Raw genomic sequence first — 72,089 nt, 5'->3', positions numbered from 1 at the left:
CAAGGGTAAGAGATCATAAGATACTAACAATGCAGTAGTATATTTATTACTCAATTATAAAACAGTCATTCTGAGTTGTTGCTGTCATAAACTGAACTTAATGAAATGTTTCTGAGTTCTAATGTTTAATTAGAATCTGGTTCTGTATTAGTGTATGAAATGAACTTTATGCTCACATAAGGATCTCAAATAATGAGTAATCATCCAAGGAACTGAATTCTCCATGATAAAATAAAAATGGTCATTTCAGTTATAATATGGATCTTAGATCTGGATTAGAGATCACTTTGTTCAACTCCATCATTTTACCATGAAACATCTGAAGAATATGGAAGGTAGAGGGCTTGTTTAAGGTCACATAACTACTTGGAGGGGCAAGGATCTTATTCTCCTGGTTTTCTAAATGAACTTTTCCATCAGACACCATTACATATGTCAAAACCATCACTATTTTCTCATTTTCCAAGATCAAAATGAGACATACTTTAATCCTCCATTTCCCTCTTTCCCTCTAGCTCTTCACTTGACTAATTTACTAAGAATCAAAACCATCAATGTCTCCCTCATACAGATATTGTTCCCCCTTGTCTTAACAATATTAATAATATCAAAACAACCCTAGCTACTACTACCTCTTTTTCTCTTTAATCCAGTAAAAATAATTTTATCACTAGGGACAGGGTGGCTTCCTAAAGAAAAATGGGGCAATTCCCTGAGAATATGAGAAAAACAATCTTAGGCAGGAAAAGAACAATATTTGGAACGATAACATATTTGCAAAATCAATTTTCCTGACATACATCTCTAATCATATAATTTGCCTACTCCACAACTTTCAACATCTTCTAATTGCCAAAGAAATTAAGTTGTAATTTATCATTCTGCTATTTAAGGACTCCCCAACATTGACTGATCTATCTTTTGAGCTATTTCCCCTATTTTGCCCCGTAGCTCTAAAATCTATACTGTGATTTGACTGAGTGGTCTTCAAGTTTGTTACCCATAATGTCCAACTTTACACGTTGAACACTGAAAGTAGTCAATATTCATGCAGTTAAATAAACAGAAGAAAAGAGCTGATGATTCTGCCAGAGTTTATATCCCATTATAAATTAATACAGAAACATCATAGTTTGTTAGATTGTTTTTCAGAGTTGGTCTAGGGATGCATTGCCTCTATGTGAATAATTAGTGGTTCTCAGTTTGCAAAACTGAGGGCCAAGATCTTGATCTCAAGTTGCACCATTAGTGTGAAGAGACTCATTAGTCATAGCCTAAGGCTGCCCCTCATATTCTGCATGCCACCTTGCCCTCAGTAGGTACACAAGCATTATTAATATTTGTAGTGGTCAGGGCAATGTACTTTGCAGCTGGAAGACCAGGGTTAGAGTTTCAATTTTGATAGCCAGTAGATATGTAATGTTTGAAATGTGATCTCTGTAAGGGAAATTCTCCATAGCTGAAGAATAAAAGGTTGGACACAATTGCCTCTATGTTTTCTTTAATTCTGTAATCTTACTACAATAATTACAAATTTAAAGTAATATTCAAACTCAAACATGCTTTCTAACTGGAGAGTATTATTGGGGAAGGACCCTTGAAAAATGTCAAAACTAGCTTTCTTTTAACATGGTAATTCACTGATACAGGAATATATAAACTAGAATTGGCATATCTCTTTGGTGACACAAACCTGGTTTAAATAGAAAAATAATTACCTAACCTAACCTCTTCATGAAAAATTGTGTAGAAGAAATTAAAAGACATGGATAAAAATAACCAACATATAGTAGACATAGTAGCTTCCCCTTAACTACCTCTGCTTTCTCTCTCTCCCTCTCTCTCTTGCTCTCTTTTTCTCTGTCTAGGGATCATATATTTCACATATGAAGTATGATTTGCTATAAGATTCAAAAAGTATTTTCCTGACATAAGTGTAAGAACTCATGCAAAGCAGATATGAAAGATGGCAGAAGTGAAAGGTGCTTGGTAACTTGGTAACTGGTAATCCTTTTCAATGTATGTTGACCCAGACTTTTATCACTAAAAAATACAAGAAAGTTACTATTTAAAATACGAGTGCCTGTTACATGTTTTCCAGATACAAGGGCTGTACTGAAAAAAAAAATTAAAGAGCACACACTGATAATTTGAGTTGTCTTTGAGATGTGTGCTGTATTAATCTCCCAATGCTCAAAATTTTCTGATCGTCACACTGGGTAGACAAATGAAAATATTTGTTTGTTTGTTTTCCTTGGGAGAAAATACAAATGAAAAACATTTCTTCTAGAGGAACTTGGGCATGGGATCAGGGGTGGGTAAAACTGGACCATACTGGCACTTCATAAAAACAAATCTCTGAGTAACTATACAGTGATACTCAATAGCTCATGCTATTCTGGATGCTCTAAAATAGTAGCTCTTATTCTTATTGACTTGAAATGGATAGTGTTAGTTTACACACAATCCAATGGCAACATATGGAGGGCTTCTTTAACTCAGGGCTGTACCTTGACAATACAAGTATTAATTGAGATTTTTCCCCAAAATCTGTAAATGATGTTCCCACGTTCACTTAATACCACAGCTAAACAACATATTAATGAATTTATTCCTATACTATGTGCATTTACACACACACATACACACACACATATATTCTCTCTATGTGTATATATATATATTTATTTATTTATTTATACATACAGAAACATGCATACATACTTATTGCTGTGGTTAAATACTTTACGTTGTATTATAACTCTATTTTCACTCTTAATCATGTGTGTATCTGCATTAAAGTAATGAATTTGTTCATATACTGTGTGTATACACATATGTGGTAAGTAGATACATTGCTCATTTTATACCAGTGAAAAGATACTTAGCATTAGATGCAGTAGGAAAATCACACTAAATGATGATTTTTATTAATTAGATAACCATCTAACTTCAGTTGTACCTTATCGTTAAAATTATCTTCAAGGAAACAAGTTTAGAAAGTTAACAGGTAAATCTAATACAATGGACTGCTTCCTGGTACTGTTTTGAGTTAGCATAATGGTTGATTTCTCTACCATGCAAATAAATCATTAAAATCATCAATACCATTTTATAACATATTAATGAAAATAAAGAATAATCTCTGTAGTAGTTTTGTTGAGGAAAAATACAAATACAGGTGAAATATAAAACTAAATTACACAAACATTTTTAGTATTAAACAAAATGGTCAGTTTTAGCAAAAGTACATCATCAAGCATATTAAGTTATAGATATCACAATTTTATTATGTTTTTTATAAACTTTTAATTTAGAGTAGTTTTAGATTTGGAGAAAATCTGTGACGATTGTTTAGGGAGTTTCCATATGACTCACATCCAGTTTCCCCTATAATTAATGATTCACATGGCACATTTTTACAATTAATAAACCAATACTGATACATTATCATCAACTAAATTTGGGGTATTATTCAGATTTCTTTAATCTTTACCTATTTTTTTTTCCTGTCCCAGGATTACATCCAGATTGCCATATTACATTTACTAGTCATGTATCTTTAGATTCCCTTAACTGTGGGAGTTTTACAGACTTTCCTTGTTTATGATGACCTTGACAGTTTTAAGAAATAATGGTCAGACATTTTGTAAACTGTACCTCAGTTGGGATTTGTCTTTTATTTTTCAAGGTTATAGTGGGATTATGTGATTTTGTGAGGAAGACCAGAAATAAAGTGCCCTATTCTTCACATCATATCAAGGGTACTTACTACTGACATGACTTATCACTATTGATGTTAACCTTGACACCTGGCTGAGGTAGCATTTACCAGTTTTCTCCACTGTGAAGTTACTCTTGTTGAACCCTTTCACATTGTAGTCTTTGGAAAGAAATCAATCCTTGAGGCACAGCCCACCTCCCTGATGGCAAAGCATCTGCATAAATTATCTGAAATTATGGATGATAGATTTTTCTATTCTCTATTTATTTGTTTATCCAATGACTTATTAACATCAGAATGAATTCATGGATACTTATTTTATACTTTGGGTTATAATCCAATAAAATTTTATTTATTTTGTTGCTCAAATTGTTCCAGCTGTGGTCACTGAGAGCTTTTCCAATTGGTTCCTGTGTCCCTTTGACATATTCCCATTATTGTGTGTGCTTATTTGTTTTAAGTACTATTTCATTTTCTGCACTGCAAGATACTCAAGGCCTCTTTTCTGTATATCCTACCCTAGTCCTAGATTCAGCCAAATCTCCAAGAAGGCCTGGTTCCTCTTATTGTAAGAATCATATTAGAAGCCAAGATCTAAATACTAGGTGTGCTTGTAGCTACTGAGGTGTTAATGTTTCAAGACCCTTCAAGCTGAAAGAACAAGAAATATGTGTTTATATTAACCTATATGTATATACATATCTATAAATATTTCTATATGTAACCAATTCTATCTATATTAAGCTAAACACGAATTTATACTGATGAATCTAACTGTAATCCATTACCACATAGATTACCTCCTTACTTTAGTTTTTCTATAAATTTTCACTCTAGCAGCAAGAAACCTGGCTTTCACCATCAGCCGTCCATTTGCTTAATTGTGCAATTCTGGTATACATATATAACAGTATCAGAATTGTTAACCATTACGCCTGAAGGAAATAACTTTAACAACTCGACTACAGTGTCTGTGTACAGTTTCTTTTGCCTTTAGTCTTAGACTCCGGTCATCTCCAAAATTATTTAAAGCAAAAGTATTTTCTCCCATCTCATTCAGTGAAATTGTTTCTTACATATATAATACAGTTAGACTGCTTTGTCCCATTCTACATTTTGTCCTGGGACACTATGATTTATGCATATTTTAAATTTGTATACACCAAGTTTCAATTTTTATGCTATAAAGTTCTATGGTTTTTGACTAATGCACAGTGCCATGTACTTATCATTACAATATAGAATACTTTCATTACCCTAAAAAATTAGGGAATTTTTAGCTTCACTTATTTAGCCCTCTTCGTCTCTCTCCTCTCTGGCAACCTCTGATATTTTTAACACCTCTATAGTTTTGCCTTTCTCAAAATGTCATATATTTTGAAGCAAATGGGATGTACCTTTTCAAACTTAATTCTTTTACTCAGCATTTGCTTATGAACTTAATCTGTATCTTTTCATGGAGTGATAGTTCATTTCCTTTTATTGCTGAATAATATTCCATTGTATAGATGTACCACAGATTAACAATTCGCCTGTTGGAAACCTTCTTGGTTGCTCCTGGTTTGGGGCATTTACAGTTAAAGCTGTTACAAACATTCACTTGCCCGTTTTGTACAGGCATAGTTTTCAAATCAGTTGGGTAAATACCTAGGAGCACAACTGCTAGACTGAACGGTAAGACTGTGTCTAACTTGTAAGAAACTACCAACCTGTCCTCCAAAGTGACTCTATCAGTTGGCATCACCTCCAGCAGTGATTAACAGTTTTTCTTGCTTTCAATACTCACCAGCAAACAGTACTGTTTGTTTTGTTATGTTTTTTACATTTTAGCTACTCTATATGTGGGCAGTGGTATCTCACTGTTGTCTTATTTTGAAGTCCTATAATGTTAAATCATGTTACTTGTCTTTTCAAATGTATTTGCCATTTGTACATCTTCTTTGTAAACATGGCTGTTTAGACCTTTTCCTCATTTTTTAATTGGGTTGTTTTCTTATACTTGAGTGTTAAGAGTTCTTTGAATGTTTGAGATTAAAATATAAAACAAACAAAAGTTACCAGATAGTGTTTTGCAAATACTAAACTTCCAACTTATGACTTGTTTTTATAGTCTATTAACAATGTCTTTCACAGAGCAGAAGTTTCTAAGTATAATAAAGTATAAATCTTTTTTTCATGGATAATGCTTTTGGTGTTGTATCTAAAAACCCATGGGTAAACCCAAGGTCATCTAGATCTCATGTTTTCCTCTAGAAATTTTACTGTTGCGTGTTTTAAATTTAAAATCTATAACCCATTTTGAGGCAGTTTTGTAAAAAATGTACTTGTCTGGTTTATATTCATTCTTTTTCAGATGCACATCCAATTGCCCCAGCACCATTTATTGAAAAAATATCATTTCTTCATTGAATTGCCTTTTTTCCTTTGTCAAACATCAGTTGACTATGTTTCTGTGGCTCCACCTCTGGGCTTCCTTTTCTATTCCATTGATTTATGTGTTTATACTCTCTTGATTATTGTAGCTTTATACTAAGTTTTGAAGTCAGGTAATGCCAGTTCTCCAATTTGTTCATAAAGCATCATGTTGGCTACTCAAGGTCATTTGTCTTTCAATATAAACTTTGGATTGAGTTTTTTTGATATGTACAAAATAATTTGCTGGAAGTTTGCTTGGGATTACATTGAATCTATAGATCATGTTCAAAGGAACTGACATCTTAACAATATTGACTCTTCTAATTGATGAACATGGCTATTTCTCCATTTATTTATATCGTTGATATTTTTTTGAGTGTTGTAGTTTTCCACATACTATACATCCTGCACATATTTTGTTTGATTTATAATCATTTCATTTTTTCAGTAATGTTATAAGAGGTATGTTTTAGCTAAGTTAAGAATATGAAAAAAATTACGTTCATTTATTCCTTCTCTGATGCTTTCCCTTCCTTTACATACATTCAAGTTTCTGACCTATATCATTTTCTTTCTCCCTGAAGAACTACTTCTAACATTTAACTTCAGGTCATATATGCTTTGATGAATTCCCTCAGTTCTTATTTGTCTGAGAAAGGTTTAATTGCTCCTTTATTTTTGGAGGACAATTCACTGGATTATAATTTTAGTTTGGTAAGTTTTTTCAATACTTTAAATATTTGTGGACAAAGAATGTTGCCTGCCATATCAGTAAACAAAGGATGTTGCCTGCCAACAATCCATCGGCCACTGCAGCCAGCAAAGATGCACCCTGAGGGGAATTCAGGATAGAGAAAAACAGGATACTGGCCCTACACAGTTAAGATGCATATCAAAGGAATAATTTCAATAAGCCCTAACTCTTGCATCTTCCCCTATACAGAAAAGCACTAACATCATTAATTTGAGATGTCTGTTTTTGTTTTTTTTTTTTTTTGTGATTAGCTGTAATCTTTTGATGTTTGACTACATGTATTTTTTTCCCAGCAAAAAACTCCTGTGTATCTGGCTCCACCCTTATCTCTTTGGAACAGTTCCTCAGAGTTATTTGAGAGGCTGCTTCCTGGCTATAGTCTTCAGTAGTGCTCCATATAAAACATAATTCTCAACTTTTAGATTGTGTTTTTTTTTTCAATCAATGTATTTCACTCCATTTTCTTTTTTCTTATTTGGTTTCTGCTGAGAAGTTCACTGTAATTTTTATCCTTGTTCATGAATAGGTAAGTTAGTTTTTCCTCCTCTCTGGCTTCACCAAGATTTTTTTTCTTTTTTGGTTTTCTGCTGTTTGACTATGGTAGGCATATGTGTAGTTTTTTGGTTTGTTTATTTCTTTGTTTGTATTTATCCTACTTGGTGTTTTCTGGGGTTCCTGAATATGTGATTTAGTGTGTGTCATTAATTTTTAAAGTTCTGAGTCATATACATTTTTTGCTCCATTCTCTTTTTCTTCATATTCTGATATTGCAGATACACATATATTTACACATTTTAAAATTGTCCCAGACTTCTTAGGTGTTCTGTTTGTTTTAATTTTTTTTTTTTTCTCTTTGTATTTCAGCTGGGAAATTTCCACTGACCTATCTTCAAACTCACTGATTCTTTTCTTGGCCATGTCCAGTGTACTGAGGAGTCCATTAAAGGAATTCTTCATTTCTGTTACAAGTGTCTTTGATTTCTAGCATTTCCTTCTGATTATTTTTTAGAGTTTTCATCCCTTGGCTTTCATTAACCATCTGTTCTTGCATGCTGTCTACTTTTCCATTAGAGCCCTTAACATATTCATCACAGATATTTAAAATTCCCTATTTGATAATTCCAACATCTGTGCCATTTCTGAGTTTGGAGCTAAGGTTTACTTTGTCTACTCAGACTGTTTTTCTTTTATTTTTTTCTTGCTTTTGTCATGCCTCATAATTTTTTTTGTTGAAAGATGGACATGTATTAGGATGGTAAATAAGGTACGTAGGTCCTTGGTGTGAGAAGCTATTTTAATCTGGTTAGAAGTGGGCTTTTTAAGTATTTGTCGTAGCTGTAGTTCCCAGCGGCTTCAAATTCCTCTAGCATCTTTCTTTTTGTTTCCTCTCTTGATTGTGGTCTTTCCTACATAACTCTCCTCAGAAAGAGTTTGTGTCTTGCACCTTCTTCAGTTGTAATCTCTCCTATTATACTGGAGCTCTATTAGCACAGTAGTAAGGCATGGAGGAGGGGAAGCATTCTATATACTTCTTCTTAACTGCTAATCTTTTAGTAGCCCTCTGTGGGCTATGACATTCACAAGTGTTTCTCAGCTTTTTGTTTCCCTTTGGTGACACAGGAAGACTAGAGTGGGCTGGAGTGGTGTATTTTCTTTTCCCCCACATTAGATAAAGTTCTGATAAAGATGTTTCTCCTGGAGAGTAAGCCTTTGCTGTAAAGACTGCTCTGGGAGTATTTCATAATTATTCTTCCCATCTACCTATCAGAGTCAAGAAGGGATCTTTCTCAGATCTTTACCTTAAGAACCTGGTGTGGTTCCTGGAGGTAAAACCCCCAAAATTGTGGAAGTCACTCTAAGACAGCTCAAAACCCAGGAGTTTCTCATTCTTATGCTACTCCCCACTCAGCCTCCAGCAATTTATCAAAATTATCATTTAAGTCTTTCTACCAGTTTATCACTTCAGCAACTTCTACTCCAAGTAAACAGATTTCAACTGTGACTCTCTGGATTCACCTGCCTCCCCAGATTTTGGGGTGGCAGTTTGCTCTGTGAACTCAATTCTCTGATGTGTCTAAAGAAGCTATCCTACATAACAATTTTTACTCTCCTATTTCTAATGCACTAGGATTGACAAGGAGATCAATAAGGCACAAACTGGAAGCAACTTAAGGTCTTCTTCCTCAAATCACCAAACCTATTAATGATTCTATAAATTCTTCTCCCTCCCATATCCAGCTCTAGAAACAGCCTCTTGTCAAGGCCATTCTAACACCTAGTCTCCCATCTCCTCACTCTGATGCCCTCCCTATCCAACTGTTAGAAATACTGACTGCTCTGTGGGAACAGAAATCAACTATGAGTGTTCGTGTACTTCTGAAAATTTACAGTTTATGACAGCCATTATGCCTGGACTTTTTTATTATTAAGATTTTATTTTTTAGAGCAGTTTTAGGTTCACAACAAAATTGCAAGGAAGCTACAGAGATCTCCCGTGTATCCCCTGCCTCCACACGTGTATAGCCTCCCTCATTATCAACATCCCCCATTAGAGTGGTACATTTGTAACACTGACGATCCTACATTGACACATCATAGTCACCAAAAGTCCATGGTTTACATTATGATTTACTCTTGGTGTTGTATATTCTATCAGTTTGGACAAATATATAATGACATGTATCCATCTTTATGGTATCATATAAAGTATTTCATGTCCTAAAAGTCCTCTGTGCTCTGCATATTCATCCTTCCCCTTTGTCATCCCTAACCCCTGGCAATCACATATTTGGAATCGTATAATATGTATGTAGACTTCAGATTATCCTTGAACTTTTTTATATTTCATGTTCTTTAAGCTCAGAATCTCTGGCCCTTACAATGTCTTGATATTCACAGATCAAGGAACAAGGTTTGGCTTGTATCTGTTCTCTGTAGCAACAATTCTATATTAAGTTGTGGACGACATGTTTCTAGTACTGGTAAGGGAGAAAGGCTTTAGGAGGCATTGGGGCAAGAGATGACTCTCTAGGAAATATAACAAAATTGTATCTATACACAATTATATAGTAGCTTTAATCATATAAACATAAGTTATTTAAGCATAGTTTCATAATTGTATTAAATGATTACACAGCATTAGAATAAAAATAATGCTTTCTTCAGAATTTATTTGTACTTACTTTTTAATAAACACTGATTCAGAATTATTGATGCATAAAACCATTTCCATTCATACACTGTAAGCTAATGGCAAGGACCATATTTATGCATTAATAGATCTTCCGAAATGTATGTCACTAAACCGTACACACAGTAGGTGTCAAAGATAATAAAGCTTATTTGATCAGTTAAAACTGTAAGTTTTAGTTCCATCCATAGCTTGACAATTGCTCTGATAAGACAGTGTGTTGAATGTAGAAAGATGTCAGCAACTAGTATCCAATGAGTACCTACTTTATGCTGGGTGTAATTTTAATCCTCATAATTATAACAAACGTTGAAAATGAAAATTAGAGTATTTATATAATTTTCCCAATAGCCAGTTGCACAGTTCAGATTTGAGTCATGTATGTATTATTGACCCCAGAGCTGTTATTTTTCTTTCCTCTATATCAGTATTCTATTGACATATAGATATACACAATTGATTTGGGATTTTATTGTAGATTTTTCCATGAAACATTCAATACTTTACATAACATATTTCTATCTTTTATCAGTACATGCAGAGGAATTACTTGCATTTTCTTTTTTAAGAAGAAAAGTTATAATCAGTTTATTTTAGATATGTTACTATAAATGCTGTATTTTCTGCTTGTCACTGCTCTCGATTGGATAGAAACACAATTAGTGAAAGGAATATGTGCAGCAGGTTTTTCACACTTTACAAATGGTTACAAAGTGATAATTAACAATGTGCTAAATACTAGGTGATAATGCTCAACAGAATAAGGTGAAAATTAATTCTTTGAGATTCGATATCACTGGAATGGTTCATTTCCTTAAAAGCCATTGAAACAGATGAAAATTGACAGTCTCTAGCTCTGAGGTACATAATACTCTATCATCAACTCAATTGTGTTGAACCACTCCTAGTCATTACCATCATCTTTCATTCATGCTTCTGCTCATTCGACAAACATTTATTGAATATCAATGTTACGTCTGTGATAGATGCTGAGGATAAAGCAGCAAACAACAGACATATGGTCTCTGCCCTCATGGGAATTTTATTATATCAATTCTTATCACTTTTAGCATCACTGTTATCTTCAATATCATTCTCCTCATCCTAATCCTATAATCAGCATCATCATCATCACCACTTACTCTAGAGACAAACTCTCTATTAATGGGTGAATTAAGAGATAAAGATTAGGAGGCTGTTATATATGACAGTGCACTCTTGCCCTTTTCTCCCCATGCTCATTTACAGTATATGTTTAAAATGTCATCTCACAAACCCTTCTCTGATCACCCCATTTAAAGTAGACCAAACCCCCAATTATTTTACATCACTTGAACTTGGAATATGGTGGACACTCAAATCATATTTCCTGAATGAATGTATAAAGTAATAGAGATGTTTGTTTTCTCCCCATGCCTTTAATGGCCACACATAGCAAGAAATAGTCACTAAAGGTACCAGCCCACAAACTCAGGAATAGCTCCAGTGTTTTACCTGCAAACAACTGCTTTGCCCCATCACTGTCAGCATCCCATTAACTTTACAATTTTGCATCTTGAAACACCCTTGCTCTATTTCAGACTGGTTATCTTACTCTGATGGTGTTTGTCTGGCATGTATTAACCCTCTACAAGTAATTACCTAGACATTATTAGCAGCGATAATTCACCTGGTCAGGCCTGGGCCCCTACAAGTTAGATGTGGAAAAACGGAAGACACCACACATAATACTGGCCAGAATCATGAAGACTTAAATTACAGTGATAATAGTGGGAATTGGAAAAGGGATATAAATCCAAAAGACAAGATAGGACATCACCTATACTGACAGAAGAAGAGAACACTGGGACCTGTTTTACATAAAGTTCTTCATGATATTCAGGCACCACCTAAAAGTGGGGAGCTACTCAAGACCTTAAAATTTTTTGTTCCCTCAATCTTGAAAGAGCTTCCTCCAGATTACCGTTAGTGTCTCTGTCCTTTATCTAGTTCAGGTCTCTCCTCAACTATCACCTTCCAGAGAGGGATGCCTTGAACACCTGTGGCTCTATCTTCTGTTTCCCCCTCTAGAACTAGTCTCTGTCCTTCTCTATCCTGCTGTCCTTCTCTATCCTGCTCTATGTCCTACGAGGCAGTCCAGTATCTACTGTATAGACAAACTGACTTGTCCTTTTATTTCTGGTAGGGCTTGTCCATTGAAGTGCATCATCTGGAGACTAGATGGAAGAAGGCATGTTAGTTTGGGGTATTTATTCCTCTGCTCTCTTTTATGGAAGTCACAGTTCCTTGTAAAGTGGCTCTATCCATAAACTCTCTCTCTACTCCAGATTCTATTCTGGACCCCTTTAGACCTGGTACTGTACACAGCTGTTACTATCCCTGGAAGTATGAAACCATCCTTTAGCATTTCCCAACATCTAGTCCATACAGTCTCTTTATTAAATTACCCTCAATTATCCCAATTTAAATGTGTCATCTTGTTCCTGCAAGAACCTTAAATATGCAATCCTATATAAAATAGCAGTCCCACAACTCTTACACATTTACTGTGCTTTATTTCCCTTCAGGGCACTGATCATCCTTTAGCATGGCTATATATTTGTTTGTTACTATCTATCTTGTTCACTATAATATGAGCTCTGCAAGAAAATGGGCTTTGTCTGTTTTGTTTACTGCTATATCCCAACCCCTAGGACAATGACTGGCATATAGTGGGTGTCCAATATATATGTGTCCAATGAACAGGCATACAAATAATATACCATATGTTTATCATAGCATTGCCATTTACCTTTATTTTTACATCTCTTCCTCTAATATTTTTCAGTAAAAAAATTATTTTATATTCCGAATTGTTTTGACACTATCATAATAATGTTATTATACCCTATAAGATTCAAATTCTAAGAGAATTTTACATGTATGACATTAAATAATGCAATGGTGTGTGTGTGTGCGTGTGTGTGTGTAGGTGTATGTGTGTATGATGGGTATTCCAAAACTATTTGGAATGAAGTAAAATTATTTTACTTTACACATTTATAAGGACTGAATTTCTAATCACCTACCACTATTTCAAACTTTTGAAATTGACTGAATTAATCAATTTTTCAGGGAGTATGTATATTGCAAGAGGAAATTGGAGGAGAGATTATAGTAAGAGAGGAAAATAGCATACCCATCTGTATTTCAAATTAATAGTATCTTGTAAAAGGTACTGTTTGAAACCATTTTATATCCACCAACAATCCAGAGAATATTCAGAGATTGCCAAAAAAAAGATAATTGCATCTTTTAAAATTTTAAGCAGTATGATGTTTAAATGTGAGCTATTTTTGAGTATGTAAGCCTCAGATATGTATTTTTAATTTTGATTGCTCCAATGAGCTATACAGCTATTTGCTAGGGATATTCTTCAAAAAAGAACTACCAACACAGTTAACTAAACACTTATACTTGCCCACTATATAATTACATGTAAGACAGCTTCTTAAAAATCACTGTTCGTTACAAGAAATGGTATATAATATAATGGAACCAAGTGTGGGCACAGATTCATAATAACCCTTAGAGTATTCCCGCAATTATTTGTAAAATAATAAGAAAACTATACTGTCTTGTGTGAGTTTTTATAATGTACAGATGTTTTCATATGTCATTTCATTCCATACTCACAACAAACCTCTGAGATGTATTATTATCCTTAATTTCATATGAAAAAAACTGAGTAATGAAAAAGGGCTTGTTTGAGATCATCCAGTAAGTGAGTTGTCGTTAAGCTAAGATACAAGCTAAGGTCTTTCATGAGGTCCTACTCAGATGAAATTGTATTTGAATCCTCTCCCATAGAAACTCTGTGACCTTCGGCAGACCATTTACATTTTCTAATTTTCAGTTTCTTCAGCTGTAAAATTGTGAGCAGAAATATCTGGGTTATATTTTAATGAAGATTAAATTACATAAAATGTAACTAGTTAAAAAACTGATACATGGTGATGACAATAATACTAGATTTAATACATGGTGACACATGTTGATGACAATAATACTAGAATTAGTAGAAGCAAGTCAAGAAGATGCAATTGTGGTTCTGTTATTATTTTGTTATTATTCTGATTCTAAATTCTATGATTTAGATTTTAATTGTATTTGGAGTCCAGAACATTTAGCTCTATAGAACTGCAAATGCGTTGATCATTGTGTTACTTCCTAAATGGTCTAAAATGTTTTAACATTTTCCTTGGGAAAACAATCATAGGTATTTGTGGAAATATGAAAATCAAATGGTTGTGTATCTTCAGTGGCAGCCTTCAGTACACTGATATGTAATTATCACATGGTTAAATCCACTATAAGTAGGCAGTAAAGAAGACCCTTTGTTTTCTTTCTACAAGTAGTAGAAAATTGCCCTAGGCTCAGAACAGATTCGGTTTCAAATCTTTTCTTTTTTTCACCCATTTTCTCTTTGCTGCTAGTGAAATCATGTAATGTACTAGCAGTTCAGCTTACTAATTTGTCAGATTGGCATAATATTGGTATTCATTTATGCCTGTAAGAGAGTAAAGTGATTCAATCTCTATATTAGGATACCCTAGGTCACATTGGGTTAACAAGTAACCTCAAAAGTGTCAGTGTCATGTTAAAACAGATGGTAAAACAAAAAGTGTCAGTGTCATGTTAAAACAAATGTCTGGTCCAGGTGATTCTCCATTCCAGCTATCCTCTACATGTTATCTCAGCATCCCTAGATGCCCCTACCTAAATGCATACTTCCAAAAACATTGTTGCAGGGGAACACGGTTTGAAGAGTTGAGCATCAACAATTAAGTACTTCTACCTGGACTGATGCATATAATTTGTACTTATATACTATTGCTTAAAAGCAAATCATATGGCTTTGCATAAAACTTTGAGAAGTGGGGAACTCAACTCCTCCCAGGGACTCAGAAGTAGATGAAAACCATATATTGATGAACAGAAGTGTTACCACAACTGAGATCATAATTGACAAGGAGAATGTCTTCAAAGAATGTTAAACCATGAAACTCCATACTGATACAGCTCACAAAGCCATTTTTTGTATATGAATAGGGCATGGCTATATATCAAATGACTTCTCTGCTATAACACATTATTCTTAACCTAGAATATGTTGCCTCTTCACCTCACTACTAGAGAGAACTAGAAGATTCCTGTAGTGTCATAGTACAAGTATCAGGGCTAAGAAAATGATGGATACTGCTCAGAGAGGTAGATACTAAATCTAGAGAGGTTTACTGTGTCTTTATGTGAAAGTCGTAATGATAATGTTGGTATTTATACTGTTACACAGAAAGGACAGATTCTAAAACTTCAGCTCTGCATGGACACCACGGCACAGACTACAAATGAAGTCTTCAAACATAATGTGTGATCATTAAGTCATTGTAATATGATATATTGAGAAATTTCTGCAATTGACATTTTAAGTTTTCCATAAGAAAGTATAGTTTGAATTTAGATTCTTTTATAGTTTCAGTCATCTCTTCTCAATTATTTTTCTTGTATTCATAAAGCCTTCTAATAAAGAACCACATTAGTTCCTATTTCTTATTGCTATATGGCTGAGTGAAGCAGATGCTACTGATTCCCTAATTGGATCCACTTTATTAGGAGAGTACCTCCATCCCCCAGCTAATGTTGGTGTTGACTGCCAATACCTGCACACATCTTCTCCAGAGCATTACCCTTGACTAACTGGAGCAAACTTGACAGAGGTGTCTGGAATGTTAGAAAGTTATAGACCTCATACCTCCAAGGCAGTCCATAGCCATGGCAGTCCTGCCTTCTTGCCTTTAGTGGGACATCTGTGAAACAATTTACCTCCAGAATTTCCTATGATATGAGGTTGAAGCTGAGCTCTTGGGTTGTTTTCCTGTCCTTATCTCTTCCCCCTCATTCCTTATAGATTTCTCCTAAGAGAACTTTAAAAAAAAATCACTTTCACATGAAATCTTGTCTCAGGCTCTGCTTCCAGGCCTGACCTAAGATACTGGGTATGCTGAACCTAATTATTGCAGTTAATATTCTAGTATTTAGAATGAAGGTAGAGCTGCTCTCACAGAAAGCATTCTTTAGAAGGTTATTCCAGCCTGGGTTTGCAATGCATTAAACAAACAAACAAACAGAAAAAAAAACTATACAGGCTTAAAACAATACCCCCAATTAAGACTCTGCCTTGAACCACAAATTACTGATGTTCAGCAAACTACATCAACAGACTGTTTTGAGTTAGTCAAATAGATACATGACATCACTATGTTCACTTAACCTGCTAATTACATTAAAATTGTAAGTTCTGGTGTGTAGACAACAAAATTTAAAAATCTGTAGAGAATATGAGCATTACTAACCTCTCAGGTAACTAACTGGGAAAGGAACACTAAGAAATGCCTTCTGAAGTTTATGAGAACACAGTGGAGTGCATATATAGTTCAGCTACATTATCCTCATTGAGGTAACAGATGCAATTATGTCAAGCTCTGGAAACACATTCTAAGGGACATGCAGTCAATCTAATGTCCAGAAAAAAAGATTAGAGATTTGGGGTTATATAATGTAAACATGTGTCACATGAAGGACTTCAAAGAGTTATGGACATATCGCAAACAACCATTCATTTTTTTAAATTTTATTTACATATTTTTTATACAGCAGGCTGTTATTAGTTATCTATTTTATATATATTAGTGTATATAAGTCAATCTTAACCTCCCAATTCATCCCGCAACCACTAACCCGCACCCAACTTTCCCCCCTTTGTGTCCATAATTTTGTTCTCTACATCAGTGTCTCTTTTTCTGCCATGAAAACCGGTTCATCTGTACCATTTTTCTAGATTCCACATATATGCATTCATATACGATATTTGTTTTTCTCTTTCTGACTTACTTCACTCTGTATAACAGTCTCTAGGTCCATCCACGTCTCTACAAATGACCCAGTTTCATTCCTTTTTATGGCTGAGTAATATTCCATTGTATACAAGTACCACAACTTCTTTATCCATTCGTCTGTCGTTGGGCATTTAAGTGGCTTCCGTGACCTGGCTATTGCAAATAGTAGTGCAATGAACATTGGGGTGCATGCGTCTTTTTGAATTATGGTTTCCTCTGGGTATACGCCTAGTAGTGGGATTGCTGGATCATATGGTAATTTTATTTTTACTTTTGTTTTCTTTTTAACATCTTTATTGGGGTATAATTGCTTTACAATGGTGTGTTAGTTTCTGCTTTATAACAAAGTGAATCAGTTATACATATACATATGTTCCCACATCTCTTCTCTCTTACGTCTCCCTCCCTCCCACCCTCCTTAACCCACCCCTCCAGGTGGACACAAAGCACCGAGCCGATATCCCTGTGCCATGCGGCTGCTTCCCACTAGCTATCTACCTTAAGTTTGTTAGTGTATATATGTCCATGCCTCTCTCTCGCCCTGTCACAGCTCACCCTTCCCCCTCCCCATATCCTCAAGTCCGTTCTCCAGTAGGTCTGTGTCTTTATTCCTGTCTTACCCCTAGGTTCTTCATCACATTTTTTTTTCTTAAATTCCATATATATGTGTTAGCATACGGTATTTGTCTCTCTCTTTCTGACTTACTTCACTCTGTATGACAGACTCTAGGTCTATCCACCTCATTACAAATAGCTCAATTTTGTTTCTTTTTATGGCTGAGTAATATTCCATTGTATATATGTGCCACATCTTCTTTATCCATTCATCTGATGATGGGCACTTAGGTTGTTTCCATCTCCGGGCTATTGTAAATAGAGCTGCAATGAACATTTTGGTACATGACTCTTTTTGAATTTTGGTTTTCTCAGGGTATATGCGCAGTAGTGGGATTGCTGGGTCAGATGGTAGTTCTATTTGTAGTTTTTTAAGGAACCTCCATACTATTCTCCATAGTGGCTGAACCAATTCACATTCCCACCAGCAGTGCAAGAGTGTTCCCTATTTTTAGTTTTTTAGGGAACCTCCATACTGTTCTCCATAGTGAGTGTATCAATTTACATTCCCACCAACAGTGCAAGAGGGTTCCCTTTTCTCCACACCCTGTCCAGCATTTGTTGTTTGTAGATTTTCTGATGATGCCCATTCTAACTGGTGTGAGGTGGTACCTTATTGCAGTTTTGATTTGCATTTCTCTAATAATTAGTGATGTTGAGCAGCTTTTCATCTGTGTGTCAGCTTGGCCATCTGTATGTCTTCTTTGGAGAAATGTCTATTCAGGTCTTCTGCCCATTTTTTGATTGGGTTGTTTTTCTAATATTGAGCTGCATGAACTGTTTATATATTTTGGAGATTAATCCTTTGTCCGTTGATTCGTTGGCAAATATTTTCTCCCATTCGGAGGGTTGTCTTTCCGTCTTGTTTACAGTTTCCTTTCCTATGCAAAAGTTTTAAAGTTTCATTAGGTCCCATTTGCTTATTTTTGTTTTTATTTCCATCACTCTAGGAGGTGGGTCAAAAAAGATCTTGCTGTGATTTACGTCAAAGAGTATCCTTCCTAAGTGTTCCTCTAAGAGTTTGGTAGTACCTGGTCTTACATTTAGGTCTTTAACCCATTTTGAGTTTATTCTTGTGTATGGTGTTAGGGAGTGTTCTAATTTCATTCTTTTACATGTAGCTGACCAGTTTCCCCAGCACCACTTACTGAAGAGACAGTCTTTTCTCCATTGTATATCCTTGCCTCCTTTGCCATAGATTAGTTGACCATAGGTGCAAGGGTTTATCTCTGGGCTTTCTATCCTGTTCCGCTGATCTATATTTCTGTTTTTCTTCCAGTACAATATTGTCTTGATTACTGTAGCTTTGTACTAGAGTCTGAAGTCCGGGGATCTAATTCATCCAGCTCCATTTTTTTCCCTCAAGATTGCTTTGCTACTAGGGGTCTCTTGTGTCTCCATACAAATTTTAAGATTTTTTGTTCTAGTTCTGTAAGAACTGCCCCTGGTAATTTGATAGGGATTGCATTGAATCTGTAGATTGCTTTGGGTGGTATAGTCATTTTCAAAATATTAATTCTTACAATCCAAGAACATGGTATATCTCTCGATCTGTTTGTGTCATCTTTAATTTCTTTCATCAGTGTGTTATAATTTTCTGAGTACAGGTCTTTTACCTCCTTAGGTAGGTTTATTCCTAGATATTTTATTCTTTTTGTTGAAGTGGTATATGGGATTGTTTCTTTAATTTCTCTTTCTGATCTTTCATTGTTGGTGTTTAGGAATGCAAGAGATTTCAGTATATTAATTTTGATTCCTGCAACTTTACCAAATTCACTGATGAGCTGTAGTAGTTTTCTGGTGGCATCTTTAGGATTACCTACGTATATAGTATCATGTCATCTGCAAACACTGACAGCTTTAATTCTTCTTTTCCAATCTGGATTCCTTTTATTTCTTTTTCTTCTCTGATTGCCGTGGCTAGGACTTCCAAAACTATGTTGAATAACAGTGGCGAAGGTGGACATCCTTGTCTTGTTCCTGACCTTAGAGGAAACACTTTCAGTTTTTCACCATTGAGAATGATGTTTGCTGTGGGTTTGTGGTGTACGGTCTTTATTATGTTGAGGTGGGGTCTCTCTATGCCCACTTTTTGGAGGGTATTTGTCATAAATGGGTGTTGAATTTTGTCAAAAGCTTTTTCTGCATCTATTGAGATGATCACATAGTTTCTATTCTTCAATTTGTTAATATGGTGTATCACATTGATTGATTTGCATATATTGAAGAATCCTTGCATCCCTGGGATAAATCCCACTTGATTGTGGTGCATGATCTTTTTAATGTGTTGTTGGATTCTGTTTGCTAGTATTTTGTTGAGGATTTCTGTATCTATATTCAACAGTGATATTGGTCTGTAATTTTCTTTTTTTGTAGTATCTTTGTCTGGTTTTGGTATCAGGGTGATGGTGGCCTCATAGAATGAGTTTGGGAGTGTTCATTCCTCTGCAATTCTTTGGAAGAGTTTGAGAAGAATGGGTGTTAGCTCTTCTCTAAATGTTTGATAGAATTTTCCTGGGAGGCCATCTGGTCCTGGATTTTGTTTGTTGGAAGATTGTTAACCACAGTTTCAATTTCATTACTTATGACTGGTCTGTTCATATTTTCTATTTCTTCCTGGTTCAGTCTTGGAAGATTATACCTTTCTAAGAATTGTCCATTTCTTCCAGGTTGTCCACTTTATTGGCCAGAGCTGCTTGTAGAAGTTTCTTAATATGCTTTGTATTTCTGCGGTGTACACTGTAACTTCTCTTTTTCATTTCTAATTTTATTGATTTGAGTCCTCTCCCTCTTTTTCTTGATGAGTCTGGCTACAGGTTTATCAATTATGTTTATCTTCTCAAAGAACCAGCTTTTAGTTTTATTGATCTTTGCTATTGTTTTCTTGTTTCTATTTCATTTATTTCTGCTCTGATCTTCATGATTTCTTTCCTTCTGCTAACTTTGGGTTTTGTTTGATCTTCTTTCCCTAGTTCCTTTAGGTGTAAGGTTAGATTGTTTCTTTAAGCTTTTTCTTGTTTCTTGAGGTAGGACTGTATTGCTATAAACTTCCCTCTTAGAACTGCTTTTGCTGCACCCCACAGGTTTTGGATCATCGTGTTTTTGTTGTCATTTGCCTCTAGGTATTTTTTTATTTCCTCTTTGAATTCTTCCGTTATCTCTTGGTTATTTAGTAGCATATTATTTAGCCTCCATGTGCTTTTTTTTTTTTAACTTTTTTTTCCCTGTAATTTATTTCTAATCTCACAGCTTTCTGTTTGGAAAAGATGCTTGATATGATTTCAATTTTCTTAACTTAACTGATGCTTGATTTGTGACCCAAGATGTGATCTATCCTGGAGAATGTGCCGTGTGCACTTGAGATGAAAGTGTAATCTGCTCTTTTCGGATGGAAAGTCCTATAAATATCAATTAAGTCTATCTGCTCTATTGTGTCATTTAAAGCTTGTGTTTCCTCATTAATTTTCTTTCTGGATGATCTGTCCACTGATGTACGTGAGGTGTTACAGTCCCCAACTATTACTGTGTTACTCTCAATTTCCTCTTTTATAGCTGTCAGCATTTGCTTTATGTATTGAGGTGCTCCTATGTTGGGTGAATATATATTTATAATTATTACTTCTTCTTCTTGGATTGATCTCTTGATCACTATGTAGTGTCCTTCCTTGTCTCCTGTAGCATTCTTTATTTTAAAGTTTATTTTATCAGATATGAGTACTGCTACTCCAGATTTTTTTTTTGATTTCCATTTGCATGGAATATCTTTTTCCATCTCCTCACCTTCAGTCTGTATGTGTCCCTAGGTTTGAAGTGGGTCTCTTGTAGACAGCATATATATGGGCCTTGCTTTAGTATCCATTCTGTGAGCCGGTGTCTTTTGGTTGGAACATTTAATCCATTCACATTTATGGTAATTATCAATATGTATGTTCCTATTACAATTTTCTTAATTGTTTTGGGTTTGTTTTTGTAGATCATTTCCTTCTCTTGTGTTTCCTAGGTAGAGAAGTTCCTTTAGCATTTGTTGTACAGCTGGTTTGGTGGTGCTGAATTCTCTTAGCTTTTGCTTGTATGTAAAGCTTTTGATTTCTCCGTCAAATTTGAATGAGATCCTTGCTGGGTAGAGTAATCTTGGTTGTAGGTTCTTCCCTTTCATCACTTTGAATATATTGTGCCACTCCCTTCTGGCTTGTAGAGTTTCTGCTGAGAAATCAGCTGTTAACCTTAGGGGAGTTCCCTTGTATGTTATTTGTCGTTTTTCCCTTGTTGCTTTTAATACTTTTTCTTTGTCCTTAATTCTTGTCAATTTGATTACTATGTGTCTCAGCATGTTTCTCCTTGGGTTTATCCTGTATGGGATGCTCTGCGTTTCTGGACTTGGGTGGCTATTTCCTTTCCCATATTAGGGAAGTTTTCAACGATAATCTTTTCAAATATTTTCTCGGGTCGTTTCTCTCTCTCTTCTCCTTCTGGGACTCCTATAATGTGAATGTTGGTGCATTTAATATTGCCCCAGAGGTCTCTTAGTCTGTCTTCATTTCTTTCCATTCTTTTTTCTTTATTCTGTTCCATAGCAGTGAATTCCACCATTCTGTCTTCCAGGTCACTTATCCGTTCTACTGCCTCAGTTATTCTGCTACTGATTCCTTCTAGTGTATTTTTCATTTCAGTTATTGTATTGTTCATCTCTGTTTGTTTGCTCGTTAATTCTTCTAGGTGTTTGTTCTTTAATTCTTCTAGGTCTTTGTTAAACATCTTGCATCTCCTCCATCTTGCCTCCATTCTTTTTCTGAGGTCCTGGATCATCTTTAATATCATTATTCTTTTTCTGGAAGACTGTCTATCTCCACTTTCTTTAGTTGTTTTTCTGAGGTTTTATTTTGTTCCTTCATCTGGTACATAGTCCTCTTCCTTTTCATTTTGTCTGGCTTTATGTTAATGTGGTTTTCTTTCTACTGGCTGCAGGATTGTAGTCCTTCTTGCTTCTGCTATCTGCTCTCTGATGGATGAGGCTATCTAAGCGGCATGTGCAAGCTTCCTGATGGGACAACTCCCATTCTGACTAAGTAGTATGCAGTAGTTATATCATGAACTTTTACACAAGAAGTAATTATTAAGTGTTACAGATTCAATCCGCAGATTAAATGAAACCCCTATCAAATTACCAATGGCATTTTTTTTTACAGAAGTAGAACAAAAATTCTTAAAATTTCTATGGAGACACAAAACACCCCGAATAGCCACAGCAATCTTGAAGGAAAAAACCGGCACTGGAGGAATCAGACTCCCTGACTTCAGACTATACTACCAAGCTATAGTAATCAGGACAATATGGTGCTGGCACAAAAACAGAAATATAGATCAATGGAACAGGATAGAAAACCCAGAGATAAACCCATGCACCTATGGTCAACTAATCTATGACAAAGGAGGCAAGGATATACAATGGAGAAAAGACAGTCTCTTCTATAAGTGGTGCTGGGTAAACTGGACAGCTGCATGTAAAAGAATGAAATTAGAACACTCCCTAACACCATACACAAAAATAAACTCAAAATGGATTAAAGACCTAAATGTAAGACTGGACACTATAAAACTGCTAGAGGAGAACATAGGAAGAACACTCCTTGACATAAATCACAACAATGTCTTTTTTGACCCACCTCCTAGAGTAATGAAAATAAAAACAAAAATAAACAAATGGGACCTAACTGAACTTAAATGTTTTTGCATAGCAAAGGAAACTATAAATAAGATGGAAAGGCAATTCTCAGAATGGGAGTAAATATTTGCCAACGAATCAGCAGACAAAGGATCAATCTCTAAAATATATAAACAGCTCATGCAGCTCAATATTAAAAAAAAAAAAAATCAAAAAATGGGCAGAAGACCTAAATAGATACTTCTTCAAAGAAGATATACAGATGGCCAAGAGCCACATAAAAAGATGCTCAACATCACTAATTATTAGAGAAATGCATATCAAAACTACAGTGAGGTATCACCTCACACCGATCAGAATGTGCATCATCAGAAATCTATAAACAAGAAATGCTGGAGAGGGTGTGGAGAAAAGGGGACTCTCGTACACTGTTGGTGGGAAGGTAAATTGATACAGCTACTATGGAGAACAGTATGGAGGTTCCTTAAAAAACTGAAACTAGAATTACCACATGACCCAGCAATCCCACTACTGGGCATATACCCAGAGAAAAATGTAATTCAAAAAGACACACGCACCCCAATGTTCATCGCAGCACTATTTAAAATAGCCAGGTTATGGAAGCAACCTAAATGCCCATCGATAGATGAATGGGTAAAGAAGATGTGGTACATATATACAATGGAATATTCGCCATAAAAAGGAACAGAATTGGATCATTTGTAGAGACGTGGATGGACCTAGAGACTGTCATACAGAATGAACTAAGTCAGAAAGAGAAAAACAAGTATCGTATATGAACGCATATATGTGGAATGTAGAAAAATGGTACAGATGAACCAGTTTACAAGGCAGAAACAGAATCAGATGTAGAGAACAAATGCATGGACACAAAGGCAGTAAAGTGGGGTGGGCGGTGGTGGTGGTGGGATGAATTGGGATATTCGGATTGACATATATACACTAATATGTATAAAGTAGATAACAAAAAAAGAGAAATTTGAGTAATCTAAATTAACAGCTATCCATATATATTTTCTAATTAAGTAGAAATTGACATTTGTTGCTTACATTTCCTATTTCACAAATTATTAACTGATTGTGTAAAAATTATATTCTTTAATCATATTTCTATAAAAAGTAGAAACATGGGGCTTCCCTGGTGGTGCAGTGGTTGAGAGTCCACCTGCTGATGCAGTGGACGCCGGTTCGTGCCCCGGTCCAGGAGGATCCTGCGTGCCGCGGAGCGGCTGGGCCTGTGAGCCATGGCCGCTGAGCCTGCATGTCCGGAGCCTGTGCTCCGCAACGGGAGAGGCCACAACAGTGAGAGGCCCACGTATCACAAAAAAAAGTAGAAACATGCTAGAATCTGATGTAACATTTTAGTTACTTATAAGAAAACAGGAATTATTCTCCAGTAAAATCTTTATCATAATGATGAAATAAATATAAAGGAAAAACATAAATAATAAATATTAGGGGAAAAACAAATAATAAATAAATATTTATTTATTATAAATAATTTTATGTTATAAATTATAAATTATAATTATATAATTTATATAATTATATTTATATAATATATAAGTATATAATATATATTTATATAAATTATGTAATTATAAATTATAATTATAGAATATAAATTATATATGGTATAATTATAAATTATAAATAAATTTATTATATATATTTATATATAATATAAAATAAATTTATTATAAAATAAATAAATATTAGGGGAAAAACAAACGAACTCTTGGTTCAAAAACCAGAGAGGTGTTAACAAATACCAAAGGACTGAGGATACCACCCCCGATGCTGGTATTAAATATGTGCATATCACTGCTACACTAAACATTACCTAGAGATCAACGTTTTGTTTCCAAACCACCCTCATATAGATACCCGGAATTGCTCCTAAGTATGAATAGTCCCAAGCTCTACACAAACAAGTAGTAACGAAACCTAGAGGGGCAAGATAGGGGTAGGGGATTAAGAGGTACAAACTATTATGTATAAGATAAATAAGCTCCAAGGATATGTTCTACAGCACAGGGAATATAGAAAATATTTTATAATAACTTTAGATGGAGTACAATCTATAAATATTTTGAATAACTAGGCTGTACACCTGAAACTAATATAATACTGTAAATCAACTATACTTCAATAAAAAACTAGAGAATCAGTACACAAATCATCAAGTATCCAGATGATTCATATACAGGTTCATTTTAAGAAACACTAGAATATGCTCTGAGCCCAGATTGACTCTCGTGATATTGGAAGGGTAAAGTAATTATGAAGAACAATCAATTCATTTCTTATCTTTTTACACCTGCTTTTTAATTGCCTTATAGTTGATGCACAATATTATATAAGCTTCAGGTGTACAATTTTTAAAGTTTATACTCCATCTGTACTTGTTATAGAATATTGGCTATATTCCCTGTGCTGTACAATATATGCTTATATCTTATTTATTTATTTTTTAAAAGGAACATTTATTTATTTTTTGGCTGCATTGGGTCTTTGGTGCTGCACGTGGGCTTTCTCTAGTTGCAGGGAGCGGGGTTTACTCTTCGTTGCAGTGCGCAGGCTTCTCATTGAGGTGGCTTCTCTTGTTGCAGAGCATGGGCTCTAGGCACGCTGGCTTCAGTAGTCGTGGCACACGGGCTCAGTAGTTGTGGCTCACGGGCTCTAGAGCACAGGCTCAGTAGTTGTGGCGCATGGGTATAGTTGCTCCGCGGCACGTGGGATCTTCCTGGAACAGGGATCGAACCCGTGTCCCCTGCATTGGCATACGGATTCTTAACCACTGTGCCACCAGGGAAGTTCCAGCTTATTTATTTTAAACACAGTAGTTTGTACCTCTTAATCCTCTACCGATATCTTACCCCTTTCCCCTTCATTTCTTATCTTTTTACCTGGAATATAGAAAAAATTTTCTATCAATAACTGCAGTGTCCAGTGGTTACAAAATATTCTATTCCAAGCTAACTTCTAAAGCAATCCTTCCAAATTATCAAGTTATCCCACTACCTCCTCTTCAATCTAGAATTTGCAATAATAAAAGTACACAAAGCATATCGAAATTCTTTAAGTAAAAGGCACAATGTTTATGCCAATTAGCTGTGCAAAAGAATCAGCATCACTCTAAGCAGTTGGTACACATGGAATGTGAAGTGAGATTTCTTTTCCACCTGATCAAATCCTGGAGAAGGCAGGGCCAAAGTGGAAAGAGATAAAGCTACGGAGCCCAACACATCCATGTTTGTGTCCTGGCTCTGCTATTTGCAGTCTGAGCTGCAACAAGTGATTTAGCCTCTCTGAGCTTTAAAATACTCTGAAAATTTGAGACTAACACTCACTTCTTTGTAGGAAAGATAATAATATTAGCTAACATACACTGAATGCTGACCCTGGGCCATCCTCCAGAGTAATAGCTTTATATGTATATATAATTACATTTAATACCTGCTGAAGCCCTTTTTTTTTTTTTTTCCGGTACGCGGGCCTCTCACTGTTGTGGCCTCTCCCGTTGAGAAGCACAGGCTCCGGACGCGCAGGCTCAGCGGCCATGGCTCACGGGCCCAGCCGCTCCGCGGCATGTGGGATCTTCCCGGACCAGGGCACGAACCCATGTCCCCTGCATCGGCAAGCAGACTCTCAACCACTGCACCACCAGGGAAGCCCGCTGAAGCCCTTTTCATGGGTACTACTATTACCTATTACATTTGCATGTTACAGATGAGAAAACTGAGGCATAGAGTAATAAACTAATTTCACAAAGAGACAAAGATAATAAATTGAAGATCCTAGTTCTGGTCTTAGCAGTCTCATTCCAGAAAAGAAATGTTTGGATATTGAAGTATAGGTGTTATTGCAATGAATGGATTTATGGAATGCCCCATGCACATCGCAAGATATAAAAAACACTAAGCTACTTGTCTTTCTCTCTTACCTTTTTCGGATTAAACTGAACTACCAATGACAGATAAATATTGTTAGTCTACAAGCAATGCCAATTCTAAACTCTTATTCCAAATGACTCTCTTAAATTGACAATGTGTACTCCCTTTCAATGAACTTTTAGTCAAGCAAAGCAGTAAACCAATGCCTTCCTTACAAGTAGGCTTTATATAATTTCACTGGAATGTGATAAAACTGGAATATATAGGGAGTTTGCCTATGTTTCACCAGCACAGATTTAAGTGCAAACTTAGCATTTTAGTTAGCCCCAAAAATGGAAAGTAGGAAAACAATGTATGAAGTTAGATAATTACTGAAGTTGTAATGCTTGAAATTCAAGATTTTTGAATGCTCTGTGTGTGTGTGTGTATGAGTGTGAGTGTATGTGTGTGTGTGTTAGACCTATAAGCACCGCTGATCCAGCATTTATTATGCCATTTGACTATCCAGAGATCCAGGATTGATATTATGTGAAGCACTTGACAATTCAAGTAAAAGATAATGTGATAGTTTTCCAAAACTGGTCAATAATAAATGAATTTAGAATTTAAATCAAAACAATGGATTTCTCACAGTACATTATTGATAAGGCACACTTATTCTAACAACGTTTTCAAAGGATAATGCATTATTTACTGCCACTACTAATAAAAACTCCAATATAAATGAAAGTATTAAACTAAAAAAAAATAAAATAAAATAGTCGGAGCATGGTAAACATTCCACAGGGTAGTTTATTTGGAATTTGGGTAGAGAAAATGTGTAACATGATTTGCTTCACAAATTCCTGATTCTTTTTTACATTGGTGAGTGAAACGTACGTTTCCTATAATGGCTTAAGTGCTATAGCCTAACAGTAAAATGTCCTATAACTATTCCATATAACTTCTGGTACATACTGCTGATCTGAATAATGCAATATGAGAAAGTGACAAGTAACTTTTCATAGTAATAAAGTTATATGAGGACAGAATACTACTTTAAAGATTTATTTCAGAATTAGAAATTTTACTATGATTTTTATTTTTTTCCCAGGAGTGTTTTGATTCTTTCACTTTAAATTCCATATCTAAAGAAATGCAGGACTCATAAAAGTATGCTGACTGAACTTGTTTGTTGAATGAATAAATGAATGCATGCATGGTTACTGAAAGAAGAAAAACAATGGAGGAAGACAGAGAGATTTCAATGAACATACAATCATAAATAAAGATACAAATTTAGCATGGAGTGATGCTGATTCTTTTGCACAGCTAAGTATAAACTCTGTAAACCATTCTTATTCCACACTATATCCCCATACTACTGACCATACCTCCTGGCAACCACTAATCTGTTTTCCATTTTTAAAACTGTGTCTTTTCAAATATGTTATATAAGTGAAAGCATCTCTTTTGCGATTGGCTTTTTCATGCAGCATAATTCCTTACAGATGCATCTAAAGTGTGGTGTTTATCAATAGTTCATTGCTTTTTAGTGGTGAGTAGTATTCCATGGTATGTATATACCACAGTTTATTTAACCATTCATCTACTGAAGGGCATTAGCTCTGATTCCAGTATTGGCTATCACAAATAAAGCTGCTATGACCATTCATGCACAGGGTTTTTTGGTGTGTGTGTGAAGATAAACTTTCATTTTGGATGGATAAATACCAAGGAGTGGTGGAATGTATGGCAGTTGAATGTTTAGTTTCATAAGAAACCACCAAAATGTGTTCCAGAGTTGCTGAATCATTTTATATTCCCACCAGTGATGTATAAATGATTCAATTTCTTCACAACCACACCAGCATTTTGTGTTGTCATTATTTATTATTTTATACATAGATGTGTAGTATATGTCATTATGGTGTAAATTTGTATTGTTTTGATGGCTAAGGATGTTGAACATTTTTTCATGTCATTATTTGCCATCTGTCTATCCTTTTCAGTGAAATGTCTGTTCAAAAAAAAAGTATTTCTGTTAAGGTTTGAGAGTTTTAAAAAATATATTTTAGATACTACTCCTTTGCAAATATTTTCTCTCAGTCTGTAGGTTCGCTTTTCATCTTATTTACATGGGTTTCACAAAGTAATTTTTTTTTTTAATTTTGAGGAAGTCCAATATATCAATTGTTTCTTTCATGGATCATGCTTTTGGTATCAAGCCTAAGCACTCTTTGTCTAGATAAGATTCTAAAGATATTCTCCTATTTTTTTCCTAAATTTTTTACTGTTTTACATTTTACATTTAAGTGTGTAATTTACTTTGAATTGATTTTTGTATATGGTGAGAAGTTTAGGCCAGATAGATAGATAGATTGATTGACTTTGCCTCTATACATCCAAATGTTCCAGCACCATTTGTTGAAAAGACTATCCTTTCCCCATTAAATTGTTTTTTGCACTTTTGCCAAAAATCAGTCAAGCATGTTTGTGTGATTTTATTTCTGGGTTCCCTATTCTACTGGCCTATATTTTTTCCTTCCACTACTTCTATACTGTCTTGATTACTACAGATGTATAGTAGGCGTTAATATAGGGTAGAATGATCCTTCTGTCTATGGGCAGCATGTTCTATACATGTCAGTTAGATCCTACTGGTTAATTGCATTGTTTAGAGATTTAATATTCTTACTGATGTTCTGTCTAGTATTTCTGTCAGTTCCTATTATAGAGATGATATATTGAAGTCTGCAACCATAATTGTTTATTTGCTTATTTCTGCTTTACGCTCTTTCCATTACTACTTCATGTATTTTGAGCGTCTATTGTTGATGATACCCATTTAGAATTGCTATGTCTTCCTGGTGAATAATCCTTTTGTCATTATGCAATACCCCTCTTTGCATGTAGTAATTTTCTTTGCTCTGAATTCTACTTTATTATGTATTATTATTATAATTCCCATTTGAAAAATACTATATGCATGTTAAACTTTTGTTCCATCCATTTACTTTTAACCTACATATATCATTTAATTTGAAGTTAGTTTCTTATAAGCAGGCAAAAATTGGGTCATATCTTGTTAACTGCTCTATCATTCTCTCTTTTGATTTCTGTATTTAGATTATTTACATTTAAGATAGTTACTGGTATGCTAGAATCATATCTGCCATTTTACTAATAGTTTTTGTTTCCTCCAGTTCTCATCCCTCTTTTTTCTTGCTTTTTCATGTGTTACTTGATTATTGTATAGGATTCCATCTTGATTTATTTGTAGTGTTCATGAGTGCATCTCTCTGTGTAATTTTCACAGTGGGTGCTCTGTGTGTTACAATATACATGTATAACATCACAGTCTATGAATATCAACATTTTACCTCTTCAAGTCAATATAAAAATCTCACTTTCACTTAGGTCACTTTACCTTCCTCACTTTTAAATATCTTTGTCTTGAGTATTAGATGATGTAATAATTTCTGCTTCAATCATCAAATGTGATTTATAAAACTCATGAGGAAAAGAACAGTCTACATTATGTACCCATGTTTCTGTTCTTCCATTGGTTTTTCCTCCTACCTGATGTTCCATGATTCTTTCTTTTATTATTTCCTTTCTGTTTGAAAAACTTTCTCAGCCAATCTATAAAGGTAGGTCTGCTAGCAATAAATTCTTTTCATTTTCTCCAACTGAGAATTTATCTCTCATTCATTCTTGAAGGGTAGTTTTATCAGAAATAAAATTTGTGGTTAACAGTTCTTTTCTTTTGCCACTTGAAAAAATATTGTGCCACTTTCTTTTGGACTCCAAGGTTTCAAATGAGAAATCCACAGACATTGAAATGGGGTTTCCTATGGATAATACTGTTTCTTTTTTCTGCCTTCAAGGTGTTTTCATCGTCTTCAGCTTTCAAAAGTTTACTTATTGTTGTTGGCGTAGGTTTCTTTGTGCTTACTTACCTTATTGGGGTTTGCTTAGCTTCTTGGACCTATATGTTGGTTCCTTCAACACATTTTGGAAGTTATCAGCCATTATTTCTTCAAATATTATTTTAGCCCCACTCTTTCTCCTCTCTTTTTGATACGCTAGTAATATGAATATTGGATTTTTGTTTTTGTTTTGCTTTGTTTTTGTTCCATAGGCTCCTGAGACTCAGTTCAATTTATTTTTCAGTATATTTTCTCTCTTTTGTTTCAAATTGGGTAAATTGTACTGATCTGCTTTCAAGTTTGCAGGTTCCTTTATATGTCATCTCCACTCTACTACTGAGCCCATTTGGTTAATTTTTTTGTTATTTCTGTTATTGTATTTTTCACTTCTGTAACTTTTATTTGATCTTTTTAATATAACATTTATTTCTTTGCTATAATTTTTTTTCTATTTTTTCATTTGTTTCAAGAAATTTGTAATTGCTTATTATAACACTTTTGTAAAAGAAGCTTTAAAATCCTTGTTGGATAATTCCAATATTGGATTCATTTTGGCATTAGCATTAATTTACTATCATTTCTCATATAAATGATTTTCTTGGTTCTTGGTATGAAGGGTGATTTTTTATAGTATTCTCAACATTGTGTCTGTTAAATTTAGCAACTCATTGCCCTATTTAACTCTTTTTTTCTTTAACTCTTTATTTTAGCAGGTAGTCACCATGTTTAGGTTTATCACACAAGTCTTGGCCTGCATTTGTGGACTGTGGTTCCAACGGCACTTTAATTTCCAGAGCCTTGTTTGGTTGGGTGTTTTTTTGTTTTTGTTTTATTCTTAGTTTATTAGGTATCAGCAGGGCTCCTACCATAGATACAAATGGGATTTCCCCATCTTGGGCTGCTGGGTACCTTTTCATGGGGGAGGGATGTGGTAGGAAGCCCTTAGCAGTTTCCCCCTCCCTCAGCTGCCTGGTTGCCTCTGAAGGGACAGGGGCTCTCAGACCCTCTGAGTCAAAAAGCATTTCTAAAACAGGCAGCTTGCTACTGCTAGCTCCTTCTTGCTGATTCTGCGTATGCACTCCAGTACCTCTGAAGAGGAGTGAAGTTTTCTATTTCTAGCCACTTGCTGTGGTTGTGTCATCCATTGCTTATGTCCCACCTCCAATGTCTCTGGATGATGTTGAGGGGCTGAACTGAGGGGAGAAAAGACAGTCTCAGGACTGTGTGGACAAAGAGACTCCCAAATGGAATTTCCTTTTCTGACTAGATCCCTTCAGCCTATTCTATCTTCCTGCCTCAGTATTTCTCAGTGGGAAAGTAGAGTCTTAGGCCCTGCAGTATAGGAGGACACTTATACTCTGGACACTTACTGTTGTCAGAGCTCCTTGTAGATCTGCCTTGCTGGTCATGTTTGTGTTGAGTTCTTCTGATATTGTCGTAAGTACTCTGCTAGATCCAGGAGAGGGAGGAACTTACCGGGGACACCTTCTATGGCTTGCCTGGGGGTCAGAAAATGTCAGGGCTTAGTAGGCTTCTTCTGTTGGGGTGGGGCAAAATTAAAATGCCTGTTCTTCCAGTCCTGGGGTCCCAAACCAGCTCGGCTCCTTCTTACCATATTTTCAGAGTTCTCCTATTGTTGTTGCCTGTGTTATTTCCAGGGTTTATATTGTGTTTAGCAGAGAGCAGAAAGATACAGGTTTATGCCATCCTGTCTGAATAGGAAGTTCCAAAAATATCCATTTTTATTCTTAAAATAAAGATGGATATTACTTTTCCTTATTAACAGTGACAGAAACTCAGGTACAAAAACATATTCTATTTGTTCAAGGTCATGAAGTAATAAGCAAAAGGCAGTAGAGGTAATAAGCTTGATCTATCTACTAAAGGGCAATTTTTTTTCTTTTCCACGTCCTCTTTTTCTTTGTACATGTAAACTGAGTAATAAACAACAACAAAGAGCAAGTTCTAAGAAACTATTCTTCACCTAATATCATTTATCTGAGGGGGTAAAAAAACTATGTAATTAGAAGTGTTCATTAAGTTGTGCCATGGCAAACAGAGGCAAAGGCAGTAAATGTAAAACAAAGGCTTTCCAAGAAATGCCAAGCAAAGGCAATGAGGACAACTGTAAAGTATACAGGATTAAAGAAAAGCAGCATTTTGAAGGTCAGGTATTGTCTTGGCAAAATGACTGGCTCAGTTCTGTTGCTAGTTCCTTGGCAGCCCCCTGTCCAAATGTGTTTTCAAGAAGACTAGCACCCCAAACAAGAGAGGCACATTTGGCCTGGGAGCTTGCCAGAGAGCAAGGACAGCTGAGTTGATTTTACGCTATCATTTTGGAAAGAGTAAAAAAAAAAAAGAGAGTTGATTTTAGGCTATCATTTTGGAAAGAGTAAAAATGGCTGTTTCTTTGTCTTTCTCTGCTAGATATTTCAGATGCTGGCAGGAGGGCAGTCTGGAACTGACAACACCAGCTGTAATTACTGAGGAGACACTCTGTAAGAATATGCTTTGTTTTGTTTTGTTGTCTTCAAATACCAAAGGCAAATAATGAAGTGTTTACGAGAAGTGAAAGATCATCCCTCACTCCTTTTCATGTTGATGAATTCCAGCATAAGTAAAAGAGATAATCCAAGCTATGGAGTAAACATGAATGAGTTCCAAATACAGGCCCCAGATAAATGGAGGGACAGAGGAAGGATGTGAGAGTACAGGGACAGGGAAATACCTGGGGTGGCCCACTGGGGATGGGGAAGCCTGATTTCAGAACTTCCTCTTCTCCTGGTGTGTGAGAGATGAAATACAGAAGCAATTTTGTATCTCTTTAAATTTTTTTTCTCTTAATGAAAAGGAAATTTTTAGAAAATGACATGGAGATATTGACTTGCAGTGTTTTATCTTATTAGCTTCCAAGAATGGGATGGGTGCCTGCCAATATGACAGAAAGTGCTTAGTTAACCTTTCCTTCCTAAAACTAGGATTTGACACAAACTCTTTTCTCGCAAGGCAAATATGTCTAATAGACAGTGTTTTTGCTCCAAGGCAATTATCTGTCTGGTGAAAAACAAAACAAAACAAAACAAAAAAACATGGGATCTGTAGAGGGAAGGAGAGGACATCTAATATTTATTGAACGCTTACTGTGTACTAGACACTGTACCTACAACATTTCCCTGAACTGACACTATTTTGCAATGGGATCACCCAATTATCTAATGAGCAAATATCAACTCAAAGAGTTGTCTAAAGTCATAACTAGTAAGTGGTAGAGCTAAGATCTGAATCAGGACTTTCATTCAATATTCTTATTCATATTGAATAAATTTTTATTCCTATTGAAAAAAATTATTATTCATTTAAAATATTGAATGGAAACTGTTTTCTATTTTATTGCAGAAATCACAGAGCTTTTAATATGCCAATATGAACTAAATATATCATAAAAAGGAAAAAAAAATTAAAAACTTTACCAACAAAAAGTGATCTGACTTTGGGACATTCCCCCCCAGAAGCACCTATGGTTCCTGGAATCAATGATGGAACAAATTTTGGGAAATGTTGGTCTAGGTGATTAGTATTATAGGAGACTCAATCACCAATTCCAGCTCACCCAACTATTTCCTTTCTGAAAATGTTCTCATGTTTTTAGGATGCTTTAGGGTTTTAAAAACACATTCACTTCCATCTGTTTATTTTCATTTCACAAAAATCAGCAGAGACTAGAATGCTTAGCCTCACTTTGGAGATAGGGTAGTCATCTCAAGAAAGTTGAAATCCAAGGTCACAGTGTTCTTTTTCAGGAAGTCTTTCCCAACTTATCACAGAAGACATTATTTTTTCAGTTTTATTCATCATATTATCCATGTTCTCACTCAACAACTCTGGTAGATTGGAGACAACAGAAAAAACTGGAGACCCAGAGACTTGTATTTGTCACGGCTCTGCCATTCCCTACCTCTCTGATTCTTAGAACTTATACATTGTAGTATGTGGAAGTAATAAATACCCTTTGAGTAGTTTTGAGAATGTAATGAAACAAAACATGAAAAGTCTGAAGAAAGTACTAAAAAGATATTAGTACCTCTCCCCATTCTGCCTTTTTCTTCTCAGTGTTTACAGATGGCTCCCACGTGGCCCATGGCTTTGCACACCTCTAAGATATTTAAGATCACATGGATGTTTATCCACTATAGTTTACTGACTATCACAATTGGCTCAGCACTAATTTGAGAAGAAGGTGGTGGCAGTGATAGTGTTTTTGACAATTATTATTATTAATTTTAAAAGAACACAAAAGCAGGGGACTTAGAGGAGAAATAAATGGATTGAAGGTTTCATAACTTGAGACAAAATATTTAATTAAGTCCAGCACTACATTCTTTGAATGCAACTATTCAGAAACTACAATTGATATATTTTTATCTTTCTCTCTGCTGGTTCCTTCCCCAATACTTTCTCCCCCACCCCCATCCCCCAGTCTTTCTCTCTCAATTCTAAGAGAAGTTTGAGTCTTACTATCACAGGTGAGATCACTCATTAACTACATCAGGATTTTATTTGTACCTGAGGAGTTGTATTTCACCTCACAATCCCCCAACTTTTCCCCTATACATCTCAATAAAGAAACTGTAGACTACATACTTCCTAATTCAATTACAATCTAAATACCAGATAGAATATCTAATAATAACCTGTATATTATTTAATAAAGTTTATCTATAATAATATCAGTAATAAAATATAGCAGCTATCAGTTATTAAACACCTACTATGTATATTACTGTGCAAGTGCTTTAATACAAATATCTGTAATTCTTTTTCTTTTTTAATTAATTTTTATTGGAATATGGTTGCTTTACAATGTTGTGTTAGCCTCCACTGCACAACAAAATGAATCAGCCATACACATACAGATATCCCCTCCCTTTTGGACTTCCCTCCCATTTAGGTTACCACAGTGTACTAGGTGAGGTTCCCTGTACTATACAGCATGTTCCCATCAGTTGTCCACTTCATACATAGTATCAATAACGTATATGTGTCAATCCCAGCTTCCCAATTCCTCCCACCCCACCCCTTTCCCTCTTGGTATCCGTACATCTGTTCTCTACATCTGTGTGTCTACATCTGCTTTGCAACTAAGATCATCTATACCATTTTTCTAGATTCCACATATATGTGTTATTATACAATATTTGCTTTCCTCTGTCTGACTTACTTCACTCTGTATGACACTCTCTAGGTCCATCCACATCTCTATAAATGACCCAATTTCATTCCTTTTTATGGCTGACAAATACCTGTAATTCTTAAGGAAAGCAGGAAAGGTAAATCCTATTGTCCCTTTTTATGCTTAAAGTAAGAAAGACTGAGAGAATAAGTGAACTAGACTGAAAAGTCAAAGTTATGGGGGCCAAATTCGGATCTGTATGATACGATGCCTGTGCCTTTCGTTCCATCCCATCTGGCAACACCCTTGATCACTAGGAGTCAACCTGAATTATGCCAAATTGTATTTACATAATTGATAGGACATAGACCTTCCTCTGAGCAGTGTCTCTCATTACAGACTTAAGAAAAGGGTGGTAAAATAGTGGTTGAATTAAAATACTATTGGGAGTGTCCACAATTGTTTTAAAAACTGGTTAATCAACTGATCACTTAATGGATTGGGGTGTCAATCCCAGTGGATTGGGATCCCAATTGGAATCCAGCTACACTGTTTGCTGATAACAAGGCAAAGACTACAGTTAGGGCCTTTGTCTGCCTTTGTCTCAATGTCAAGACAAGGGTTATAGCTAACGGAGTCAAAGAAAGAACTTTAATAATTTTGGTTTGACCAAAATTGTGGATTTTATAATTAAATCAAGTTTAATTATAAATTAAATAGCTTATATAATCATAAATTAAAATTGATGCATTTTTATAAATTAAATTAAATTTTGATAAACTCGATAATGTCTAACACTTTGTTACTCAGGGTTAGTCCACTGCAGTAAATGAGTCAAACAGGGAGTCTTTATTAGGACTATCTCCTTATAATTTCACAAGCCTTCTTTGATGACTTGCTTTGTTGCTGGCACTGTGCTAGTCATGAGGCTACACCTGCCCTATGGAGCTTATAGACACTACTGAGTGCTGTTGTGAACACAAACAAGACCAAGATTATAAAAAATAGCATTATTTATACTTGGAGATACGCTCTATAAATGGGAGGCCAGTAGGACACTTGGCAATTTTTGAAATCTTTGTATGTCAGGGCTAAAAGAGATTGTGTCCATCATGAAGTTCAACCGATTGAATTTCACGAGAGCATCTGCAGCCCATAAAAAGTAGAGGCCTTAGTTGTGCAGACCCTGTGAGCCAATGGTCATGGCAGGGCCCTAAGATCCCCTTCCTGTGTGTCAGATCCTCTTCTGAAGTGTTGCTGGGCTCAGAGGAGAGAATGGTCATATTGGGCTGAGTTGGTCACCAGGTCAGCTGATGTGTGAGCCACTGTGGACAGGGCAAGGGAAGGGCCCAGAGACTGGAGACCATGCCAGAGAATAAAGATGGGACTGCGTTTTTAGACTTTAGAGTTTGCTTCAGAACTCATCATCTTGATTTGCTTTTCCTGCCTTCTGTCTCTCCGCTTTGCACTGACCCTAAAATCAAACAAATTAAGAGAAAACTACTTTGCTTCGCTTCCCTTTTCTTTCCTTCTTTCTCTTTAGATGTCTTTTGCCTGCTGTATCCCTCTTTCTCTCTTTATGCTTATTTGAAAACAATAACAACAAAGACAGATAGGTAGATAGAGATAACCTATATAGATCTAGATCTAAATTTATCTATTCACCTATCTACATTTGTTATTGTTTTTAAACAAAATGGAAAACTGGAAGAGTAGCATTTAAAGAGAGAAGGTAGGGGTGTGAAGGTTTTAACTTTGTTTACACTTATTTTTTTTTAATGAGAGTTAACATTACATTTACAAAGAGAAAGGCTATTGATACTGGTACTCCTAGATTGTTAGTCCTCAGGCAACTCACTTAATCTTTATAAGCCTCAGTTTACACATCTTCCAAATAGAATACTTAGCATTTGCCTGGCATGCAGTTGGCACTCACTAACCATCTATTGGGCGTAGTTTCACACAGAGAGAACAAATAATGAAAGATGTCCCTTTGCTGGACTAGGGATGCACCCAGATGTGACTTGGAGGATATGGGAATGCACCTTGAACCCCCAATATTAAAGCCATTGTCCATTTATAACATTTGAAATAAAAGTAATAATCATTCACCTTTTGTATGAGATCATCAAAGATATTATTCGAAGCACAAATATGTTTTTGGTTCCAGGAACATTTTAATGTACATCAGGCATTGACTTAATTATAGTCTCTAAGAGAGAAAAGGATCTTTATGTACACCAAAATTATCTATTAAAAAAGGAAAGTAAAATACATCCAGTGAGGCCTGCTAACTTGCTCAAGGCCAGACATTACTCAGTGACAAAACCAAAAACAGATTGTATAACTGTACACTCCGTTGTACAGACTAGAAAGCATGACACCATTACCTCACAAGACAGAACTAGAACATAAATAACCACAGTGATAATTAATAGCTAATACTTATTGAGCACTAACAATATACTAGATGCTATCTTAAGTGATTTATGTGTAAAAGCTCATTCAATATTTATAAAACCTCATAAAATAGATACTGTTTTGTCCCTATATTACTACAGATCAAATAATCTAGAGATTCCTCCACATTAAATTTATCTAATTGCTTCCAGGTTGTAAATTGAATCCATGTTGACAATTTTTAGCTAGTTATCTAAAAAATAATATTGGTTTCATTTGGTAATAAGAAAATTAGTAATTATGGTTTTAACCTTTTTAAAAAGTTCTAATTATTTTTTGGCCAACTAACTCTATTTATAAACACATCTTCTATTAGCAGATTTCTAATTTATTTATTTCTAATTACAATGATAATATGCAACATTTGCTGTTAAGCTCTGTGGGTCTGAGCCAAATGGATTTTAAGTATAGACAGACAAAGGAGAAGAGTTGGAGCATTCGCCATTTTTATTATTGAACTCTGAAAACAATTTCAGAATGCTGAACAGCATTCCGTTGGAAAATTAATTTTGAATGGGAATGGCATTCTGCCTTTGGTTACATGGTTGATTATTTTTAATGTATATGGCATAACTGCCATTCACAATAATTACCTGTCAAAGATTTCTGCCTTATTCTATATTCCATTTTTGCCATCAAGATGTACCTATTACTATTTTTAAAATAATATGCCTATATGTATATATGTATATGAGACATACAATCAGGAAATACTGTATTGACTAAAGAGCTCTCTAAGTGGACAAATTTATCTGTGTTAATATCAAATCATGTCACATTTTATTTACAGATAATAGGACATGGATGGATACTTATTTCAGTAAAAAGTAGATTATATTTCAATGTGGTTATTGGTAGTGAAGATGTTAATAGGTAGCGTAACATGGGGGATTTTACATGACTTGGAAAATGTATGTGACATGAGGAAAAGTTAATTTCAGCCTTGCCTCATTAATCGGATCTGCCGCCAGCTAAAAACTGTCACCTAAGTATATTGTTCCTTCCACTGTGTGGTACTGATGAAGATACTGACTTACAAAACAGAAGTAATTGGGCTTGGTGCTAGGAGGAGGGGGAAGGAGAAAGTACAAGAACAAATGTGTTTATAGCTGACCTTTCGGAAGAACTGCCCAAGACACCTTGAGGTGGCACCTGTCATTGCTAATGGAGACTGTGGATTCAAGACTGTTCAAACAGTCCTGCATGTGAACTTCTGGGAACTGAAATTAACTGCACTAGTTCTTTCATGAAGGCATTCATATCAAAGCCGGCAAAACAGAGGGAATGTCAGGCAAGTCCTGGGTCTATGTGAAATAAATACTGGGGAGTGGAAATACAGTATGGGGTATGTAGCTGTATTATTACTTCAAAGGCTTTAAAGGTACAAACATTACAAAAGGCATATAACTCAAGAGCAGAAAATGTGCTATGGTACTACTGATGGAACAGTTTACATGGAGCACTTTCATATACATGATTTTAATTGTTTCTTCCTCAAAATGGGGAGGTAAATATGATGACTTGCAATTTATAAACAGGGTACTGATTTCATAGACTGTAAGCTACACTCCTTACATCACATAGCTGGTATTTGCATAAAAATGAATTCAAGGATTTGAACTCCAAAAACCCTACTTTTTTCAAAGGACAGGTTTCAAACAACTTTACTGAGGTATAATTTTCATGCAATAAAATTCATACATTCCAAGTGCATAGTCCAATGAGTTTGGCAAATACAAGCATAATGTAACAACACCATAATCAGTATTTACAACATTTCCAGTTACTCAAAAAGTTTTCTTAGTCTCTTTGCAGGCAGTCCCCCCACCCCCTGAAGTCTTGGCTCTCAGTAATTGCGATCTGTTTTCTGCCCCTGAATGTATGCATTTTAGACTGTCATATGAATGGAACTATAGAGAAGTAGTCTTTTATAGATTCTTTTGCTCAGAACAATGTTTAAAGAGATTTGTCGATGTTGTTGCATGTATCAGTGTTTGGTTTATTTTTATTGCTGAGAAGTCATTGTCTGTATGCATTTGTCCATGAACCAGCTTATGGACATTCGGGTTGTTTCTAGTTTGGGCTATTATAACTAATGCTATTATGAACAATCATGTGTATGTGCTTGTGTGGACATGTATTTTCATTTTTCTTGGGCAAATACCTAGAAATGTTGGAACATATGGTAAGTATGTAGAACTCAAGTCCTTGACTTCCTATCATTCTTTTTATCTACTATAATCTTTAAATTTTTTAAGATATAAATTTCCCAATAAACACTGCTTAAGCTCTATCTCCTACATTTTTATAACATGTATATTTATTTTCATTTGATTTGACTTCTTGTCTAATGTCCCAAGTGAAATCTCTATTTGTTAAATTTCCAAATATTTGGGATTTTTTTCCTGGTATCACTTTTTTATTGAGCTACTGCTATTAATATTCATATACAAGTTTATGTGTAGATATGTGTTTTAATTTCTCTTGGAATGGAATTGCAGGGACATATGATAATTCTGTGTGTAACTTTTTAAAGAAACTTCCACACTATTTCCCGAAGCTGCTGTATCATTTTACATTCCCACAGTGTATGAATGTTCTGATTTCTTCACATCCTTGAAACATGTGAGTATCCATCTTTTTTATTATAACCATTGTAGTTGTACCTCATCGTGGTTTTGATTTACATTTCCTGATGACTAATGATGTTGAGTATATTTTCATATGCTTATTGGCCACTTGTATATCTTATTTGGGTATATATCTATTCAGGTAACATATTTTTAATATTATTTTATTAAAGTATTAGAGACTTCACCAATTCTCTCCTCTAGTGTTTTCATCTATTTTAAAATTTATTGATATTTGAGATGCATAAAACATGAAATTTCAAACACAAAGCTTCTGCTGTATGTAATACTGCTAGAGGTTTTTACTCTACAAATTCAGGGTAATAAAAAATTGAACCACATGTAATTTATATCAAATTTTCAATCAACCAATCACTCAATCTATCAGTTACTCTCTATCGATCTATCATTCAATATATTTACTTTATATGAGAATAATTAGTATATTTCTCGTAAAAGAGAATTTCCATTTAAGCAGGTATTGACCAGAACTTACGATTTTGTATTATAATGTTTTGAATAATTTAATATTTCACAGACCAGGTTCAGGATCCACACATTTCAAACCTTCTTTCTCCCCCAGTGTCCACATACTTTGCATTCTGGGATTCATAACATACATTCAAATTAGTATATGACATCTATCCTTGCACATTTGCACTGTGATGTCAGGTGAGTCAGCAAAGTTTGGTTTAGTAGTATTCTTAGAAACTCATCCTATAATGGAAGGCCAGAACTAACTAACTGATATTCAGACATGAAGGTAAATCATATAACTATATTTTATTTAAATACAAATTAAGTACATTCTCAATTCAATTTCCCCTTAGCTGGATGACAACACAGCCCACAGCTACTCTAATGCCACCTGACATGAGATAAAGTGTGGTTAAGGGCAAGTCAGAATAGAAAGAAAAGTGGTTTTAATCAGTTGTGGCCAAAATATTTTCATTTTTGAAAATTTTGCTAAATTCTATGACCATGTGATAATCTTGCACAAAGATACTGACACAGATATCATATCATATTATATACATAGCCTATGAATCCTAGCACTGGAAGTATGTGGGCAGTGAAGGAGCAATCTAGTCTCTATGGAGACTTATTAAAGACTAGAATTTTTTATTTTTACTTTTGACTCCGAGCAATGAAAACAGTTTCTAAAATATTATGCAGGCCCAGATAAACAATTAGTTTGGTTAATTTTATATTTTAATTAAAAGAGCTCAAAGATAAGGGCCTATTGCTAGCAGAGAGCCAGAGAGAAACAATATACTTCTCACTGAATAGTTTTCTATTATCATTACCAGAAATAAAGTACAAAAATTATATTCCATTTAATATTTAGTATACGCCAACCAAATTATTAGGTGACTCTACATGCACAGTCATATTTGATCTCACAACTTTGTGAATGTTAACATTGTTGTTATTGCTATTTTAATCATCATTATTTTAGTATTTCAACTATGTGCTGAAGAAAATGACAGGCAAAGAGGTGAAAGAATTTGCCCGATGTCACCTAGTTAGCATGCCACGGAACAAGAATTATGAACATTTCTCACTTACAAACACATAGTCAGAAGGGGGTAGAGTAAAAACTATTTTTTTCATTTTTAATGTAAAAGATACCAACAATGGATAAGTGGATAAGGAAGATATACAATAGAAGACTACTCATCCTTAAAAAAGAATGAAATCTTGCCATTTGTGACAACATGGATGGACTTTGAGGGTATTACGCTAAGTAAAATAAGTCAGACAGAGAAAGACAAATACCATAAGATTTAACTTATATGTGAAATCTCAAAAGCAAAACAAAACAAAAAAAAACAAAACTCATAGATACAGAAAACAGATTACTGGTTGCCAGAGGGAAGGGAGGTTGGGGGTGGACAAAATGAGTGAACGGGATCAAGAAGTAAAAACCTGCGGTTATAAAATAGGTCAGTCATAGTGATGCATTGTAAAACACGGTGATAATAATCAATACTATTGTAATATAAATTTGAAAGTTGCTAAGAATTCTTAAAATTTCTCATCACAAAAATAACCTTGTAACTCTATATTATAATGGTTAACTACACTTATTGTGGTGACCATTTCATAATGGATATACCTGAACCTAATATAATGTATGTCAATTATACTTCAATAAAAAAGTACCAAAAATTAATTAAAATACCTGCATTTTAACAAATAATTATAGTAAGAAATTCCATGTAACTATCATTTAAGTTAAGAAATCAGTTATTGTTACCATAACAGGAACCCCTTATATACTCTTAACTGATAGGAGCCTCATCACTTTCCTGAAAAAGTAAACCCTGTAATGACTTTCGTGATAACCATTTAATTTTTTTCTTTAACCAGTAAACAACATAATTTGGATCTATATTATCTATAAACAATATAATATATATTGATCTAAACAATATAGTATATCTTTTCCTATTTTGAACTTAATGTAAGTGGAATCTTAATACATTTATTTTATATACTTTCTTTCCTCTTGCCAATCTAAAGTAAATGAGATTATTCTTTTGTTAGAGGTAGCTAGATTTAGTCACTTCCAGTGTTATATGAACATAGAAAATTTTATATGAATATACAAAAATTTATCCATACATTCTACAGCTGATGAACCTTTGTCCTGGATTTTGGCTTTTACAGTAAAGTATTCCTGTACATGTATCCTGTTGTACATGTGCAAAGGTTTCTCAAAGGGACATGCTTAGGAGTGACAGGTCACCTATGACTCATCATCGTAACTTCTTCAGTATTACTAGATCATGCCAAATTCTTCCAACATGGTTGTGAGTGATGGCAACTGTTCTTCCTTCCTCCTTCTCTGCCTTCTTCCCTTCTTTCTTCCTCCCTTTATTCTTTCTCCACAGAATACAATTTCCCATTACTATGTTTTATAACTGCACCACCTATTATTTGAGGAGCTCTTCTTCTTCACAGGGTCCTCTTAGTAATCTCCACCCAACAACTGGATAGAGTACAGAACACAGCATAGGTCAGTTAAATTATTTTTTTCTCCAGTGAGGTAGAACTGTTGTCTTTTGGATTGCAAGCCCAAAGCTTATAGACATACGGATGTGGCAGACCTCCTCTCAACCACATGGAGGGGTCCTTTATGCAGTAGAAGAAAATGATCTCAACAGAAGCATAAACGAAGGGAGAAAAAGAAATGGATGGAGATGGGTCAGAATCTTCAGCTCCAGTCCTTGATATCCTATTATGTCCAGGTTTTACTTTGTATCCAGAAAGTTGAAAGCAGTCTTTAAATAACATTTTTAGCTTACAGAACACCAAGGAGGCTTGGTGACACTGTGGTATAAAATGTGGAACTACACTACATAATGCAAGAAACTCTGAGGCAAGTTGATAGGGAAAAAAGTATATTCAGAGTGGAAATGTGAGCTCTTCTAGAAATTTCCAATATACATTGTTATGCTAATGTGAGTTACACCTCTGACACTTGAAACAGATAGAAAACCCTGACTAGTACATACAGTGTCAAATCTATTGTATAAGTGCAACAAGATTGATATAATGTGCATCTCTTGAACATCTGCCACATGTTTCCATGAGACCAAAAGCATTCTCTGTGAGATTAAAACTGGACAGGACAGGACAATCCCCTTTTGAGAGGAATACCTCTCTTGGAAGTCCCTTGAGTGATATTCAAGAGAGAACTGCAGGCCATTTCACACTTACTCATGCTTTACAAATTACCCAAGGAAGACTAAATGTAGAACCCATGTTCTATATTACAACTAGAGGAGACTCACATTATGCATGGAAGCAACATAATTTAGAACACTGGGAAACACTCTAGGTATCAAACAGGAGGGGTGATATTGACAATCTGGACCATTTCAAAATAACAGTGATCAGAACAGTGAATGTGCACACACAGACATCATATGAGAAACAGTTGGTAGAACTGAGGATTGGTACCCTAGAAAAAACCTAGGAAGCAGGTGATTTTCTAATATCTAAAAACTACAGAAGGGACAGTGTATAACTTAATTGGGTGCACTAGAACTAGTGCATAGAAGAAACAAGAGGTAGGCCCCTATCATTGCTTATGCCTGGACTACTGCAAGGTTCCCATGACCTTATCCTTAACATAGCCTTTGATGTGATTTTTAAACATACATTGAACATACACCTAGCTCTTAAGGTGACTCTTTAAACGTACAACAAATAGGATCATATATGTATAGTGGTAGCCTCCTGCAGGACATATACCCTGGAGCAAGACTACCTGGCTCTGCTAAATTGTGTGACCTTGAATACATTTTTTTTAGATCTCTTTCTGCCTTAGTTTCTTCAGATGATTTTTACAAGAACTGATTTACTACAAATAAGGTTCTTATGAAAATGCCTGACATTTATTAAATATTCAATAAATGTTATTTCTTCTTCCTCAACCTTCCCCTCCTCTTCTTCTTACTATTATTATTATTACCATTATTTCACTCTACTGTTTTAAACTTTTGAGATTACTCTAATCATCTATAAGTTGGGTACCAAAGCCCTTACACACTATCCTTGATATATGACTTCTGACTCTCTCTCTAGTCAAATATTTCTCTGCCACCTGTCCCATTTTATACCTAATTTATACACCACTTGCAGTTACTCTGAAATCCTTTGTTATCTCATGCAAGCACATCTTTGCACATGCTGGGTTGTTCCACCTTTATGGTTCACCATTCTGCTGCACACAGATTAGCCATTATTATTATTATTTTTATTAAATCTCCAATGGAAAAATGAACCCCACCATCAAATGTGTTAAATTAATATCTGATACAAAATTCTACTATTGTATATATTACAATGTACAGTATTTGTTGGCTTTTACGTCCTTTCCAAGAGGACTGCAAGCCCTTAAAAGAAAAGGATGATGTCTCTGTTATGTAGCACAATGTCTGACCCATTGATGCACTTACCAAATTCAGTGCTTGTTGAACTGAGAAAAGCTCCATATTGAAGAAAAAAAAATCTCACAAATAGAAGTTTACATCATTAGAATAGATTCCTCACAAAGAATCCCTGACACCTTATCATCCTTCTATCTGAAGTCAAATGTCACTTCCATTTGTCCATCTCTGACCACCCATTCAATAATTTATCCCACCATGTATTATTTTCTATCTCAGACATAGTTTTCTTTCACAATACTTAGATCTCTTTGAAACTATTCACTAATATATGTGTTTACTTGGCTGGAGATTGTTTTTATATGTTTGTTTTGTTTTTGTCTTTCTACATCATTGTAAGCTACATACAAAGCAGGAAACATTCTTAATTATATCCCTCATTCCTCAGTCAGGTCTGACTATTAATAGACATTCAATGATCAGTGTGGAATGTAAAACTGAATATTAGTATACATAGTCAAGAACAAACTGAACTATTTGTCAAGAATATTTACTGAAATATAAATATAGAAATTAATTCATCAAAAGAGTGAGAATTTGGGCTATATGTTCCCTAAGTCTGAAATTTTTCTTCACGCATCCTAGCATCACCCCCACTGAATCCCAGCACCACAGAGTATGTGAGAAAGATCACACTGAAATTTGTATTACTCCAACTCCGCCAACCCTACTGTGGCCCCCAATACGTTTCCCTTTTGCCAATTACAGGACTCATCTGTTCTCTTTGTCATTTAGTTATTGAGCTTTTCTTGGCCAAGCGTGCCACACAGGGCCAGCCTAGGCATTAAGCTGGCTGCCTGGCCTTCATTACTTATATCTAATCCATTCCCCAGAAAACACCCCCAGGCCATAAAATGCATCTGTGTGTTGTTTTTATTAGGTCATCTGATTGAGCAGATGCTGATGGCTCTAGAAAAGGAGTGTGTCCTCCTGCCAACCTTAATTTGTTCTGTTTAAGTTACAGGCAGGGCTCATCAATAGTGCTATTTCTGTATTTTAACATGCCATTTCAGACCAGATAGTTATTCCTATATTACAGAATCTAAAAAGTGCAGGGCAATTTCTGAGAGTCACCTAATAACTCTTCTTTAACACGTCACTGGTTCAAAGGTTTCACAGGCATAAACCTCATGTCTTCAGCCCCGTGTCATACACTCCTATCCTCCCCAGACCTTTTCCAAGTGGGGACTGCTGCACACATGTTATCACTGGGTCACCAAGGGGCTTTCATCCTCAAACAACTGTCCAACTGCAAAACAAGCTGGCTTAGGATTTCTGATAACAAGAGATCTCTCTAACCACAGAATCTCATAGTTCCTGGACTAAAGGGGAAAGAAGACTTTTTTTTTTTTTTTTTTTTTGCATTGTGACACCCTTATAAGGCTTAAATTCTTTCTAATATTTTCCAAATGTGGTGTCCCGTCTCTTCCTGAATGACTCCATTGATTTCCCTCTTTTAAGCCTGTTTATTCTTTTTTTTTTTTCCTCAGGACAGAGCTATAAAGACGAAGGCACTCAATTGTCAGCGTTTTATTTTTGTACACTGAGACAAAATCTGCCATCCTTTAACTTCCACTTTACTGTTATGTCTGGCATCTAAGAATATCCTTAGCATTGTCCTTCAAATGATGATAAACAGTTACCCTCACCCCAAATCACTTATTTTCCTACTTATTTCCTCTTTACTCGCTGCTCAGAGATGGTGATCAGACTATTCATAGCTCCATATTGACATGAAAAATACTATTTTTCCTCTCACCGAAGTAGTAGCTATGACTAAGGACACAGGGTAAGTTAACATAATGATGATTAATTTGAAGAAACTGTGGAATTCCCTCTTGTACTGACAGAAAGTCAGAAGACAAGAATGCCTCCCCCATCCTCAGCTGTGCCAGCCTCCTCTAAAACCCACACCGATGCCGCAAGGCTTGGGGCTTATTTTTCACTCCATTTCCCTTTTCCAGAGTTTATTGGAAAGAGGCAGAGTATATAGGCAAGAGGTGGCTGACGTTCAAAAGGATGCCAAGGGAGCAGCAGGGAGAGAAGATAAGGAGCCAACCCAAAAGCACCTCCTATTTTATCCTAGCAGAGAGGGTCAGTGGTCTGAAAGCCTCTAAACAGCTGGCTTTTTCTAGAGGATAAAATATTCCTCAGGATTTAGGCCTTCACAGAGCTGCATCAGTTATTTCAAGCCTTGTACTGAATTAGCTCTTTGTTAATTGGTATCCTAGTGGCTTGAAAAAGTCATATAAATCCAGTGAAATCTGTTTGCAGAGAGCACGCCAAAAAAAAAAAAAAAAAAAAATTCAATGTGGTATGGCTCAAAGCCCCAGAGGATCAATAGGAGTTATCTGGGCAGAGTTTTCATTGTATTTATATTACACAACTTGCTTCGTTCAAGCTGTTGCCTGGTTTCCTTGATCTGACATGTGCGATGGAGGACAAAGCCAAGGTCAAAAACCAAGAGGTAAGCTGCAGGTCCTGAGGCATTTTGCATCTCCGTGACTCGTCTGCAAACCTCAGGAAGACTCTCAGATGGTTCTGAGTCACTGACTCGAATCCAATACTATTTAGCAAGAGAAAATGCTATTTTTATAAAGGTTGTGTGGCAGCACATCTAGGCGGAAACACACTCCCTTTATACGACATGGTCTTTCTTTCATTATTTTAGACTGCAATATGACTTTCCACAATCAGGTCAGATCAATTCATATTGGTTCTCAATTTCCTATCCAAACTCTTGTAGGATGTGATAGACAATGACTATGGGAAGGAGAAAAATGAGAAGTGAAAGCAGCAACTCTAGTGAAAAAGACTCAATGTATTAAATCTTACACATGAAAATGGATAGTAATAAGAGTCAAATGGGCAAAATGGGGCAGAAGAGCTAAGTCTTGATATTTAAGTTCATGATAGACATCAGCCTCAAACTGGCGAGTCTTTAATGATATTTAAGTCTTCAGGTTAATAATGATCATTTTCTCCTTCTGGTACAGTCTTTTTGCTGTGTTGCAAAATATAACTAAACATCTGTTTAAACAAACAAAAAAGATTAAGGGTAACGTTTAAGTAAGGAGAGGATTTGTTCTTATTTTACTTCAAAACCTTACTGTTTTACATTTGTCTCCTGCTCTAGGACCTGCAATGACTTCCATTTACTATGGCTGTGCCATCCAATAGAGCAGTCACAAGTCATGTGTGGCTGATAAGCACTAGAAATGTAGTTGGTAAGACCAAGGAACTGAATTTAGCATCTGATTCTAGTTGACATGTAGGTGTAAAATGCACACTGAATGTCAAAGACTTAATATGAAAAAGAATATATCACACTGACAATGTTTCACAGAGATCACAATTTGAAATGACAATCTATGGGATATACTGAGTTAAGGAAAATAAATTATTAAAATTAATTTTACCTTTTTTTTTTTGCTTTCTAAATGTGGCTATGAGAACATTTAAAATTAGATATGTGGTTTGCATTAAATTTCTGTTGTACAGTGCATCAAGTTTGACCTGCATCTGACTTTCTGAAGCCCTCTAAGACTAGGTACACACTTAAGATACCATTCATTCATTCAGAAAACACTTCAATGAGCATCTATTCCATTCCAGACCATGGGACAATTTCTGGAATTCAGAGAAGAGGTGTAGGTTGGAGATAGAGATTTTGGAGCTATTGGCTTATATAATTAAAATCATGGTGGCAATTCACACTGACCAAAGAAAGTGAAGAGCAAATAAGGAAGAGAAATGACAATTCAAAACTCTAGAACATAATATGAAATTAATAGAACAAAAAGTAAGAGGAGTCTCTGAAAGAACATGAGAAGGGATGGCAAGATTTTTAGAACGAGAACTAAACCAAATCTGGAAATTAGGATCTTGAACTAATTACAGAAAAGAATCAGTTTACAGAGGGTAAGATGCTCTGTGCTCTCAACCAATATTTAGCTTGAAATACATGGTGATGATGTAATTGAGGAAAAAGATGGTATAATTTGGAGTAATCCAATTCAATAAGCTTTGTAAAGCATATTTTTTGGTGGTATTTACCAACTTCTGAGATGTATAGCGACTAACAAACATAATCTCTAAGATTTTTTTCTAGTGTAGCCAAGAAGATAGATTAGCACTGAAACAACTATAGCTAGTGAGAGAATAGGACAGCTCCTGGGATAAGAGTACAATCAGACAAAGGAGGGACAATCCCACTGGGAACTCAGAAGAAGTGCTTTCAGGTACAAATGACAATGACTTCAACAGACTGAGGTGAAAGCATACAACTGTTCCGATCCATGGGTTGCATGGATGCATACGGCTTTGAAGTGTAGGCTGATGACAAATCCAGCAAGGCCTTAAGTGTCCTGAAATGGATTGTGGACATCACTTGGACAGAGTATGAGAAATAACCTAATAGGCGAGAAAAGTAAAACCTAAAAACTATTAAAATAACATTTAGCTAATAAGGCTTCCTCCTGGCCACTCCAAGCACTGCTGCAAACATTCAAGATTCACAGTCAATTGTCAGCGGGGAAATAAGAATAAAAACAAGAGTGAACACTGGGGTGGATGTGCAGATCTGCTTAACTAAATAGATGTTGTTGGCTAAAGGAAAATAAAAGCTTGATAGTAGAGAGATATTTTTACTAGGAACAAAGACTGTTATTTGAAGAAATCATTTGGAAATTTTAAATATTAACCCCCTCCCAGAAGCCTGGTCTCAACACCATGAAGACTGATTTATCAACCTGTACAGCAGACCTTTGAGGAAACAAGTAGCCATTGCAGAGCCCTTAATGTTAATGTAGAGGTTGTGATTATTAGCAAGTGTTAAAAGCACTGGCTGGCAGCTTGGATGAACAAGAATTAAAGCCACCACAAATAACCAGGGGGAGCTGATGCTTGTTAGTATTCTGGGAGATGTTAGATGCACAGAAAATGGAAGTCTCAACAGTGACTTTTTCAGGCTGCCTAGCAGTAACCTCAGTTCAAAAATGGGGCAGTAGGAGAGGGTCACTGATATTAACTGATCTCCTCCTGTGAGCCTGACATTTTCAAGTGGGTTAACTCATTTAATCCTATGAACTAGGTTTAGTAAAGAATTCTACAGATCAGAAAACTGACTGTCAGGGCTGTAGACACAGGAAGAATTTGAACCTAATCCTGAAACAGTTCCCAAGTTGCTGCATTAGGAGTACATCAGTGCCAATTCATTTTATTTTCTCTTTCTATGAAGAGCTAGAGGAAAAGATGGACATAAACATTTACAATGTATTAAGCACCAACTATACGCAAGGTATCAGTGCTAGCTTCCCTAATATACATAACCCACACAATAACTTTACTGTAAAATGTTGGTTATTTGCCCCTCCCCATCCTTCTATAATGAATTCGGGGATCAGAAAGAATGTATTCAGGAATTATTGAGTTAATTATGACTTTTCTCTGCTTCCTTCCTTTTGATACTTTGTAATAAAATCAGAATAGGAGGTACACTGATGTTCTTTAAACATAGCTTTCCCACCACTGCTACACATTAGAATCCGCTGGGGAGCTTTTTAAAGAGCTCTAATGCTAAGACCACACTCCCAAAGATTCTCATTTGATTGGGCTGGGGCAGGGAGGGTTCTATTCAAAATCTCCTTCATTGGTTGTGGGGTGCAGCAGGAATAACTCGATAATGTCAGAGTTACTTTTTTCAAAACGTGAGGGTGGTCAAAATCACATTAATAGTGGGAACATATTTTCCTCATTTAGAAGTAGAGTGTATTGTGTTCAGAACAAGAAAAGTCACTCTGTCCAGAATGATCTCTTCCTAAGAATTTCAGGAAGAACCTGACAATAGCCATGGATGGGCAGAGCCTTGCCTGGATGTGCAGGCTCTGAATTATTTCCACCATGCAGTTCTACCCTCTTCAAAGTATGAAGACACAGCAAACCCTACATTATCATTTTCTCAAAGTTGGAGATAGCAGGGCTTATGGGAATAAGGAAGGAAGCATGGCCAGGACTTTTTCTTTCTCAGTTATGAGAAGTTGAGTTTCCTTGGGGAAGAGAAGAAAAATGGTCTTAAATAGGAGTGAATGGAGGAAAAAATGGGGGAAGATTAGGGAGTTAGAGGGAATTAGAAAATGGGGCATAGGGGAGGACCTTCAAGATGGTGGAGCAGTAAGACGTGGAGATCACCTTCCTCCCAACAAATACATCAAAAATACATCTACATGTAGAACAACTCCTACAGAAGACATACTGAATGCTGACAGAAGACCTCAGACTTCCCAAAAGGCAAGATAATCCCCACCTACCTGGGTAGGGCAAAAGAAAAAAGAAAAAACAGAGACAAAAGAATAGGGACGGGACCTGCACCTCTGGGAGGGAGTTCTGAAGGAGGAAAATTTTCCGCACACTAGGAAGCCCCTTCACTGGTGGAAACGGGGGGTGGGTCGGGGGGAAGCTTTGGAGTCACAGAGGAGAGCACAGCAACAGGGGTGCAGAGGGCAAAGCGAAGAGATTCCCGCACAGAGGATTGGTGCCAAACAGCACTCACCAGCCTGAAAGGCTTGTCTGCTCACCTGCCAGGGTGGGGGCTGGGAGCTGAGGCTCGGGCTTCGGAGGTCAGATCCCAGGGAGAGAACTGGGGTTGGCTGAGTGAACACAGCCCGAAGGGGGCCAGTATGCCACAGCGAACCGGAAGGGAGTCCAAGAAAAAGTCTGGAACTACCTAAGAATCAAGAGACCATTGTTTCGCAGTGCATGAGGAGAGGCGATTCAAAACACCGCCTAAATGAGCTTCAGAGACGGGCGTCAGCTGTGGCTATCAGCGCAGACACCAGAGACGGGCATGGAACTCTAAGGCTGCTGCTGCAGCCACTAAACATCTTGTGTGCAAGCACAGGTCACTATCCACAACTCCCCACCCGGGAGCCTGTACAGCCAACCACTGCAAAGGTCCCGTGATCCAGGGACAACTTCCCTGGGAGAACACACTGCACGCCTCAGGCTGTTGCAACGTCACACTGGCTTCTGCCGCTGCAGGCTCGCCCTGCATTCCTTACCCCTCCTTCCACCCAGCCTGAGTGAGCCAGAGCCCCTTAATCAGCCACTCCTTTAACCCACTCCTATCTGGGCAAAGAACAGATGCCAGAGGGCGACCTACATGCAGAGGCAAGGCCAAATCCAAAGCTGGACCCCAGGAGCTGTGCAAACAAAGAAGAGAAAGGGAAATTTTCTGTGCAGCCTCAGGAGGAGCGGATTAAATCTCCACAATCAACTTGATGTTCCCTGCATCTGTGGAATACCTGAATAGACAACGAATTATCCCAAAATTGCAGCGGTGGACTTTGGGAGCACCTGTAGACTTGGGAGTTTGCTGTATGCGACTGATTTGTTTCTGATTTTTATATTTATCTTAGAATAGTTTTTAGCACTTGTGATCATTGGTGGATTTGTTTATTGGTTTGGCTGCTCTCTTTTTTAATAGGTTTTTATTATTTTATTATAATAATATTTATTTTTTATTTTAAAAACTTTATTTTATATTTTCTTTCTTCCTACTTTTTCTCCCTTTTCTTCTGAGCTGTGTGGCTGACAGGGTCTTGGTGCTCCGGCCAGGTGTCAGGTCTGAGCCTCTGAGGTGGGAGAGCCAAGTTCAGGACATTGGACCACCAGAGATAGCCTGGCCCCACGTAATATCAATCAGTGAGAGCTCTCCCACACATCTCCGTCTCAATGTTAAGACCCAGCTCCAATCAATGACCAGCAAGCTCCAGTGCTGGAAACCTCATGACAAACAACTAGCAAGACAGGAACACAACCCCACCCAGTAGCAGAGAGGCTGCCTAAAATCATAATAAGTTCAGAGACATGCCAAAACACACCACCAGATGCAATCCGGCCCACCAGAAAGAAAAGATCCAGCCTCATCCACCAGAACACAGGCACCAGTCCCCTCCACTAGGAAGCCTACACAACCCACTGGACCAAGCCACCTTACCCACTTGGAGCAGACACCAAAAACAACGGGAACTATAAACCTGCAGCCTGCAAAAAGGTCACCCTGAACACAGTCAGTTAAGCAAAATAAGAAGACAGAGATATACGCAGCAGATGAAGGAGCAAAGTAAAAATGCAACAGACCAAACAAATGAAGAGGAAATAGGCAGTTTACCTGAACAAGAATTCAGAGTAATGATAGTAAAGATGATACAAAATCTTGGAAATAGAATGGAGAAAATACAAGAAACAATTAACAAGGACATAGAAGAACTAAAGAGCAAACAAGCAATGATGAAGAACACAATAAATGAAATTAAAAATTTTCTAGAAGGAATCAATAGCAGAATAACTGAGGCAGAAAAACGGATAATGATCTGGAAGATAAAATAGTGGAAATAACTACCAGAGAGCAGAATAAAGAAAAAAGAATGAAAAGAATTGAGGACAGTCTCAGAGACCTCAGGGACAACACTAAATGAATTCACATTCGAATTATAGGGGTCCCAGAAGAAGAGAAAAAGAAAGGGGACTGAGAAAATATTTGAAAAGATGATGGTTGAAAACTTCTCCTAATATGGGAAAGGATAGTCAATCAAGTCCGGGAAGTGCAGAGAGTTCCATACAGGATAAATCCAAGGAAAAACACATCAAGAAACATATTAATCAAACTATAATAAGTAAATACAATGAAAAAATATTAAAAGCAGCAAGGGAAAAGCAACAAATAACACACAAGAGACTCCCCATAACATTAACAGCTGATCTTTCAACAGAAACTCTACAAGCCAGAAGGGAGTGGCAAGACATATTTAAAGTGATGAAAGGGAAAAACCTACAACCAAGATTACTCTACCCAGCAAGGATCTCATTCAGATCTGACAGAGAAATTAAAACCTTTACAGACCAGCAAAAGCTAACAGAATTCAGCATCACCAAACCAGCTTTACCACAAATGCTAAAGGAACTTCTCCAGGCAGGAAACACAAGAGAAGGAAAAGACCTACAAAAACAAATGCAAAACAACTAAGAAAATGGTAATAGGAACATACATACCAATATTACCTTAAATGTGAATGGATTAACTGCTCCAACCAAAAGACCCAGGCTGGTTGAATGGATACAAAAAAAAGACCCGTATATATGCTGCCTACAATAGACCCATTTCAGACCTAGGGATACATACAGACTGAAAGTGAGGGGATGGAAAAAGTTATTCCATGCAAATGGAAATCAAAAGAGAGCTGGAGTAGCAATTCTCATATCAGGCAAAATAGGCTTTAAAATAAAGTCTATTATAAGAGACAAAGAAGGACACTACATAATGATCAAAGTATCAATCCAAGAAGAAGATATAAGAATTGTAAATATTTATGCACCCAACATAGGAGCACCTCAGTACATAAGGCAAATGCTATCAGCCATAAAAGGGGAAATCAACAGTAACACAATCATAGTGGGGGCCTTTAACACACCACTTTCACCAATGGACAGATCACTCAAAATGAAAATAAATAAGGAAACACAGGCTTTAAATGACACATTAAACAAGATGGACTTAATTGATATGTCTAGGACACTCCATCCAAAAACAACAGAATACACTTTCTTCTCAAGTGCTCATGGAACATTCTCCAGGACAGATCATATCTTGGGTCATAAATCAAGCCTTGGTAAATTTAAGAAACTTAAAATCGTATCAATTATCTTTCCTGACCACAACACTATGAGACTAGATATCAATTATAGGAAAAAATATGTAAAATATACAAAGACACAGAGGCTGAACAATACACTATTAAATGACCAAGAGATCACTGAAGAAATCAAAGAGGAAATAAAAAAATATCTAGAAACAATTGACAATGAAAACACGACAACCCAAAACCTATGGATGGAGCAAGAGCAGTTCTAAGAGGGAAGTTTGTAGCTATACAATCCTACCTTAAGAAACAAGAAACATCTCAAATAAACAACCTAACCTTACACCTAAAGCAATTAGAGAAAGAAAAACAAAAAAAAGCCCAAAGTTAGCAGAAGGAAAGAAATCATAAAGATAAGATCAGAAGTAAAAATAAATTAAGGAAACGAGAGCAAAGATCAATAAAACTAAAAGCTGGTTCTTTGAGAAGATAAACAGAATTGATAAACCATTAGCCAGACTCATCAAGAAAAAAAGGGAGAAGACTCAAATCAAAAGATTTAGAAATGAAAATGGAGAAGTAACAACTGACACTGCAGAAATACAAAGGATCATGAGAGGTTACTGCCAGCAAGCATATGCCAATAAAAGGGACAATCTGGAAGAAATTCTTAGAAAAGCACAACCTTCCGAGACTGAACCAGGAAGAAATACAAAATATAAACAGACCAATCACAAGCACTGAAATTGAAACTGTGATTAAAAATCTTCCAACAAACAGAAGCCCAGGACCAGATGGCTTCACAGGCGAATTCTACCAAACATTTAGAGAAGAGCTAATACCTATCCTTCTCAAACTCTTCCAAAATATAGCAGAGGGAGGAACACTCCCAAACTCATTCTACGAAGCCACCATCACCCTGATACCAAAACAGACAAAGCTGTCACCAAAAAAGGCCAATATCATGATGAACATACATGCAAAAATCCTCAACAAAATACTAGCAAACAGAATCCAACAGCACATTAAAAGGATCATACACCATGATCAACTGGGGTTTATCCCAGGAATGCAAGGATTCTTCAATATATGCAAATCAATGTGATAAACCATATTAAAAAATTGAAGGAGAAAAAACATATGATAATCTCAATAGATGCAGAAAAAGCTTTTGGCAAAATTCAACACCCATTTATGATAAAATCCCTCCAGAAAGTAGGCATAGAGGGAACTTACCTCAGCATATTAAAGGCCATATATGACAAACCCACGGCTAACATCGTTCTCAGTGGTGAAAAACTGAAACCATTCCCTCTAAGATCAGGAACAAGACAAGGTTGCCCACTCTCGCCACTATTATTCAACATAGTTTTGGAAGTTTTAGCCTCAGCAATCAGAGAAGGAAAAGAAGTAATAATAGGAATCCAAATCGGAAAAGAAGTAAAACTCTCACTGTTTGCCGATGACGTGATACTATACATAGAGAATCCTAAAGATGCTGCCAGAAAACTACTAGAGCTAATCAATGAATCTGGTAAAGTAGCAGGATACAAAATTAATACACAGAAATCTCTTGCATTCTTATACACTAATGATGAAAAATCTGAAAGAGAAATTAAGGAAACACTCCCATTTACGATTGCAACAAAAAGAGTAAAATACCTAGGAATAAAACTACCTAAGGAGACAAAAGACCTGTATGCAGAAAACTATGACACTGATGAAAAAAATTAAAGATGATACAAATAGATGGAAAGATATACCGTGTGCTTGGATTGGAAGAATCAATACTGTGAAAATGACTCTACTACCCAAAGCGACCTACAGATTCAATGCAATCCCTATCAAATTACCAATGGCAGTTTGTACAGAACTAGAACAAAAAATCTTAAAATTTGTATGGAAACACAAAAGACCCCGAATAGCCAAAGCAATCTTTAGAGAGAAAAGTGGAGCTGGAGGAATCAGGTCCCTGACTTCAGACTATACTACAAAGCTTCAGTCATCAAGACAGTATGGTACTGGCACAAAAACAGAAATATAGATCAATGGAACAGGATAGAAAGCCCAGAGATAAACCTACGCACCTATAGTCACCTTTTGTTTGATAAAGGAGGCAAGAATATACAATGGAGAAAAGACAGCCTCTTCAATAAGTGGTGCTGGGAAAACTGGACAGCTACGTGTAAAAGAATGAAATTAGAACACACCCTAAACCATACACAAAAATAAACTCAAAATAGAATAAAGACCTAAATGTAAGGCCAGACACTATAAAACTCTTAGAGGAAAACACAGGCAGAACACTCTATGACATAAATCACAGTGAGATCCTTTTTGACCCACCTCCTACAGAAATGGGAATAATAACAAAAATAAACAAATGGGACCTAAGGAAACTTAAAAGCTTTTGCACAGCAAAGGAAACCATAAATGAAACGAAAAGACAACACTAAGAATGGGAGTAAATATTTGCAAATGAAGCAACTGCCAAAGGATTAATCTCCAAAATATACAAGTAGCTCATGCAGCTGAATATCAAAAGAACAAACAACCCAATCCAGAAATTGGCAGAAGACCTAAGTAGACATTTCTCCAAAGAAGATATACAGATTGACAACAAACACATGAAAGAATGCTCAACATCATTAATCATTAGAGAAATGCAAGTCAAAACTACAATGAAATATCATCTCACACCAGCCTCAAGGAATTTATAGTTCTTCACTAATGTTGATCATGCATCACCCTTCCTCCTCCTCTCCCTCCTTTCTATCCTTTCCTCCTCCTTACTTCCCACAGTCCTGAGGAATCCAGCTACATCTGATTTGGCCTTATTACTCCTCCCACCATCTCTACATACTTGTCTCAGCTTCTTCCTCCAATGCTTGGTTGCAAAATTAGGCCACCACCTCCCTAGATTTCTACTTCATAGTCTCCAGTTTCCCGAGAATCTCTTTAAAGAAATAGGATAGATATGTGGCGAGGAAAAAAGTCATACAGGAGAAGCATGAGAGCAGATAAAATTTTAGAGCCATTACTATGTGCTAGGCTTTGGTGTAAGTGCTTATCACATTTTAACTCTTTTAAACCTTACTACAACTTTATGCAATAATAATAGTATTATCCAATTTTATAGATGAGGAAGTAGAAACTGAGAAAGGTTGTCTTGTCAAAGGTTACCAGCTAGAAAGTTTTTGTAAAGGCAGGATGTGGGACCAGATAGTCACTCAAGAGCTCAGAATTTTAACCGCTTTCCTCTGAATTTGGTGATTTTTATAAAAGTTCTCCTTGGTGAATTCCTCTCTACAGTTTTTTGCTCAGTTCTTTACATTTTCCTTGAAAGTTCTCTAAAATGTCCCAGAAAGGACACTAGCCTTATTGTTAAATTTGCTGCTTTTACTTCTGAAAGGAGAACTCATGAATGTCCGAACATATGTCAAACTTCTCCATTCTGAAACCATGGCAAGGTCTCTAGTTTTACAAATAAAAGTAATTCCCAAACATGGTACAGAGGAAGTTATATATATATAAATATATATATATATATATTTTTTTTAAATTAATTTTTTGTCTGTCTTGGGTCTTTGTTGCTGTGCACGGGCTTTCTCCAGCTGCAGCAAGTGGGGGCTTCTCTTCGTTGCACTGCGGCGGGCTTCTCGTTGCGGTGGCTTCTCTTTGTTGTGGAGCACGGGCTCTAGGTGCACAGGCTTCAGTAGTTGTGGCACGCAGGCTCAGTAGTTGTGGCTCATGGGCTCTAGAGTGCAGGCTCAGTAGTTGTGGCGCAGGGGCTTAGTTGCTTCACGGCATGTGGGATCCTCCCGGACAAGGGCTTGAACCTGTGTCCCCTGCATTGGCAGCCGGATTCTTAACCACTGTGCCACCAGAGAAGTCCCTATATTTATATAACTTAACATAGAGCCTTTTTGTTTAAAATATAAAAGTCAAGAGCTAAGAAGGTATGAACACCATATTATTCTATATCATGATTTGATTTATGATCCAAGACAGGTATACTTATATGTGGAATCTGAACAATAAAACAAAGGGATATAACAGAACAGAAAGAGACTCACAAATATAGAGAACAAATGAGTGGTAACCAGTGGGGAGGGGGCTGGGGGGTTAGGAAAAGATGGGTGAAGGGGCTTAAGAGGTACAAACTACGAGGTATAAAATAGTTAAGATACAAAGATGTAATATATAGCACAGGAATATTGTCAATATTTTATAATAACTTTATATGAAGTATAAACTATAAAAATGTCAAATCACTATGTTGTACACTTGAAACAAATATAATATTGTAAGTCAACTATACTTCAATAATAAAAAAGGTGCTTCCCTGGTGGCGCAGTGGTTGAGAGTCCGCCTGCTGATGCAGCAGACACGGGTTCGTGCCCCGGTCCGGGAGGATCCCACATGCCGCGGAGCGGCTGGGCCCGTGAGTTATGGCCGCTGAGCCTGCGCGTCCGGAGCCTGTGCGTCCGGAGCCTGTGCTCCACAATGGGAGAGGCCACAACAGTGAGAGGCCCGCGTACCGCAAAAAATAAATAAATAAAATAATAATAATAAAAGACAGATAGAATCCCTGTGAATACAAATCAGAGTCCCTGACTCACTGCATTGCTAGAAAATCAACTATATAAGGAAGAGGTCACATTTTTGACTAGTTATATTTTAAAAATAAATAAAAACGATACAACAAATGAACAAATTTTGTGTTTATCTCCTATCTGAGAGAAAGGCTGGTAAACTGGGATCACCATGACTTCTGGAATTAGGAGGGATTTCAATGAATACCTGGCCACTACTGAGCTGTGGGACATAACATTACCCAGCCTCAGTTCCTTGACTATAAATGGAGTTAAGGGTCTTAGAGGGACTTGAGAAGAATTATCTGCATAGAAGGTACACTTAGTACTTTCATGCAGAAGGGATCAGTGCTACCTCACCCCAACTTCTTTCTTTTTCCTTCACTTCCATGGCCAGGTCCTCTAGAGTCCACATGCCTAAACCCCTTCAAGGCTCAAACCAAAGACTACAAAGTCCTCAAAGCATTTAACTTTTCCTCTGACAGATGTTCCTTCTTCAAATTTGAAAATTCCTATAGCAACTTCCTTTTGTCAGATCCTTATTCCACGAATCCTGAATCCAGAAACTTAGGTACCGCTTACAGCACAGTTCATCCAAACACTCCAGTCCCTCATTAGGAAGTTTAGAACTATTAAAGAAGATTAAATTCTTAAAATCCAGTAATACTGAATGTTTCCTCTTTCCACATACACTCTCTGAGGTCTTTCATTCCCTTATATTGTCCTTCTGTTTGTCCATTTCTTCCTCTCTCTCCCATCCCCTGGTCTGTGTTATATAGTTCAGTTTAGCTGCATTTTCCTTTTTCTCCCATCCTGTAAATAACCTACAGTCGTCCCCTGGTATCCAAGAGGGACTGGTTCGATGATCCACCATGGATACGAAAATCTGAGGACGCTCAATTTCCATAGTCCTCTGTATCTGCGAGTCCCTTACCTGTGAATTCAACCAGCCTCAAATGTAAAACATAGTACACGGAACCCATGGATACTGAGGATTGACTGTACTTTCTTTCCTTCATTTGTCTTCATTCCCCTATTCTCCTTTCTCATTCATTCCTCAGAAATTCATCTGGGTAAATAAAGGCAACTGTGAAGGCAGTGACCATATTGTCTTAAGTACACTTAAAGAACTATTGAGAAACGTGAATGAGAATTTACAGACTGATAGGTTTCTTGAGCAGCAAATATGCCAATTACTTACATCTTTGCCTCATGCTAACCTGCCCTTCATTCTATGAGCTCTTGAGCACCTTATCTTAACCATACCTCTATGCCTGACAATATCTGGCCTAGAAAAGCTAATCATTTCTGTCCCCATCCTTCACTCTCATTGTAGAGGCCTGCACTGCCTTCTCACTTCACCATCACAACCTCAGCCAAGATGATGGAGAGTCACATGACCCTGTCCCAGTCCACTGCTGATTGGACCAGAGGCAAACCCCCCCTCTCAAAGAGGACCCATAATGTTCTTTCTTGTAGGAATTTGGAATCCAGTCTCACCTTGTTCAGTCAAGCACTGTTTTGAAATTAGAGGTGAGGAGTAGCCAGGTATGAGGAAGCTTTATTTGGACACGTGTTTGCAGAAGCACAAAAAGCAAAGGTAGTTGATTGTAGAGATAGATGAGAGAGAGAGAGAATTAGAGATAAGAGATTAAGGTGGCCTGAGAAGAGCACAGCTACCTGCAATACAATACCATTTTGCCCCTTGGTTACTGGCTCAAGGGAGGCCTAACTGACTTTCCTGCCCTTGGGCCCCATGATAAACCTTTGTATTTTGTGTAAGCTGTTCTGTAAGGATTACGTCCCTTATTCCAAGCAATTTCTGAAAGAAATGGCATTAGACACAGAGATGACAAAACTATAGATTTGGTTCACATAAATTTCTATCGCTGAAAAATCATGTTAGAAAAATAGGATACCATTTTATCAAAGGCTGCTTTGATGCATTGGCAGTAGGATTTGTGAAATATTTAGACACATATGTCAGCAATTCTCAAACTAAAACTAAATTGGACTCCTCAGTAGTGCAGTAACCAAAGTTTGATATCTCCATCTATAAAGTGACAAAATTGGATAAATGGGCCAGAATTTGAGAGGGGAGGAAATATTTTTGAATGTGTGATTTGTTTGGACACAGACCAAGCTAGGTACAAGTTCCAGCTCTCACTTACTGAAATTTTGGGCAAGTTGTTTAATGGTAATAAGTCATTGTTTCCTTTTCTGTAAAACTTACATAACAGTGTCCATCTTTCAGGTGAGGATTATGAAGGAAAAGAAGCAAAAAGAAAGAGAAAGAAAGAGAAGAAAAAAAAAAGCACAAGGAAAAAGGCTGAAGTGGAAGCAAGAAATGAGAAAAGTTCCATTTGAGTTGTTATGCACCAACTTAGTCTAATGCACTTACAGAGTGATGTGTATATGTAAAGACATTTAATCCATACACTTGAACAAGTAGGCATGATTCATAACCTCACCATCATTCTTTCCACATAGTTCTTTCTAAGTATGATTTTTATTCATGCACTAGTTATTGTATTTTGTTCATATATTTTCTTTTTAGCCTTTGATGGTATAGATAGATCATTCACACTCATGGCTGGTCAAGTCTCACTGACCCTATTTGAATATTTTGGATACTCTGGGTTTTATTTCAAACAGAGAAAACATGTAATTCATTGATATATTCTAGAGAGACTGCATGGGTTCAGCTATTCAATCATTCAACCACTTTGTTAAATACCTACTAACTGGTTTGCAATTTCATCTCCTATTTATTTATTTATTTTTTTGCAGTATGCGGGCCTCTCACCGCTGTGGCCTCTCCTGTTGCGGAGCACAGGCTCCGGACGCGTAGGCTCAGCAACCATGGCTCACAGGCCCAGCCGCTCCGCGGCATGTGGGACCTTGCCGGACTGGGGCACGAACCTGTGTCCCCTGCATCAGCAGGCGGACTCTCAACCACTGCGCCACTAGGGAAGCCCTCATCTCCTATTTATTATATTTCCTCTAGGTAACAGAACTCCCTAGAATCTCTTGATTTTGTATATTCCTTACATGAATATGTGTTTTCCACAATGGAAATATCAATGCCACATTAGGAGATGAAGACCTCTGGGAAAAGATTATGTATTAGTATAACATAGTAAGGATTCAGATCTGATGCCTGGTGTTCCTATGTGAGGTATCTGCAGCCCTGTTGTTACATTTGCTCTAATTGTGTCTATATCTACTATGTCACCTTATACCAACTTCTTCCATTTTATTTTTCCGATCCTTGTATTAGGGAAAATAATTTAATCTTCAATTCTTATTTATATAAAAATTTGACTTTTTCTGAATTGAGAATCTAAATCTCAGTTCATACTCTAATTCTAAAATTCATTTACAAGATTTTACATCAGATTTTAAACCTGAGGTGATGTGAAGCCAGGTCTTGGAAAGCCATATTTGGCCAGGTGTTAGCAGAAGCAGAAAAAGCAGAGGTAATTGAGTGTGGAGAGAGATGAAAGAAAGAGAGAATTTTAAATGAGGAAAAAAGAAAGATGTAATCTGGACTGTACACTCATTATGACTAGAAATCTCTTTAACCCTACTGCTTCTCAGGGCTTTTTTTCCCCCTTAAATCCATAAAATGGCACTTATAACAGCTATCTCATTGCATTTATCTTGGATGACACTGTGTGTGCAATATAAGATAAAAGGTTTTTATTATTAAAATAAAAATACTAATGTAGTTTCTTCATTTTATTCTCATTATTAAAATAGTTGATTGCTAATGATAGATTGTTCAACTTATTTATCCTGTTTCATTTTTATGTCCCTTATTCCACACTGAGTTAAAAAAAAAAAACTCTATTAAAAGAGTTACATGACCTTTAAAATGTTACAAGGAATTTCCATTGCCTTTTTCCTCCTCCTCTTCCTCCTCCTCCTCATTGTCAGAGGAGTGTGATAATAATTTTTACAGTGTGACTTCTAAAGGAAATTATAAATGCAGAAAAGATTGAGTTGTTTGGTATTGGGGAAAGTCAGAATTTTGCCTTATCTACACCTACATACCATTGCCGAAGTCCCCTATCACTTTAGACTCTGTGTTTGAGTAGTGTGATATTGACTGCCATGTTGCAGAAGCCAGACCAGCAGCCTGCATCCTCGGGAGAATCGCTGGTTGTGGAGGCACAGGATGGATGACTGACAGCAAGCACCTAGTTCTTTTTTCTGACAAAGCTTTCACTTGTCATTAATTCTCCATCTTCTCTCCCGTTAGCGACTGCCAGTTTCCACCTAATGCCCAACTGCCAATCAACTACCAGTTATTTTTAATTAAGACCACTCACAAATTTCCCTCACGTAACATGCATGGAAAGAAGGGGAATCCTTTTATTCATAATCGAATTTCATGTGTAAATTGCCTTAATCACACTTGTCTGGCAGTCCTGTAACGTGCCACAGGAAAGCAGCACTTTTTCCTGTTCAGTCATGCATGGACTCCACACCTTACCTCTCAGATCCACAGCCGCAATTATCTGTTTTTATTTGTGTCTCATTAAATCTGAAATTTATTTCAGAAGCTGGATATTGACTGCCCCAATCCTTGAACTCCACTGCCCACGAACAGATGGCATTGGCTTCACTTGGGTCAAAATCTGAGATGGTCCTTCAGGAATCATTCACAAGGAATATTGTGAGTTTGGCAATAATGACTCTCTGACAACGAATAGACTCTGTCATGTTATGATCTGACAAGTATCAGAACACATATGGAGGTTCACATTCAAGCCTCACTTGAATGGCATCAAAATAACTTCAGTATGTTATTGATAAGAAATAACATAAGAAACTTCTCTTATTTTCTAAAAACATTCTTACAAATACTTGAAGGCTACCCGTAAAATTGAGGGAAATTGTCCTTTTTAAAAATTATTATTGTACTATGCGGAAACTGTCCTTTTAAAAATTATTATTGTACTATGGGATAGTCAGGACCTTGTGTGAAGTTTTGAGTTTAAAAAAATGATGTAATACACTCATGATTAGAAATTGTTGCCAAATTTTTCTGAGCTTGAAATCCAAAACATACTTTGAGGCTGTTACATCCACCTGGATAATGACAAAGTGTGGGAGATCTTTTCAATCTCTGAAACACAAAATGTTTGAAAAGTCATGGCTATGGAAAGTTTTATTTAATAGAAAGGAAAAACTCTGCCAAGCATTTGGTCACACCAAACAAAGGCCATTAGAACTCCCTTAATCACATCTGTAGTACCTGGTTGAGGAGTTCTGCCTGTGCATGAGTTTCATCTGTTCCGATTTTTTTTCCTATATCAAAGTCTGTGCTAAAAATCTTTCAATGGCACCTATCACTTAGCATGTTAAAGTTCATATTTTCTACGCATAGTCTAAAAGGACTTCAAAAACCATCCCTCCCCCTCCCTTTCCCCTTCTCTTTCCCCTTCTGATTTTGACTGACATCTGAGTATTCAGTATGCATGGCACTCCTCCATGTTCTTCATGTGTATTATGTCATTTAATTCTCACGACATATGTGTTTACAAATGCATAAAACTGAGAATTAGAGAGATGATATAATTTGCCTAATGTCATAATAACTGGCAGAACTACTACTGGATCCCACAAATTCTGCTTTCATAGCCTGTGCTCTTGAGGATTACGCTGTATGGTTACCCTAAGGTTCAACAATAAGGGGTTACTAGCAAACACACTACCTAACATACATCAACACTGTACATATTTAGTGATTCAGCACCTTATTCCATTCTACCTTTCTGGCTTGCACGTGACCCCAGTGGCTCATTCACTGTATGATTTTTTCATTGTTCCTGCCTCTTCCCCTCATAATTTCCTAAAAGAAGAAAGTATATTTTATTTTTGCACATCTAGTGCCTAGTGAAGGATACATAGTACATAACTGAATATATAATCATGTTTTTCTATAAATAAAGACATATTTTTCATTGAAGTGAAGAAAATGCAGAATCATAATGAAGGGATAGGAATTCAACATAAAGAATACTATAATGGATAATTTTATAGAAGACAGCAAATATTTCCTGTGCACCAGTCACTTGCACATGGTATATTATGTTTGAGCTTTAAATCATATGTAATATGATTAAATTTTCTTTTTTAATCAAATAAACCAATTCAACTCCTTTTTAACCATCTATCTTTCTTTTTCTAGCTACACATGAAGAGAAATGCATCTAAAACTATAGATGCCAAAATCTTCTAAAGTAGTTTGTTTTTGTTTCTTTTTTTTTCAAATAAAGCTATAGGAGCTTTTATATTCTGCTCTATTTATTGCTCTATTTCTTGAATTGCATAATCAAACTAAAGGACAAAAAAAATTCACATGATATGAGTTGGGTACTGGACATGTAGGGTTTGAAGAGCTTTTGTACAATTAATTACATACCATTCTGGAGTTAAAAAGTTAAGTCATAACAGAAAGAGAGATTTTGCAGCCACAGCATAAAAATAATCATTTATACCAAGGGGACAGATAATATCAACTATCAACAAGGTAAAATATAGAATAAGAAGAGATGCATAAGACACCTTTCCCTGCTAATTTATTCAAGCCACCAAAAGGTTTATTTAATTCACCCATATTTAATCACCCTTCTCCCACCAAACACTTAGCTATTGCCAATGAGGCCCTTAATTTGAGAATTGGCAAATTAATCCAGCAAATTCTCATGGAGTTTCTTCTACGTGTTCAACAGTAGTAGTCATTTTGTGTAACTTATGTCATCTATACAACCTAATGAGGTAAATACTGGTATTAACACCATTACACAGATGAGGAAATTGAAAACCAGGATGATTAATGTAACTTCTTAAGATTATTAATAAGTGGCTAAGTGAAACTTCTGAATGACACATAGTTTCTAGATCATTTAAAGGGAGACTAAGAAAAAATTGCAGTTGTAATGCATATACAAATGAGGTTGTAGGAGCAGAAATGAGAGGCCAGAAAAGTCAACTAGAGGAACCCAAATCACAGATGTTGAGTTTAAAATAAATTAAGAGTAAAAAATTTTGATGACATTAGGTCTCATATAGGCAGTCTACTTTTTACGTTGACTGTTATCTTTTTATATCTCACTTCATCTTTTCCTCTCTCCTTATCCAGCCCTGTGAAATACCGATGCTCCCAACAGAGTGTTTAGAACACACTTTCGACATTTTTACAGAAGAATTAACTTAGAGTGTGGCAAATTAAAAATGGTCATACAAATTTTGACAATTCTCCCATTGACAGATGGGGTATATCTCACCTCCCTTTGAATCTGAGAAGGCCTGTGACTGCACTGATAGTGTACAGCAGAAGCGATGTTCTGTCAGTTCCATGCCTAGCTTTGAAAAAGACAGGCAGCTTTTGTCTTGTTCTCCTCGCGCCCTAAGCCACAGTGGAAGATTACTCTAAGGTTGCCATGTTCTGAGAAGGCCCAAGTTAGCCATATGGAGAGTTGGTATGGGGGAGGGAGAGGAGAGAAAGAGACAGAGAGACAGAGAGATGACACAAGGTACTTTGGTCATTCCAGCTTCCACAAGACCCCAGACATCATGGAACAAAGACAAACGGTCCCTGATGTGTCCTGACCCACAGAATATTAAGACCTATTTATAATAAACTGATGGTTTGCGTAGTTTGTTACACCAGAACAGAGAATCAATGTCTTCTTACTTCTAAGTTTGGAAGAATTAAGGAACTGTCAGCAGGTCTTTCTTCCTGTCCTCTCTTCCTTATCTCCTTCCCAAACTGCACTTTTTGATCTGGCAATGCAAGGCCATTTATTCCAAGATGACCTTCTGTTAGTATAAGGAGATTCAAGCTGTGAGTTGGGGTCACGGTTATTATACAGTTGGAAGGATAAGCGGGAGCAAGGTACTAAAATTTGAAACTGAAAGTAAATCGCCCACACAAATACCTCCTTTCAATCATTCAGCAAACCATCCCCATGTCTCTGAGTCCGTCTTTATCAGTGGCACACACTGCTAGAGTCTCACATAAATGGCCTTTCACTGAGACTAGTAATTTTGAATCTGCAGAAAGAGACGCCCTAAAGAACTTTAGATTCTATTTGGTATATCTTTTTAATTCTGTTGCAGTCTTTCTCTACAAGGGAGAATCTCAAAGATTAATACAGAGGGTTGCTGAAGATCAACCCCAGATATTTGTAAAAAATTCCTGCATAACCTATCTTATATCAACTACATGTTTCAAAGCAAATGACTCAAGTCTTTGCCGTGTGTTTTTACTTACTCTAATTGTTGCTTTCTATTTTATAATGTCTTCATGCTTCTATCCCATATTAGGATTAGGACTCAGATAACACCATATATCAAAGAAAATTCAACAACCATCTAGTCCAGCCTCTTTCTTTCACAAATGAGTTAAATGAGGTCCTGAAATTATAAGTGACTGTTAAGGTCACAGGATCAATTAATGCCACTGACTACAGAGCTGTATTTCTTAACCTTGGCACTATTGACATTTGGGGCTGTATTATTCTCTGTTTAGGGGGATGGGTTATCCTGTACACTGTATGATGTTTAGCAGCAGCTCTGACCTCTACCCACTAGATGCCACTAGTACCTGCCTCATGATAAATAAAAGTGTTTCTTGACTTTACCAAATATCCCACTGAGTAAAATCACCCCTGACTGAGAATCACTGCTCTAGAGGGTTTAATGTATGAATTTCTCTTTCTCTTCACTTTGCTTTTTTTTTTTTTTCCTCCCCCACAACCCAACCTGGAACTAGCATGCTCCCAGCTAGAACAAGTCAAAGCATGCCTTCTTTTTCACAGAAGTCAGATTGTGGTAGATTAAAGATGGCTGAAATTTATGTGTATAGGCACAACAAACATAAGACACTTTTGAATCTTTGAATGATACTGACTAAATGGTAAGGTTAAGTCAGAACCCAGAGCTTTCTTTCCTTCTGTTCCCCTCCAGAACTTTCTGGTTGTGGCTCTGTTGTTGTAACAGCTTACTGAATGATCAATGAAGTCTCATACTTCAAGGCCTGTTTTTCAGATAGGCTGAGAATGTCAATCCTTGTTCTCATCACACTGACTGGAAAGAAACAGCCTTTTAAGCACAAAGACATTCTGCTCGTTGATTTTGGATACATTCTTCTCAATTTAACTTGTTCTCTCAAATGAGGATTTGATGTTTAAGTGAGGTTGTAATTTCTCTGTTGTACAGACATATGTGTCGTTCATTTTAAAGTTTTCAGAATCATGAAAGAAAGTGGTTCCTGAAAGACACTTTTGTCCACTGACAACTCATGCCCTCATTCATTCAAGAACTCACTCTGTACCAAATGCCCTGCTAATGTGTGTAGGGGGTTAGAAGATATAATAATGCAATAATGAAGAGGAAATTCCTGGACTCAAAAGAATCATGGCCATGAAAGAAAAACAGCTATCATTAGAATCCACTGTGCTGACTGATCTGATAGATGTGGCCCCCAAGTGCTGAATCTAATATATAATATGGGACCTGAAGTATGACAAGAAGAATGACTGGCACACAAAGAAGCAGGTTGCAGTCTAGGCTGAATGCACATCATGTGTAAAGGCAGAGAAGTATCCTTTATTCTTCTTGATTGAAATACCTAGAAGATATTTAATATAAAATAAATATAATCAACAAAATAATACATGATATATTTAAAAATAGAGGATGGTTAGGGGAAAGGTCAAGAAAAATATGTTGGTACCAGATAGATAAAGGTTTTCTATGTCAATAGGAACCTGCACTTTCTCTTGTGACCATGAGAAATCACTAGAGGTTTACGCAGGGATGTGACATGATAGATTTGGAATTCATAAAAATCATTCTGAGGCTGTAAAAAGGAATATAAAAAAAAAACCTAAAGTAGAGAGGAAGCAGCAGATATGAAGAGACAATAGGACAGGGAGGTGGGAAATATATATAAGAAAAAATATAAAGATGAACTGATGAACTTTGGTTACTAATTAGACATGAGGATGAAGCAGAAAGGCGTCAGAGATTATAGGACATTGTGAAGGACTGAAAGAGAAAGTAAAGGCTTTCATTTTGGTCACAGTCACTTTGAGGTACCTTTGAGATGCATAGTTTGAGGTGTTCAATGGACAAACTGGCTCTAAAATCTGAATCTCACAGGAGACATCTAAGGTGGAGATGTAGGTATCAGCAGTGGATAGACAGGAATGAAAAAGATAGCCAGAAGGAATAGAGCAGGAAGAATGGAGAGCCATAGATTAACACTGGAAAACTGAACAACTTCCCACGTAAAGAAGGTTTTCTTCCTCCTTGAAGATGTGAAATTCCTATTTCTGCCTGGAAACTCCTCTTCTCCCCTTGTCAAAAATTTGATTCTCTTCCTGAGCTTAGAGTTTTAAATGTTATCCCATATATAAGTAGGTCCCTCTTGTTATTCTGTCACTGCACCTTCTTTGAATCCTCCATAGAATGTAACACAATGAGGAATCATATAATGAATTATTTCTTTACTTGATCAGTGTCTATCTCTTCTAGCAGATTACAAGCTCCTTGAGATCATGGATCATGCCTATTTAATTTATTAAAACATTCCCTTTGTTTTCCATTGTGACTAAATAGAGTAGTAACTCAAATATTTGGTGAATGAACAAGTGAATATTAAGTACATGGATCATAAAAAGGCTTAACCCAGTTTGGAGTTTGGTGTAAAAAGGATTGATATTTATAGTTTGATAACAAGAGCTGACCTGAGACTGTGGCTGCCAAATTTGATTTCTGAATCCCAAAATTGACACTCTGATTTCCTCTCTTCTCCTCAGAAACTCTTACATTTTATTCCAGGAACCCACAAACATGAGGCTGTACGCTTGGAAAAGACATTTGTTTTACTCTTATAATTATGGCATAAATCCCTCTCTAAGCTAGGAAAGGATCCCAAGCACCAAGCATTATCAATGAATAGGAAATATGTGTTGCTGGAAGAGGAGTTGTTCATTTTAGTGAAATTATGCAGCTGTAATCAAGTGACACAAAACTCAATTTCTAAGCAATACCACATGTGAGAAAGATCAGGCATTTTAGAATAAAATATCATCCATCTCAGGACTTCCCTGGTGGTCCAGTGGTTAAGAATCCACCTTCCAATGCAGGGGATGTGGCTTTCATCTCTGGTTGGGGAACTAAGATTCCCACATGCCACAGGGCAACTAAGCCTGTGCTCTCTAGAGCCCATGCATCACAACTAGAGAGCACCGCATGCTGCAACTACTGAGCCCATGTGCTCTAGAGCCCGCGTGCCACAACTAGAGAGAAGTCCATGCACCACAACTAGAGAGAAGCCTGCGCATTGCAACAAAGAGCCCGCGCCACAACAAAACATCCCGCCTGCTACAACGAAGATCCCATGTGCCACAACTAAGACCCGATGCAGCCAAATAAATAAATACGTATTTTAAAAATATATATCATCCGTCTTTCTAAAAGATGTTGGAGG

The sequence above is a fragment of the Orcinus orca genome, chromosome 20 (assembly GCF_937001465.1).
Source record: "Orcinus orca chromosome 20, mOrcOrc1.1, whole genome shotgun sequence".
NCBI lineage: Eukaryota > Metazoa > Chordata > Mammalia > Artiodactyla > Delphinidae > Orcinus > Orcinus orca.
This window is presented reverse-complemented; position numbering follows the sequence as displayed.